A 70,544-nucleotide genomic window follows, 5' to 3' on the forward strand; every position below is an offset into this window, starting at 1 on the left:
GAGGCTGCCAGGAGTGTGGCCCTTGCAGCCTGTGTGAGGTCTTGGATTCTCAGAGAGGTATTCTTTTGGGTACACAAAGTCTCCTGCTCCAACACAAGTGAGCTCCCATTCCCCAGACTCACCAGTTCTGGGGAAAATTCTTCTGACATACTGTTCAGCTCTCTCCGTGCCAGGTCAGGTGCCAGAAGGAGTTTCCACCTGGCTCCGCCCTCCTAGTTTTGCCCAAAGTTCACTCTTCATCCTCCACTTAGCGTCCCCAGACTGAACCATTCCACCTCCAATGCCACCTACCTTTCCAAACAAAATGCTAACTTAGAAAAAGCATACATGATATGTTTATACCAGAGATCATAGCCACACTGGTGCCAAGAAGCTGCAGTAAGAGCAAGCAAGGTATTCATCTCCGGGACCGAGTCCACACAGTCAGCCTCCCGAAGCCACCGCGGGACACCTCCCTCTCCCCGCACACCCCCCAGGAGTGCATGAGTCAAGACAGGCACTGTGAGCCCTCAGTCTCCCTGACGTCCTCCTTTCTGATGCTGCTGAGCTGGATTCCTTCAGGGGAACTGAGGACCCACCCACAGCAAAATGGGGATGAATTCAGCTCTCTGTCCTCACGTACCTGTGCCCAAGCTTTCAAGCCACAACGTCCCCTCCCAGCGAGAGGAAATACCGTGGGTCCTGGTTTAAGGAGCTGTTAGACCCAGCAGCTCCCCCACAACCTTCAGCTCACTTGTCCTTTCTGCAAATGGATTGTTTTGTTGTTTTTAAAATTTTCACATATATATATTTCCATCAGAAATACCCAAGCAACTCTGAACAGAGTGTCTCTCTCAAGGGAAGGGGCGTAGAGGAAGGGTGGGGGAGGAGGGGCGTCAAGGCATGAGTAGTATCCCAGACCTCCTGGGAGGTGGTCCTGCTCCAAACGTCCCTAAGCACAGGTACAAAAATAAAGCAAACTATGACTTCATATAGATATATAGATATATAGATAAGCTAGCTGGCTAGACAGACTTGATCTAGGTTTTCTCTCTAAGTACATACGTGTGCGAGGGCACCAGCCCCCACTCCTCTGGCCTGGCCGTAGGCTCCTGCCCATCCGTCTCCCACTCCTCAGGTGGCTCCTGGGCCTGAGGCCTCCCACTCACGACTATTGTACCTGATCCTTGTGCCCACCCGCCCTCTCACCTAAGTTCCCGTCTCCTTAAAATAGAACAATTCTATATATTTATATAATTTTATATACAATCTCCATAAAAATACACTAAAAGGTGGTATATTATTAACTTCACCCTCCTACCAAAACAGAAGTTGCCTACCGGAGAAACAGTCAACCAAAAAGAGGCCTGACTCTCCTCGGGTGAATGAATCCTTACAAATCCCCTCACACACACAACACATACACTCAACACCACACAAATACCCACACACTACACACAAACACCCACACGCCACAGCACACACACACACCCCACACACCACCAACACAGACACAACACCACACAAATACCTGCACTACACATCAACACCCTCCACACACACCAAACCACACACACACACACCAAACCACACACACACACACCACACATGCACATTCTCACACACATACTGGTACTTCCTGAGCCAGGAAAGGAGCACAGAATAGACGGCTGGCTGTGGTTTAGAGACCAGATTGAGAACCCCATAACAGGGGGACAGGGGAGACGACCCTATTTCCCAGACCAGCCAAGACACCATCTACGCATGACAGACCTCTTATTGTTCGCAGCAGGCAACATCAATAGGCGTTGATAGAGTGACTGACAATTCTGACATTTCCTCTTCATAACAAGGTTTCATAGGTGCCCCAGTCTAAAGGATGCAAAAAGGCCCTAAGCCCTCGTGACCAATATGAGACTTGGCATTGGCCCCTTCCATCTACATACGTGAAGGCCTCACACATGGCCCCAAAGCATGCTTGCGGTATTAATAAGGCTGAAAATGCAAACCCCCCCTCCCTAGCCCAAGCTTTCTCCCCTCCCAGACTCCCTTCCCCACCCAACCATCTCCCCATCGTAAACCATGCACAAGTTCAAGATCCCTGGAGCCATAAATAAGTGGGGTAAAGGAGGAAAGGGAACCTAACTGGTGTGTTTATGGGGTGGAGGAAAAAAGCTTGCCCTAGTTCCTAAAATAAATCCAGAAAACCCAGTGCCCGGGAGAGGTGGAGCACATTTCTTCAAGGCCCAGAGAGCCATTCATGTCACCAGACAGCCAAGGGACCCGGCACAGGAACTGAGAGTTTGTACAACTCTAATTCCCCAGTTTAGCTCTCCTGGCCAGTGGCACAAAGCTGACAACTATGTTATCCATCAGCTCTCTTCAGAAACCCTAATGACCACTACAGACCCACCTCAGAAGAGCAAATCCGTGTGATTTCAACTTCTGGTTGCTGTTCTACCAAAGTTTTTGGAAATTAAGGTACTCTGACTTTTCCTTCTCTAAGGCATGGCCAGCCATTAATGATATTTGCAGTAAATCTTAATTTTTCCTTACCCTACACAGAAACCCTTGGGGTATGGGGGTGTCTTTGGATCCGACTTATCTACTAAGAATTATTCTATCAGCTTAAAATAAGGTCATGAAAACATTTCTACCCTCTCAACAACCCATCACACAAAACATCTGGTGGGGGGTTGTTTTTTGTTTCGTTTTGTTTTTTCTCATGAAAGACTTACTTGAAAATATAGACAGGGAAGCCCAGAAATAAAACACTGGGTTCACTACCAGTCAGGGGGAGGGGTGGTAATAGATACCCCTAAGCAGACGGCAAGTTGCTAGGAGTGATTAAGTCCAATCTGGGCTTTGATTCTTGGTTTACTGACTTCTTCTAAAGAAGAGATTTTGAATTCTGCCTCTTCATCAAAATGGAGGCAGAGTCAGGGAGATCAGAGAGGACAGAGGCATGGCTGGGCTGATTTCAGGGCTGATCTCTTGCCCCGCCCGTGTCAACCAGACTGGTGGCCTTAACCTATCAAAGAAAGAGAAACTGGGAAAAAACCTCTAGGTATAAAGCCGCTGTGTAGCTTCATGATCTGAAGGCAGTCTCTGTAATCAGGAAGAAAGGACAGTAAATGCAAAAACCCAGCCCCAACCCCTCTCTTCATCACCAGCAACAATGTCTCAGGAACAGTGTGACATCACGGGAGAGGAGGGAAAGGCCACCTGCCACTTCTGTTTGTGAGAACAAACACACAACATCCACAAGAATGATCTTTGTTCTCCACAGCCAGAGCTGCTGGTGACAGCCAGGGGCTCTCAAGACAAATGTCCTATTTGGGGGCCTGAGGAACCCCCAACAACAAAGAGATAAAGTTGAAAGACATCACAAAAAATATGTCCTTGTTTGCTTAGGGCACTTAGTGTTATAGGCTAATTCTAGAAGAAGCAAGATCTAGCTAAGAAGCAAGACCTTTCCAGGACCCAGTCTGGGCCTATGTGCTAAGACCCCAACCCCACAGCCTTTTTGCAAGAACGATACCTCCCTCCCACAACTGCCCCCAAACGATCTTCACTGCCACCCCTTCTCAGCTGCCCCCACCCCCGGGCAGTTGCTCCTCTTCCTTTCCTTGGGATGACCTCCAACATGTATGCTGCACCCTAGGGGTAGCTAAGTTACTACATACCCCAAAGAGAGGAGTCAGCCTTGACGTCCCCTGGCTTTGGTCTCACTGTCTTACCCCAGGACCCCCATTTTCTACTCCATGGCTCACCAAACCCTCTATTCCCCTTCCAGCCTTACAGGCACCTGGCAAAAGAACTTGACCTCCTCTCTCTGCTCCAGCTCTCTAACCCCCCTTCCTGAAATCCCCACCCCATCAATCACCTTATTCACTCTTGACCTGGACGTTAGCACATCTCCTGGGCCCTCTCCCCAAAGCAACACACGCAGCCCACGGTTCTCCGAGCCTCCAGCCTGCTGAGCCTGCCACCCTTCACTCTGGAAACGACAGGAAGGCAAAGCTGGGTGAGAAGGCCTGGTGAGAATGTGCACTCTTCCCAGGGGATGCTCATCTAGGCGTTCGACTCCTTCCGACTGCTCCCCAGCAAGCCCTGCAGTGCCCCAGAAGGTTCTGTACATGCAAGCAGAGCAAGCCCAAGATGAGCCATGAGCTCCTCTTTTCTTATGTTTCTCTGCCTAACAATAAAATGTATCTTATGCACACTTTTTCCCCACCTCACCCCAAGCCCCCAAAAGGCTTTTTCTAATGAAATTGGAAGAAACGGCCCCAGTGCCCAACACCTCAGCCCCAGATTCTAATCCCAGGGAGCAGCAAAGTCACCCTGATACTCTGTGAAGTCTGTTTCTTCTACTGTTTGGCAGCAGGGAACCCTAGTCAGAAAATTTTCCATGTTAACCCTACCCCGTTTCCTCTACATGGAAAGGGCACAGGAAAACAACTGAAATCGGTTAAACCTTAAATACATTAGATCCCAAATCAAAAATAAAGACAGTGAGCATTTGAAAATATTAACTATTTCTCACCCCAAGCCACCCCTGCTTGAGACTCTCCCTCCCCCACCCAGGCGCACGATCAGGGGACACAGGCCCCTCTTCAAAGGGGGACAGAGACCCTGCCAGCCCTGTGGGATGAAGCAGCATTCCTGCTGAGAAAGTATAATCTCAGAAAGCCTCTCACACACACACCCCCATCTTTCAAGGAAAGCTGCTAGGGAGATAGACTGGGGCTATGGTGACAGAGGTCCCCAGCATAGGCTGGGCAGGGTCACAAATATCCACCCACAGGCACGACCCCACGCCTGCCATGAAACCCACTCAGTGTTCTCAAGACTCGGGACTCCCCTTTTCCTTAGTGCTAATTTTCTTTCCCCAAGAAGTTGCAGTCTCAGATCCCCCTGAGTGCTCAAGCCCCTTCTAGAAGCATTTGACCCTCTTCCTGGTCTAAGAAATCACCTAAAGCTGAAAGAGCCAAAGTTTCCAGGTAAGATGCAGAATGGAGCGGCAGGCAAAAGATGGAGATGCGGGAATAGATTTTCTTCTGAGTTACTTCTACAGCAAGGCTACCAGACCATAAAAGGGGAATTTGGAAGACATCTGATCTCCCACACAGTGGAGCATGAAAGTCCTAGGAAGCTTAACAGCACTCATTGTGATTGTTCAGTGGCAGAGTACAAAGGACATTTGGTCCCTAGAAATGGCTACACCCCCATCATGCCCACATTCACAGCCACACCCTCACACGTGCACACACCCAGCACTTAAGCGTGTGCCAGTGACATCCTGACCCTCCGTCACATGGCCAGAGGGGGCTGTATTCTGCCAGTTTCCATCACAGTCCTTAAAGGAAGAAGTGAAATAGCTTCCAGGGGTGTAGGAAGGCTGTTGGCCTTCAAAGACACTGTCACAAGAAGGAAGCCCTCTTGGGAGGAGAAATGAGTCCGAGGCCATTCAGAGAGGTTGGCCAGTGTCCTTCCCCAGCCTTGGGCATGCCCAGCAAAACTGCCACCCAGTGGCCAGCAAAGTCACTGCTCCAACCATTTGGTCTGATGTGCTTGAGGTAAGGGGCGCGGCCAGAGGAAGAAAAGAAGGAAGGAGTCAGTGCCTTCGTTAGCCCTGGTGACAGCTCACTGCTGGGTCCCCCAGGAGAGCACACCTGTAGTCAGAGGCACCTCAGTCAGAGTTTGGCTCTAGACCCTGTATGACATCCTAAAAAAGCAAAGCCTTCCACCTCATCTTCTTTCATAGCCGGAAGGCCCTAGAATTCCAAGTACAGGATTCAGAAAGTTTGACCTCATTCATCCTGAAGACCCACATCCCTGACATCCCACATTCACATTCCGGCGAGGATGCGGCGCGGGGTGAGAAAGGGCACATCGTGAGAATACAGAGCCTCCCCACCCGGACTTAGGGGGCCCCACGTGCCCTAGGAGAGGTATTCAGTGAGCCATGGCTCGGGGCTCGCTGGCAGAGGCGGCGCTGCCTTGGGACACAAGACAGTGACCCAACCTCGGCTTTTTGTTTCGCCAGAGCCACTGCCCAGGTGTGAAGTGGACTCGGATGCCCAGAGAAGGCCTGGGCCCCACGGGAGGGGCGCGGGCCCAGCCCCAGAGAGACGAGGCGGTTGGCAAGATGAGGGCCCGAAACTGCCCCTTTCCACCTCTTTCACCACAACTCTGTCGTGTTCAGAAATCAACTGTGGCCGTCTGACTTGTGTGGCAGAACCCCATCGGTGGAATTGGTCCCCACGCGCTAGGCAAGAAGAAGGAAGCACCAGGGTCCATGTGGCAGAGAAGAACTCATCCCTAAGATGGGCACTCCCAGCAAGGAGCAGCTCCCATCTGCCCTGGGTCACTGGGCGGAGCCACTGGCCACTGCAATGAGACTCGCAGATGCCTCCAGTGCTGCCACTTGGCCAATGTCTCAGCAGGTGACTGAGGAGAGGTAGATGTCCCCAAACCCACCAAGACAGAAGCACCAAGAAGGAACTACTTCAAGGAACCTGACAGCCACCTTGATTCCCAGCAGCTAGGAGGGCAGGCTACTGCACAAGAAGGGAAGAGACCAGGCGCACCCCCCCGCCCCCCGTACCCTCGGGGCCTTCTGCCCTGCGCTTGGGCAGCACCATTATCTTATTGGAAGAGAGAGATACATCTTTAGTCATTGTAAGATGACCTCACAGAAGCTTCTGGGTGCTAATAGTTGGAACCAGGACAAGATTTTGGCAGAGAAAGGCTCAGAGCCCAGGCCGCTACCTACCAGCCACCCCTTCTACCTTCATTCCCATGCCTCAGCCGAAACCAGGGGAAGAGAGGGAATCCAGAGCACCCCCAGAACCCGGCCATCTGAGGCATCCTAGCTTCGCCTGACCCCATTCGGGGCCACAGGGTAAAGAAGAGTCTGCAGGCAGCATGTGGAGATCATGGAAAGCAGCCGCCGGCGGGCTCCCCACAAGTGGCAATTAATCAATCTGGGAAATTAGCTCCCACAAAAGGAAAGGAAGAACCCAGTCAGCAGCCCTGGATCAGCGCTCCGGAGTGTGCCGAGCCAGAGGCGGGATATAAATAGAGCAGCGGCCGCTTGGCGCTCAGTGCAGGTGTCTGCGGAACGGGGGCCCGGTGGCCCCATGGCTGCTGCGCCAGCCGGGCCAGAGGGGCTGACGGGTGAGCTGCGTTTGCGCCTCAGGGCCTGCTTCTCGGCCCTGCTTCTAAGCAGCCTCTACTTCTGAGCCAAACTGTGGAGGAAGATGCCAGTCTGGCCCTTCGCCCACCACCCTTTCTTTGCCCAGGAACCAAGACACAGAGGCTTGTGTTTAGTTCTGTGGTAATGCATTGCTGAACCCGCAAAGCAGGCAGCTGGAAAGCATGACAAGCCCCCACTTCTGCTCTGGATGGGAGAAGGTAGAGTCAAATAGTGAATTCAGCTGAGAAGGCATGAATCCTGTTTCAGGAAGAATCATCCCTGAGACAGACATCGGGGCACCCGGCCAGCTGTCTGCCAGCCCTACTACTCACGAAGCCCACGGGCCGGCTGCCCTCTTCCTCCTCAGTGACCACAGAAGTAAATAGCACTTGGCGTCAATGTACATATATATACACATAGAGACACCCACAAACTACATACCTATGCATCTGTACCTATATCTATATATATGTAGAGCTTGGAAGCTGGAAGGTAGGATGGAAGTCCAGGCCTCTCTCAGGACTTAAAAAACTGAAGCAGAAGCAGAGAGCAGTAAAAGCGAAGGCTTTCCTCTTCACTTCCAAAGATGTTTAACGAGGTGAGAAAAATCAACCTAGTGAAGAGGGGAGCAGTGGGGAGGAGGCAGACAGCTCCCTGTCCCCAGCTCACTGCCTGGTCTCCCCCCATAGCCAAAAGGTCTGCCCCAGCCCCGCGTCCTGAAGGTGAAGCCAGCCGGCCAGGTCTGGCGCAGACCCGGACTCCGCCCGCAGCGGGAACCGGCAGAGCACAGGTCTGCGCGGCTCTCGGAACGCCCGCCCCGGCGGGGTGGGGGACCGGCAGCCGAGGCCCCAGCACCCTCCCCCGCGTACCCCACCCCCACCCCGACCCCGACCCCGGCCCTCAGCGCAGCGTTCTCGCTCCGGGGCACTTCGAGCTGCGTCGTCACAGCAGAGTGGCATGGCCAGGGTCGTCATGGTCCACGCTGTTGAGGATCGCCTTCTGGTCTTCCGGAAGCTGGCGATGGCACAAGTCTGAGAGGCGGGCAAAGGGGTCCGGCCGAGAATGTCTCTTCTTCCTTCGGAGGCAGACAGCTTCTTCGGGCCATAGAACCTGAGAGTTTGGAAGCTGCTGAGCCTGGGAGGCAGGATCGTCTAGGGAGGCGGGACACGCGCACAAAACAGATGAAAAGACAGTGGGTGACAAGGAAGACCGCAGCCTCACGCACTCACCTGTCATCTGCCGGGGCACGCGTTCTGCATTCTGCTCTTACACAAAGGGATCACCTGCGTATACGGGAGACCAGAGCAAAGTGCAGCAGAAAAGCCACCTTCCTCCCCACGAAGGCCACCAACACCCTGGGTCTCCTCCCGCGGCTCTCGCGAGAGTCAGAAAAGCAGGGTGGATCTAGTTAACCAAGATGTATATTTTATCTTTCATTTAATATTAAATGTATTTATTTAACATTTTATATAATATTTACTTTTTCTATTAAAGAAATATTATTACGTCTTTTTTAGTGCCTCCTGACCAGTAGGTGTTGGGCTTGGGACTTAACACATTTTTTTCATCCTCCACCCTTCCCTTCAGGCAATGAAGGATTTTACACAAAATTTCAGTCACATGCAGCAGAGTCAGTCAGGCCTGGCCCTTCCCAGACGTCCAGGGCATTCCTCTACCTCAAGCCCTTCTGGGGCTACAAAACCCTTGCTTTCTAGAAGATTCTACTTCAACGCAGGGGTGAGGAGAATGAGACAAACTGTAAAGACTTAAAAACTACAGAAATAAAATGTTCAGGTACTGCAAGTGCTAGAAAAAAAGATAAAATAGGATCATGAGACAGCAAGTGACCGAGACACTGCTACCCTCTGAAAAAGTAACGTTGAGTCATGAATTATGAGTCTTCGAAGATCTGAGGGGAGAGTGCTCCCAACAGAGGGAATGTCAAGTGTGCATGCCGGGAGCTCAGAGCAAGAGGCACATGTTCCAGAGCCAGAAGGGAGGCCACTGCCGCAAAGTGGAGTCAGCAGAGAATCAATTAAGACAGACAGGGTATCATAGAAGTTCAAAATCTGTTCTGGTTTCAGTGGGAAGCTTTTGGAATGCTCTAATCAGAGGTATGCATAAATGTGCACATGCCCATGACCAAAGGAAAGAGTATGTTACTACACTCTCTAAAGATCATTTTGGTTGCTCTGGGTACAACCCACTATAGAAGGGGCCAGGATGGAGATAAGAGGACCAGTTAGGGGCTGTGGCAATAGTCAAGGCATGAGATGAGAGAAAGTCCGAATTTACTTCTGATGGGTGAAACATGAAAAAAAGTGGGGTCAGGTTCAGGATATGTTTTAAAAGCTGAGCCAACACATCTTACCAAATGGGTTGAGTGTAAAATGTCAGAGCAAGAGAAGAATCAAGGTTGAGTAGCCTGAGCAACTGGGTTGGTAGCAGTGCTATTTATGAAGCTGGAGAAGAAATGGAAAGCAAATTTGGAGAGGATAATCTATACCTCTATTTCAGGCTTTGTCAAGGCTTATAAAATATCCAAATGCATGTTTAGCAGGAAACTGAAAATGTGAGGCTGGAGCCCGTGGAAGAGGTCTGGGCTAAAGGTGTATCTGGGAGTTGTTAACATATAAGGGAACAGGACCACCATAAGAGAACAAGAGAGAATATGGGCATCTGATGTGCCTCTTTTTGCAAAAAGATAGACAGACAGAGAAGAAAGGTCTTAGGCTGAAATGAGCTTACGTAAGTTGCAAATTCAGCTTTGGGCTCCAATTTCTCACCCAAACTCCAAAGTTTTCACTTCATTTTTCTCTGCCTCAGTATGCCCGTCTATACACTAACTAATAAGATCCTAGCACCACTCAAAGGCTAAGTGAGAAATGAGTGTTCACCTTCTCCCCGAAATTCAAGGGGCTCCTGTATAATACTTCTCCATAACCAAGTCTCTAAAGAAAAATCACTGTACAGTAGTTACTAAAGACTGGAAACAAAAAACCTGTTCAACAGTCTCCTCTGACAGCCTGCTGCCTTCCTAAAACTGCTGGTAAAATGAGAATATGGGGGAAATATCAAGGAATTTTCTACATCTGAAAAAGGGCTGAATTGTTTCTACACTACCTTAGAAGCTACCTATCACTGATGGATAAACATTAGACATAATGCAATAGAGGTGTCCCTTTTGCAATAGAGGTGTTCCTTTTCCAAAATGAGATTTCACTGTCTCACTGAGGAAAATCTGGTCCACCTGCAGAAGCTAGGTCTATGCCACAAAGCCCCCTAAGCACCAAGTAAGACTCCACAATTCCCATGTCCAACTAGAAGGCCTGAAATGATAGGGAGGAAATATACAAGGAAATCAGAGTATTTCCAAGGCATATTGCAAAATGGAGAAAAAGAACTAAGATACTATATATTTCATTTAAAAATACACTAAAATGATACAATATCTTTTCCAAAAGTGTATAAACAGAAAGGTTCTTGAAACCACTGAGAGGAATGGTTCCCAGGAGGGAGGAAACAGAATAGGAACGACAATCAGAGATTTTAACCCTGTCTTTCTTACTCTTTACATGAAAGTTATATTTGTGTACTAATTTAAAATTAGCGTTAAAGAGAAACAAAGAATGAGATAACTGATGGATCAAATTCTAACAAAAACCCAAGGCTTGGACCCTGAACCAAACAATTCCATAATAATGGCTGGCAAGGTGGAAAGAGAGGAGCAAGGTGCTTCCCGCCATTTACCGGATCGTTTCTTTGATTTCGAAGAGCCCTTGGATGACTTTTTGGGCTTCTTTATCCGTTGGTATTTCAGAGCCTCCAGCCTCTCAGGTGCAGCAGCGTTCCCGTGTGCAGGTGGATGTGTTCTGGAAAGGGATAATTAGAGAGGCACAGGTCATCTCCCAGAACAGGGAGCTTTTGAAGCAGGGCTGGAAGAAAGCCAAAGAGCTGGCCCAGAGAAGGAGAGGGTACAGTTCAGTGGAGTCCCAGATGTCCCCAAGGATTTCTTGACACCTGTCTTCCTACTGCTCCTGGAAGGGAGAAAACCCAGCAGAAATCTCCGACAGCGGGAGGCCTACCTCAGATGGAAATGAATCTTTGAGCAATCAGAAGACCTAGGAAAAGGAGAGAGAGAGACTTTAACAGTAAGCCCCATCACATAGAACTCAAGCAGGGAGGAGGAAGGTCAGAGAAGGAAGCAGCTTCAACGTCTGAAGTTCTTAGAAATCACCACAACCAAGACCTTTAAATGAAAAGAAAAAGGGCAGGTTAAAGCAGGACGTGAGCAACCCCAACCCCAATCGACTGCCCTCCTCCGGCAAAGAGAAGGTCAGGGCCAAACAAGGAACTCAGCTTCACCGGGCTCCTTCCTCTCCATCTACAAGATTCAGGCAACGTCCAGCAGCTAATAGCAACAAGCACTTGTAATCTACCGACATTGCAGCAGGTCTGGCTGCCTGACCCTCTGCAGATGGGGCTCAGGTTTCCTCCACCATGTAAGAGAACAGAAGAGGGCAGAAGCAGATCACAACGGTTAGCGTTCAAATCTGGCAGCCCTGCAAAGCCCATGACATCTGTAGCATCTGAATCCCTCTGTTGTAAGATTCAACAGAGGAACCAAGGTTGTTGGGAGAGAACACCGTGTCTACAGGTCTCTTTCTCCCCTAGTTGCCTGGATAGTGCCATTTGCCTGACAGATCAAGTGCAAGGTTAGAACAAAGTCAACAATGTAAGTGAAGCCTGTGCAGGCCAGGTGACAAAGGGGACCAAACAGAGCTGAGAGGAAAGACTGCCTGTGACAATCTGAGCTTAGTGGAGAGAATTTTTCAAGAGTCATAAAAGAAGAAAATGTAGATCTGTGATCAATGGCATTTCTTCTCCAAGTAAGCCAAGCTTGGAGCCTGAGAAATAAAGGGGGAAGAGAGACACAGGTCACTCTTACTTTCCCACCAGTGGCATTTGCACAGGGGGGGGGGCCGAAACATGGGGAATCACGCTCTGCCCCAATCCCCACAGCTGCTGCTTCCGTCTCCATCACGATTGGTTTGGGGTAAATCCTGATTAAAAGGAGGAGGACAGATACCCTGGGAGGGGAAAAGAAGTCCCCAATGGTGAGCAAGCCTTTCAAGGAAACTTTTTTTAGTGATAAAAGGATGAGAAGATCGCAGCTGCATCACCCCAGCACTGGATATCTTTGTGAGAATGAGGAAGAAACTTACAGACTAATTGTAGATAAGCCTCTGGTCTCTGGGGTTTCCTGCATTAATTGGCCATAAAGCAACCTTCATCTTCTTTGATGGATATCATCATTCTATAGCCCTTCAGTAAATAAAGTATCAAGAAGGTCCTCCCCAGTTCGGATCAGAGACAACTTCTTAATTTTCCACAGCCCGCTGATAGCACAGAGCTAGGGAGCCCCAACCCACATGCGCACAAAGGCACACACCATCCGACTCACCATTAGAAGCCAGGTCTTCCACCCCAAACACCGAAGCTGTCCGCTCCCCCCGCCCCACTTCCTCCTTCACAAACTCCACGTCTACCCACAGAGAGCCTCTCCGGCAGCAGCAGCAGCTGGAAGGGAATTTGGACGGCAGGCAAAGGATGGAGATGGCTAGGGCAGCAGGGGCATGACTTCCCAGTGCTGGTGGAATGTTCTCACCCCCGTCTCATCCTTGACTAAGGCTTCTTCACGCTGCCTAAAAGGAAAACCACAGACATAAATCTGCCGCTCCACGTATCTGTCTCCAGGTCCCAGCCAGCCTCCTCAGAAGGACGGCACAAGGTAAGTGATGGAGGTATATGACAAGCAAGTGGACCCCAGAAACAGTGCTTAAAACACATAACCTACTAGGGCAGGAGAGAAACCGGTACATGGTGACACTAACAATTCTGTGGCTTCTCCAAGCCAAGGGAAACTTCCAGGGGCGTTTTTATTATTACAACCAACAAACTGTTACTGCTATCATCTTAACCACAGAGCATCTATTTTACCACTTACCATGCCAGGCCCTGATCTACGTTCTCTGCCATGATTTTCTTTAATCCTTACAACAATCCCAAGAGGTAAATAGTACACTGACCCCATTTGTCAGTTGGAGAAATGGAAGTGAGGAGCTTGTTCAATTATCCAGCTATTATGTGATAGAGCCGAGACTCTCAGCACGAGGCTAATCTATTATTTTTCCCATTTCTTCCTAATAAAGCAGGTATAGAGGTTTCATCGAAGAACAAACCTGCTTCCACATATCATTTGAGAACTAAATCTGCCGAATGAACTAGCTGCATAGTCCCTGACATTGTCGGCTGAGGTGGCAGAGCCAGGGTGAGCCGCACCCGGGAGGGGGAGCCGCTGGCTGCTTTAGGCACAAATGCCCCAACAATGAGGATCCATGGAGCAGAAAAAGCCAGTCTTCTCTCATGAAATAGCCAAGCTCCAGCCCTTCCAGGACACCTGCTGTCCCCCTGCTCTCATTTTTGGCTCAGCTCTCAAACACGGAAACGTGGCAGAGGAAGGCCCCTGAAGGCACCCAGACACTCTCCCAATGCAGAAAAGAACCACAAGCGAGTGTCTGGAAAGACAGGTGGAAGGGAGGGAGGACAGGAAAGAGAAAGGGTGTGAGGGAGGAGGGCAAAATCGTCTTTATTTTTAGCAAATTATACAGAAAAGACACATGAAATGGGATCCAACTGGCTTCACCTGCAGCATGGTAAGCGCTTTGGAATCGAACTGTCTCCCTTTCCTTGGAAGGGTAACTATGACCCCTGTCCACGTCAAGCTCACCAGGGAGACTGCCAGGTAGTAAGGCCTTTGGTGCCAGTATCTCTCAGGACGCTTGGGTTAAGCAGCTCCGTCTACCCCTGGAATAAAGGCAGCCAGTGCCCTACCAGAGCAGAATTCAGCCCTGGGCTCTCCAAGAAGTGGAGGTTCCAGTTCTCTTCCTAATTGCCTCAGTTCTTCTACAGGGACTCTGCAGGCTCTGGGGTGCTCCTTCTCCCAAGATTTAGAGCATTACTGAAACATGAATGCCTCCAAGTTCACGGACTTTGTTGGCTTCCATGTTGCCTTCCCCATAAACTGCAGTGCTCTGCTCCAGCAGTGTTTCCTTGTAGCTCAGAATTACCAAAAATCACCTGGAATTTGCTTGCGCTCCCGCGCTCTCTCTCTCTCTCTCTCTCTCTCTCTCTCTCTCTCTCTCTCTCTCTCTCTCTCTCTCTCTCTCTCTCAAGTCCACACAAAACCCAAATCATGACCCTTTAGCTGAGCTTCCCTTACCTGCATAGCTCTATGCTGACACAGAGCCGTGGAGAAAAGATACAACCTGGTTCAAAATGTAGGCAACCCACAGGACAGGAAAGTCAAAATCCAAAATCCATTAAGGGTATTTCCTGCCCTTAATGCCCAAAGACCTGACTGTGAAGACACATTGGCAGCTACACTCTAGACAACGGGCAGAAGCAATGATTTAAAGAGCACTTTCCTCCTAATTGCCTGGGAGCAGAGCCTGCTTGTCTCATTGTACACCAAGGCTGGCAGGCCTAGGAAATCACAGATGGACAAGGTATAGCCAGGAAAAGGGGAATCTATCCTCCAGATACAAAAGGGGGCCAGGAGTCTGGATGGCAGCTTCTACTCCGCTGTGACTACAGATGGTACCTTTCTGGTAGGGTCAGGGCACAAAGCAAGTGCCTGGCCTCAGAAGTCAGGAGCAGCTTGTTCCAAGTGGGAGCTCCTTCCTACGGCTCACCTAGTAAAGGGGGCCCCGTCTGCACTCCCAGATCCACCTGCAGAATCTCCAAAGTCAGTATCAACGGGAAAGGGGATTTGAGGGAGAGAGGGAAATGGGAGGCCTCTGGTCTCGGACAGGGAGCTGAGAAAAGCGCTCAGCTCCCAGCCACTCACAAAAGGACAGGCCCACACAGTACAACTCCCCATTGTGAGAAGGGAGTTGGGAAGAGGAGAAAGGGGTCGGAGAGAGGAGGAGGAGGGGCAGGAAAACAGCTGCAGGTGTGGGAGAAGGAACAGGAAGGAAACTGAAGGAAGTAAAAACAGCGAGAACGGACGTAGACAAGACGTGTCACATGTCCAAGCAAGACCGAGTGGAGACACATGCAAAGGCGCAGCGTGAAGACAGCGTCAGAAGAGGGGCCTGTGCCCCCCAATGGCCCAGCAGCGACCGCCCCCAGGAAGGCCTCAGCAAGCAGGAGGGCGAGCAGGGCGCCTGCTGCCCAGCACCGGCAGGTCTGACTCCCAGGCTGTGGGAGGGTCTTCCTCTTCTAGGCTGGGGACACTGCCTGACCCGCAGAAAACAATGCTCTCCCCTGGTGGCCCCTGGGTTCTGGGTTTGCTATAGCTCAGCCCCCTCAGATCTGACACAATGGGGACAACAGGGAGAGAAGGGCCAACAGCTGGGTGAAGGGGAGTGGCAGGAGCAAATGAGAATAGGGTTTGGGCCCTTCCCAGGAATGGAATGAGAGCTGTTCTGGAGCTGTCACACCTCTGAGGGTGGCAGAGGGGCCATAAGTGGGCAGCAGGGAGATGGAGGGTAGTCCAGCCTCTGTCGGTCGGGAGCGCCCACCAGCAGGCCACAGGAGGCCCCCAGCACAGGTGAGCTCACAGAGACTTCCTGAGCCCCACACGGTCTCCCACTGCTAACAGCCAGAGCGGGGCCCCAGCCACCCTCACACCATCCCAGGGCCTGGGGATGCCTTTCTCATCCTGAGTTGGAGTGACCAGCCTCCCTGGACGTCTCCAGGCAGCCCAGGAAGGCAGCTGCACGTCACCTCTGGAAGCCAGAGGTGCCAGAGGAGCCCCTTGCTCCCCCCTCTGAGGGTGCTGGCCCACGTGTGCCCAAAAGCACCACAATGACGTCCATGGCAAAAAGCAGCACCTTCTTCATTACCATGAGGGCAAGCGAGCGATTGAGCCTCATGTAACCCTGAGAGCCTTCAGACGAGAGCTGCTACACCTCTAAGTGCCTGGTTCCTGGGAGCCCCTCCTGGAGGACAGTGGGACAGGAGCCACTGCAGTGGCCGGAGGGGAAGCAGTGCGGTGCTGCTTCCCCAGGCGTGTCAGGCTCTTGCCAGCTCAGTGTCCTGGAAAACCTGTCCTCCCTCTTCGGAGCTCCTCCAGGGACTCTCCCTCCCTACAGCTGTGACTCCAGGGGGTCGGGAGGGGCTGCCACAGGAACCTGAGAGCACAGAACCTAAGGGGAGGTCCACACCTCAGTCTCAGAACCACCCAGGATGGGCCACAGAGCCAAGGAGCCTGGGAAGTGGTGGCACTCCCTGCCCTTGCCCTCCGAGGGCCACAGGTGCGCTGGGCCTGGGGAGGACCCAGTGGGCCACTTCTCAGCCCTGTGCTGCTTGAGAGGACCAACTATGAGTCAAATCCCAAGAAGACAGTGAGGGGCCAGCCACCCCAGCAAGGTCTGCGTCTTTGTGGCGTTGGGAGGAAGGGGGTGCTATGCCTGAGGCTGCTGGGAAAACAGGGCGGAGGGGCTGGGGTGCTCCTGGGTACCAGCGTGGCCCCAGACAGAGTTTCAGGGGCACAGAGATGCAAAGCAGATCTCAGGCATTCTGGGTCCCTCAGGGTGCATGCAGGGTCCCAAGGGACTTCCGTGGAAGCTATGGGTGTGTTGGCAGCAGAATGGAGGGGTGTTTGAGTACGGGGAACTGCGAGGAGGCTGTGGGGAGAGCTCAACATGTGGGGTGGGGTGAAGCTGCAGCTAGGCGGTGCCGAGCGTGGCCTGGGGGGGGCCGTTGGAGCAGCATGACGTGGGGCGCCCGAAAGCCTTGGGAATCAAGGCGCAGAGGCTGCCGCCCCCAGAGGGGGTGAAGGGACATGGTCTGGAGTCCCCTGTAGAGGAAGCAATGGCCCTGCCAAAGCCCCGTCCGCCTGTCCACCCCCCGCCCCGCCCCGCCGCGGAGCTCCCTTACCTATTGAGCTGAGGAGAGGCTTGTCTCGACAACACTGCCCAGATAGCTGAGATCAATCAGAAACAAAGCAGTTATCAACACAGGCCTGGGGGAACCGCCCGCGCACACCCAGAGGGGAGGAGGGGAGCACAGGGACCAGAGAACTGACACGGAGGCCAGAGAGTGGGGGGAGGGGACGGAGAGGAGAGAGACAGAGAACCAGACGCCACGATGGGAGACGAAGCAGATGAGCGCGCGGCCAAGCAGACGACGGGGCTGCGCCCGCGGCACCTCCTGCACAGGCGCGGGGCGGCCCGCTGCGCCCGGCCTGGCGCCCTGGCTGGAGCCGTCCTCTGCCTCCTGCGGCCCACGCCCTGCGCCCCCCACCAGGGGCAGGGTGGCGGTGGGAGGTGAGGCTTGCTCTTCCAGGTACCAGACAGGGAGGGAGTGAAGGGGGCCAGGGAAGGGCGCCGGGCTCCCTCCTCCTACCCGCAGCCCATCCTGCCTACCACCAGGCCAGCCTCCTCTGGAACTCGGCTCCCCTGCACAGGCGGCCACATCAAGAAGAGAGACCAAGGACGGACCAGAAAGAGAGAGACAGAGAGAGGAGGAGAGAGGGAGGGCAGGAGGGAGGGGGGGAGGGAAGGAGGGAAGGAGGGAGGGCGGGCCTGGGGGCACTACCAAGACACTGCAGGCTCTTCTGAGCAAGTTGGGCCAACCCAAAGATGAAGAAGGAAGGAAGGAAGACAGACAGAAAGACAGACCTGAGGAGCAAGGAAAGGCAGGAGGAGGAGAAAGCAGGAGGGCAGGAGAAGACCAGAGAAAAAGAGGCACAGACAGGCGTCCAGGCTCCCTGGTACCTGGAATACCAGCTGCTACTGCTTAGAGTGTGCTCTCTCGGGCAGGCTGATCGCAGGAGCTTGTCTGTCTGTCTGTCTGCACCTTCCTGCGAGGCACACCAGTTGGGGTGGGACATGTGGCTGCAGGCACATGATTCACAGCCTGGGATTTGGCTCCCAGCCTCCAGGATGCACCCCCCAGAGAGGCTGTGGGAGGACCCACGGCTCACTAGGCTGTTAAGGGCAGGGCTGGGGAATAGGAGCAAGCCCCTGGCCTGGTGGTCCCGAGAAGTCAGGCTTCAGGGTCCTGCTAAGCAATGGGGGGATTGGGGGGCTGGGGAAGAAAAGGAGACTGGATGCGAGGTCTCTGGGCAAATCCTGGAACCACCCCCAAAGCCAGATCAGAGGGACCTGGTGAGCTCTCCACCCCAGAAGGAACTGGGGTGACCACTTATTGGGACACGACACGCCCCTCCCCTTGCCCAGTCACCCTGGGGGCCTCCTGGGAGCTCTGGGCCAGAGGGAGATTCCTCATGCTCCTGGCAGGTACCTGGGCAGGTGAGCCCCACTCCACCCCAATGACCACTCCCCACTGATGCCAAGATCAGAACACCTCTCCCGAAGGAACGCTGCGGCAGTCCTGACAAGCCCTGTCATTCTGGCTGATGGAAGGGTGGAGGGCGGGGCAGGAAGATGGCCAGGTGAAGGCGGGCAGGAGAAACTAGCTCACACTCACCCTGAAGAAGAAATCTGTGGTGGGGGGGGCTCTGGTCTGAGCAGCTCCTCCCCCATCCTTCGAGGGGAAGGCGTCTGTCCAAACACATCCAGGTTGTCCGCAGGCCCCGCAGGGCCCGGTGGAGGGGAGGGGTAGCCAGTGGCCACAGTGGTAAAGCCCACAGAGGGCCGGTAGCTGGGGCTCCCGCTGTGGCTGCTCTGGGACGGGGAGCCCGTGGACGGCGTGGACTTGCAAGAGAAGCTGACAGCGGCTGGCGGCTGCAGGGTGATCTCCGACATCGTAGCCTGCTGCAGGAGGCCGGGGCGCGGCCGGGCCCGGGCGGCGAGCTCAGGGGAGCCAGTGCGGGAGCTGAGGGGGCTTTGGGTCAGAGGCGAGAGCCGGGAGGGCTGTAGCACCACTTGATGTAAACTGGGCTCGGTGCGCCTGGCCTGCCGGGGGCTGGGCCGGGGCCGGGGCTGAGGCTCGTACCACCGGGTGTCCAGGCCAAATGTGCTGGGGCCACCGTGTCCCCCCGGTTCGGCTGGCTCCGGGTAAGGCAACACAGGTATGCCCATACCTTGGCTGGTATGTCTTAGCTGCCCTTGGCTCACCAGAGGCTGCAGAGGTCTGTCCTGCCACTTGGTGGCAGTGGGCGCTGGCACGGGGCCCCTGCCCGGCGACTTGCCTGCCCAGCCCTGGGGCGCCTCCAGAGACAGCATGCCCGGGTAGGCCGAGGGCACCTGCAGGGAGGCGGGGGGCAGTCCTCGGGGGAGGCAGGCCTTGGGCTGCAGACTCTCGGCTACCTCACAGGGGTGCAGCTGGTGCGGGAACATCATGGCTGGGGTTTCCAGACCCCCGAAGGGGAACTCTGGCCGGCCCCAGGGCTCGGGGGAGCGCCCGCCCGTGGGTGTCTGCGTCAAGGGCAGCGTGCTGTTGGAAGCATTCTCTCCATTTTCCTCAGGGATCGTAGGGTGGCCGAAAGGCCCCTCCGTGTGCAGGGGTGGGGAGGACATGACAGAGCTCAGGGGGCTGCCCACTTCTGGCATGTAGAAAGGCGGTGGCTCCACTTCCCCGGGGCTGCTGCTGCTGAGGTACCCATAATACTGGCTGTGGGGGAAGGGCCGAGGGGCGGGGGGCCTGGCCTGGCCCGTGGCCTGCAGCCGACCTTCCAGGCCGCCGGGGCCCTCCAGCGCACGCGGCTGGAACCGAGGGCTATATGCTGGTGGTGGCAGGTAGGACTCCTGGCTGGATGACAGAGGGGTCAGCTGAGACTTCAGAGCAGCCGCCGATGTGGGCACAAGCGGGTCGTCATTCTCCTCGTCAGACTGGCGGAACTCGGGGTACATGTCTGTCTCCTCCGCGAAGGGAAAGCCCTCAATGCGCCTGCCCTTCGCCGGGGGCTCCACCTCGGAGGGACCCATCACGAAGCGGCCGTCCGGGCCTCTGCTGATGAGCTCGATGGGCGTTGTGGCCTCGGCCTCAGCCTCCGCTTTGGCCACGCTGTACTTCTTGCTGCTGATGGCCCTCTTGGTCTTCTTGTACAAGGACAGCTCCTTCTCCCGAGTGGGACTCAGCATCCTTTTGGCTGCTGGCTGGCCCTGGTCGTCAGAGGATTCTGAGGGGGCCCGGAGCGTCCGGACGCTCTCTGGGCTCACCTTGCCAGAGGACAAGCTGTGGGAACAGGCAAGAGGGCAGGAGGGCTGAGGCAGGGGTACACTGGTCCATTACTTTTCTTTGTTCTCTTAACAAACACCCACCACCAACACCTGGGAAGACAGGACTAAGGAAAAGGACCGCAGATGGACGGCATAGTTCGGCTGGAACCCTTGGGCCAGCTCTCAGTTGTCTGGATGTGTTTTCTGAGTGAACACCCACATTTCTAGTTTTATTCTGCGCTGCCCCTATCGCTTGCCATGGCTCTGTCTAGTCACACCTGCAACTTCACTCCCAGGTGGCTCACAGAAAGCAAGCTCATTTTAATAGTAACGCAAAACATATTAAGAAGGCAGTCTGTTAGGATGACCAGAAAGTCACAGAAATGCATTTTGAAGCTAAAGAAAAACGGGTCACCCGCAAATCTGGATCGTCTATACAACACCTCCTTCTGTGGAGAACGGTGTGGACGACTTAAAATTGCCATGCAGACCAAAGAACAGCGCCCAGCTTCGAGGGGCTGTGATGGGGCTGAGCGGGGCACACCACCCCCTGTCTGCACCCACACCCACCAGCGCGGGCCGCTCTCAGGCCCGGGGCACTTACGGAGACTCCAGGCTCTTCCTGCAGTGAGTGATGGAAAGTGGAGGGTCTAGAAAAGAAAAGACGAGAGAGCCTGCTGAGGCCCGACACAACAGAACGCATTCCAGCTGTCAACGGGGCCCAAAGCAGAGCCACAGCGGGAGGCAGCCCCTTCCAATGTCTGGCACCTTTGGGTCCAGTTCAGCATCCCGTCCCTACCCCCAGGCCCTGCCTTCACCCCAGCCCTGGTCCATGAGACTTTCCCCACCATCCCTGCCTCCTTCCTCCCCCTTTCAAACCAGTCCACCGGCTGATCTAGCCACAAGATGCCACCTTCCCTCTTTTCAAGGGGCACCATGCTAAAAATGGACCGTCTCTCCTGACGAGGAGCTTTTGAAACTGGGCCAGCTAGAGTTGGGTGGGGAGGGGGACGACACCCACCTTTTTTGCGCTTGAGCTTACGCTTGCGCTGCTTATTGACAAAGCAGGCGGCCAGGGTGCTGAACAGGATGGCGGCTGCCAAGAAGCAGATGGTAGCTACGATTCCAGCCAGCACAGGGCGTGCCAACCCCTCGTCAGTCAGGTCCGGCTGCGGGAAGATGTCTGCAGGGAGGGGCAGGGTGAGTCCCTGAGTCCTTTCCTCTCCCCAAGGCCCCATCCGATCGGACACCCCACCCCCAGGTGTTTTTCCTGCCTCTGTAGTGGGGACAATTTAAGGAGGACGCCCCATGCTCAGCTCTAGCCCTGAACACATTTGTATGGCAGAGGAAGAGGAAGAAGAGGGGGTAGATTATATTAGTCAAGTAGTCACTACACAGAAAGTCTTACCCCTATGGGGATAACAATTTCAATATAATATCCTAATTTCAATAATGATCTAGTGCTTTTTGTCCAGTGCTTTCTGCAAAGCGTTTTCATGCATATTATCAGATATTCTCACATGAACCCCATGAGGCAGACAGAGCACACGTCATTGTCCTCATTCTCCAAATGAAAAATCTGTGCTTGGCTGAGTTTGAGCAACTTGCTCGTAGAGATTCTGCTTATCATGGCCGGAACTACACACGGTGATTCTGACTTGCAGTTTGGGGTTTTCTGCGTTCTACCATGCTCTCTCAACACACGAGAGCTCAGATGGGAAGGCTCTTTGAGGGCAGAATACTACAGCCAGGAGAGGGGTTGTCACTACACAGTTCCGTTCCATCCACCTCTAACTCTTTATGCTACGGGTATTCAACGTCTACAGGGAAAATCATCAGGCGCAGGACACTGGAGCCGGCAGGGAATGGTCGAGGGGTCCAGCTTCCTCACTCTGCAGGTAAAGAACTGAGGCTCGCTTTGTGCCCCAGTTTGCAGTGCTTGTTAGTGACAGAGCGAAGACTATCCTCAGTCTACGGTGTTATACTGCATGGGATAGTTACATCAATAAGTGCCATTCTTCAGGACCATCAAGGGAAAATCTATATATTCTGATATATTTGGCCAGAATCAATTGCTATGTCGATAATAACAATGGATAAAAAACATCCAAATCATGCTGACTAGTTGAGTAGAAAAACAAATGCTACAGTCTTTGGAAATGGGGGCCTTAAATTCATGGAAGGCTGAGGTTGTTGCATCCGTATTCACCCGTGAGGGACCTCCCAACCGTGTACGCTTCCTTTTGAGAGCCAAACACAAAGCTCCTGAATAAAAATGGTTCACTGAGCGGAGCCCCACAAACCCCCCTGGCCTTGGATGCAAGCTCTATTCCCCGTTCCTCCACCTCCCTGAGTCCCTTCCTTGGAGGGAAGACAAGACAGACGTACACTGGGCTCTGCTGCCCAAGGACGTACTTTGTGCATAAAAAAGCCCCCGGTACACAGAAGTCACACTCCACTCCCCCCGATGCGCTCATGCCACTTCTGTCCTCATACGCTTGCCCCAGCCTACCCACCCCACGCTTGTCCAAGCTCATGCCAACCAGTCCCCAAGGAGCAGCACCCATGGGAATGGTGCCTTCATTGTACCGCTAGGCAAGCGCCTCCTCCCACACCAAGGGGACCACTTCGTGGGGAGAAAGGGGGACCCGGCTGTGTTTCAGAAACCCTAGCTGGAGAACGATGTGTAGAGATGGGACCACGGGCAAGAAAAAGAAAGAGAAAGAGAAAATGCCAGGGAGTTGGCTTTATCGAGCTGGAAAATGATCTAGGGAGAGGAAGGAGTGACGGGAAGCAGCACCAAATGGCAATTTCCCAAACAAAACCATCATAATTACAAAGCAGCCTCACAACAAGCACTCAGCAGACACTTGCTGACGGTTGTCTCTGCTCTGACTGGTTCGTCACCCCGCCCCCATTACAGAGGCTCACACTAGAGGAAATAGATTTTACAGAAAAATAATGTCAACCTCGTTCTTGTTGACTACAATAATGAGAAGATGAGCGGGCCTCCTCTCTGTGGCTATCTTGTAGAAACGGTCATTAATGCAGCTCTTGAGCTGGAGAAATCCCACCCATCGTGGGAGCAGAGGCGAGGATCTGACTGGGCTGAGGAATGCTACAACTCATGCAGTTGCAACCAGAGCTCCCCATCGTTTCTAATTCAGGCTCTCTCCCCGTATTAGCTGTTTCCCGAAGGGACTCCCATGTGGCTCCAGGGTTTATTTCCCTACCGTTGCAAAGGAAGCCCCACCCCCGAAGTACCTGTGCTGGAGACGCCGGCGATGTTGCTGGGCTCGCTGATAAGATCCTGCATGACGGCCAAAACCCGGAACTCGTACCAGGTGTCCTACAGCCCCAGGGACAATACCTGTCAGCCAAGGCACCTGAGAACGACCACTGACCCTCTACTGACCCCACTGCCACAGGCCCTGCAATGGTGTGTCACGGAACTTGGCACGCAAAGCACTGGGTACTGGAACATCTAACAACCAGCTCTCAAGTTTAAAAAGGCCCTGACTTGCAGCATTTGCCAACTGCCATGCTGTAGATACTCTGACCATGGCTGATTTCAAGTGACGTCACGAAAAGCAGAGCTGGGGCTCTCAGGAGCCACCACGAGTCAGTTCCGGCACTAAAGAAGCAGTCAGGGAAGGAAGACAGAAATAAGTAATGAAATAAGCTGCTTCCTTTCTCCAGCTAGACAGACATCAAGGTCTGGAGGAGATCAGCTGGAAAAAAGATAAGGTATTCTCCAGGGCTCTAAATGGTTACAGGGTGAAGCGAGAAGACAGCCCTCCTGGGAAATCCCGCCCCTTCATGCTAGGCTCCCAGCAGGGCTGCACGTCCCAGGCCCCTGCCCTGCCCGCCTCGCCCTAGCTTGTATCAGCCCTTCTCCAAGCGACAGGGCCTCCCACTGCCCCAGAGCCGGTTCTCAGTCTGTGGGACCTTGGCCGCAGATCTGGGAAAACACGTGGGCAGGGGTGTGGTTCACTAGCACATGGCCAGACCTCACACATGCGTGCTGAGGCATTCAAAGCTTCCAGTGACTCTAGGAAGAGTCCTGTCATCTCCAGAATTGGGGAAGAAGAAGCAGAGACAGATAGATCCTCACCTGTGACAGATCCTTGGCAAAGAAGTCTACATCGGTGCCTGGGATGGCATCATCTAACACCTCCCAGCGCTCTCCGACACGGAACTCCATGACGTAGCGGTCAATGGGGAAGCTGTGGTTGGCAGGTGGGAGCCAGGACAGGAGCACGCCCTGCTGGGTCCGATTGGCTGTGAGGCACCGTGGTGGGGTAACCAGCACCAGGGGTTCTGGAGTTGTGATGGGGAATGCTGCAGCGGGCAGACAGAGGAGGGAGAGGCACAGGAGCGCTGAAGCCGTCGCACCCTCACCCATCCATTGGATCTCTGGCTAAGCATGGTCCCTGGGGCACCGTGGCCCCAGTGCAAGCATCATTTCAGGGGCAAGAGTGCCCCAGAAAAGGGCCCCCTGACCCAGAGGAAGGGGGCATGGCAAGTGGGCCCAGAGCTCTGTGTTCCTGTTCTCGGAGCACTTCTAAAAATCTCCTAGGAGGGAATCAAGTGCCTCAAAAAAATAAAAATAAAAATGGGAACTAGAGGGAAGAGAGAAGAATGAAATGTAATTATCTTTTTAATAAAACACTATCATTACAAAAATACTGCAAAACATATCTTTTGTTCTCTTCCCAAGGACATAGGCATGGCTTCCCACGCGCTCTGTTTACTCTTCCGATTCCCTCTTGGCCCAGTGGAAAGCCCAGGCCCAGTGAGGGGAGGTCCTACTGTCCCCTTGGGGGCAATGAAGTGGGCTGGAGTGGTGCCACCTGTGGCCAGCTTTCCTCTGTGGTCCAGGTGGGACAGAGCGAGCCACTGGGTCCAGGAAGGAAGAGTCAGCTACACGCTTGTCACCAACTGAGGCTGGGAGCCACAGGAACGTACCGGCAGAGTACAGGGGGAGGAAGAAGGATCCCAACCTCCCCTGTGAGGCCACAGGACTTGCAGACATGTGGCTGGACCAGGATAAAATTCACAGCCTCTTCCGTCCATATAAGGACCCAGCAGGCATCTGGCCAAACATGCTCTGAGGTGGGACCAGACAAGCCCCACAGAACGGAAGGACAGACCCTTCTTGGGAGACCAAACAGCGGGACTGCATAAGCCCTTAGCCAGGTGCCTCGCGCACAGCAGGCAGGTACGCGTTAGCTTGCAGAACCGTCCCTGCCATGGCCGTCCCGACCTCCCCCCGCTGCTCCAGGAAACAGCCTCACCTAAAGTGTTCACAGTGACCACCTCGCTGAAGGCGCTGGTTCCCAGCTTGTTCTGGGCCAGGACGCTGAACTGGTAGGCAGTCTCGGGCTCCAGGGCGTCCACCAGCAGCCAGCTGGGCCCTGGGGGCACCGACAGAGACAGCCAGTCATGCGGCCCGAACTGCGCCCGCTTCATCCTGGCCGGGGAAGGAGAGGAGATGGGAGACAAGGGGCAGGGTGGGTTACACTGGAGACACAGGGGCACAAGCCAGGGCCCCCACGAGGCGGCGGTTGGGGGGCCCAGCCTTCCCAGGTTCAAGGAACAGGCAGTGGCCAAGGAGGGATGCCCCCCCAACTCTGGGTGGGTCAGGTCACCAGCCACAGCTGCTGCCTCCTCTTCCAAAAGGGACACGAGTGTAAGTAATGCTCAAAACACTGGTCAGATTGTACCTTGGGGTCATCGTACCCTGGTTACAACCCTAAGAGTGGCTCTGCTTTGGGACACTGGAACAAGACAGGTACCATCGTACGAAAGTGAAGATGGGCCACTGGCAACAGCAGGACCAAAGAAGGAACCCAGGCAACCTGGCTGCCCCTGCCCCCCCAGGGAGAGCCAAAAGTGGAACGGGAGCCACCGAGGGCTCCATCAGTCCAACCAGGTGTGCATCCAATGAGGAGTCCCAGGGTGCACGACAAAGATGACCTGGGGTTCCCCCACTGGGGACCAGGATCCTTAAGGCCTTAAGGGTTAGAAAGCACAATGAAGATAAGGTCACAGCGTCCCACCTAGCTCTATTCGCCTGAAGCCAGCATTTACAGGTGCAGTGCCCCGCATCGCCACTCGGGGGAGCCATCGTCCCGTAGACTGAGAGACTAGCAGCCCTCTCAGTCCTGATGCCCACGTGCTCCCCTTTAGGTTAAAAGCTCAAAACCATGGAAGCCCAGGAGCTGAAGATGAGGCAGCAGAAAGCACAGCAAACAAAAAAGCTAGCTCCAAATGTTCAGTCAGTGCAGTTAGAGGCAATCAGAACAAGGGAAGGAGACCTCCCCACCTTTCACCCATCCTTCCCTGCCCAGGCACCAAAGCACCTGAGCAAAGTGTGAAAAGCAGCACGGGTGAGCAGCAGGAGGGAGCCAGCCACAAGCAGCAGGGGGAGCCCTGTCTACGCCCAGATCTCCTGCCGGGCGTCCCCAAAGGGGGCTCGGCCATACCAAACGCAGCCCTGGCCGGGGCGGGGCGTTGCCCAGCGGTTCCACAGCTTTGCAGCGGTTCCCCAGTAGGGCAAGGAGCACCCACCCTTGCCCCGACCCCCCGCTGCCTGAGCAGGACGAGAGTGGGAGGATGCTCTGGGTGCAGCTCAGAGTTCCCATGCTCACCATCAGGTCCAGTTTGCCCCTCCAGAAGCCAAAATGCCTAAGATAGTCAGTCTGGGAACTACGCACCAATCGCCATGGTGGGAAGGAGAGCGGGTTCCCCTCAACCTCCCTTGCTGCTGAGGCTACAGCCAGGGCTCTCCCTGAGCCTGCAGGCAATTTCCTCTGGAGTAGGAGGCTTCCTCCCCCAGGCCCTGGTTGAGCCTGGCAGGGAATACCCACCCGCATGAGACGGGCCTCTTCCTTCTCAAGAAAGAAGTGAGGGGGCTCCTCCTCCCCGCTCAGAGATGACCCATGATGCAGGTGGCCAGCTCTTGGCTCGGGATAGAAATGTGGGGAATCCGAAGGCGATGAAAAGGGGGTCAGCTGTGGCCTCTCTCTCCTGCTTTTCTATACCTCAGCTCCTCAGCCGGATTCAAGCAACTTTGAGATCCCTATCTACCCCAACGTTTGGGCAAAGATGCCAAATCACTGCATCCTGCTAACTTAATAACAGAGATAGAAACACGAGAGAGATGCACAGTCCTAGAGAGAAAGTATGGGTGCTGCAGCCCCAGCCAGGAAGGGGAGCACCCCTTCACCCTGGCCGCTGGAACCACTAGGGAAAGGGAGGAATGAAAAGCTTCCACACTTCTGGCTGGGCTGCGTCACATGCCCTTGAAGATAAGGAGTCTCTTCCCGACTCCAGAGGACGGGGAGAATGAACCAAGGGCATTGGGAGGTAAGCAGGGAAGCTGGGAGGAAGCAGCAGAAGGCAATGGGCCGCTCAGGCAACAGCCCAAATCGGCTCCCCAAACCTCCTGGACTGGACACAGGAGCGCCCAGAGTCCCATCGACACGCCCATCCCGCACGGAATGTCGTCTCTGTGTCAACACGCCTCATCATCTTGCGGTCTGGTAAAGGACCACAGCCTTCTCACGACCTCCACCCACCCCAGGGACGGACTGGAGAGGGGGTGGGGAGGGAGAAGCAGAGAGCAAAGCATGCGGGGCTGACTCACAGAGGTCCGTACCAAACTGAGAATGTCTGCTCAAATCCTCCATCATAGCCTGGCTCCCAGGACACATTGGCAGTTGTCATGGAGACCTGGACCCGGACACTTCCTGGGGCATGGGGGCTGGTGCCTGGGGACCAAGTGGAGACCTCTCAACTGCAAGGAACTGAGCCCACTGAGCTGGGCACCCATAACCTTGCTGCATCAGTAGCAAAAGGCAGGATCCCGTCTGGAGAGACGGGGTGGCGGGCGTTCTGAGGCGCTGACACCCTGGCCTACTGGGCAGGACAGGAGAAGGACACCCAGCCCACCATGTCATTTAGTCCATCAGGAGAGGGCACAAGCCCTAGGGATGTGGGCCAAAGGGAAATTGGACCCCTCAGCCACCCTAGGACAAAGTCCTGTGCTTGTCCACCAAGCACAGACAGTCTCCCTTAAGGTCACAGGAAGTCCCTCTCCTACAAAGTTCTGCGGCCTCCAGAGACAGCCATGACCACTCAGCCACAAGCATGAGGGGCAGAACAGCCCTGCAGCTAACAACGCAACTTGAGCTCGAGGCCGGGGCCCACCACGCATCAGTGATGCAGCACTGGGCAAGGCGCTCTGTCCCTATTGCCTCCCTTTCAATGAATGTGCGCTGGGGCGAAGAGGCTACCGCCGCCCGAGTTGTAAATGACAAGGCACCACTTGGTACAGAGCCTAAAACAGGCAGTAAATGCTCCAAAGTGTGGGCTGTTACTACAACTGTAGCTGCTCCCAGAGGTGTAGGCAAAATGGTGCACTCTGAGGTCTTGGGACACACACCTGAGGCAGGTAAGTGGCAGTAGAATGCCTGACGGTGCCCCAGGAAATGTGAGCAGCAGCCACCTCCTCCGGGCCAGGCTTGGCCAGTGGGCCTCAGTGACACCTCCCTCCCGGCCCCCCATTCCAGGCCTCCCGGCGCCCCCACTAGGTCCTGGACTCAGAGCTCCGAGCAGTTGTCCCTGGCCATGCAGGCACCTCACTTCTGCATCAGGGAGTTGCTGCTCCATTTTGTCTGTCCCCATCAGGAAAAGGCTTCCCCAGAACAGGCCCCCTGTCACCTCCCTCACACAGAGTCCACAGAAGGCTAGGACCACCCCTGGGAGGCTCCTGGTCCCGGGTGGGCTGCCTTGGGAAAGCCGCCCACAGTCCTCAGCACCCAGACCACCCCCCAGCCGCCGGGGCCCCCTACCGATGACGGTCAGGTGGGTACTGGCAGTGATGCTGGTGACCACGTTGGTGGCAACGCACTCCCACTCCCCGTGGTCCTCTTTACTCAGGGCTCGGAACTGGAGACTCCCACTGGGCAGGGTGTTGTGCTTGCTTCTGCTGGGCTTCCCTACCTTGGCCAGACAAGGGGGCAAGGAGGAGGCAGGAGCGGGGTACAGAGGAGGAGCCAGGCCGGGCAGGGGAGAAGAGAAGCCACCAACACCTCAGGGGCCGGAGAAGGAGAGGGGGAGGACAGTGCCTGAGCACTCAGCCTGCACCCTCCATGCCCCTCCTCCAGGGCTCCCATCGAGAGGTCACCTTGGGTCCCTGGCACCTAGACCATCAGGACAGGGCTCTCCCCGGGACCCTCCCCTCCACCATGTCTCCCGGGAGCTCCAGAACGCACAGGTACCTTTCTCCACGTGATGACAGGGAAGGGGTCCCCTGCGGCAGCACAGGGGATGAGCAGCTCCCGGCCAGCCTCCTGCCTGTACTCCCAGCCTGGTAGCACCGTAAAATACGGGGGGTCCTAGAGAGAGCAGCGCAAGGCCGTGAGCGGGGGCATTGTGGACACCACCCGCTCAGAGGCCACTGGCGGTCCCGGGCCTCACCTTCAGGACTAGCCTCGCGGGAGCAGACTGGCCCATGGTCCCCAGGGTATTGTAAGGCACGCAGGTGTAAGTGCCGAGAGCCTCCTCCGTGGCCTCCTCAATTCTGATGGAGCCGTCCTCCATCAGGGTCCAGCCTAGATTCTGCCGGAGCAACAGCACAGCGGGACGCTGTGGTCAGGGGTGCACCCTGCTCCCACCCCACCAGGGCCAGAGCTGGGCTGGGCGGTGTCCACCAGTGTTGGGGGTGGGGGTTGTTCCGGTGCCCTGCCGGACTGCAGAGCCCCATGGGAAGCAATGCTTTGCTTTCCCAGAGTTTTTGGTGGGGAGGGGGAAGCAGACCCCCGAGGTGGCATCTCCGTGCTGGGAAGGTGCATCTCACTGGGCCCCACAGGTGTCTCTCGAGCACCTTCTCGACCTGCAGGGGGCGGCCATCCTTGTTCCACTTGACCACGGTGGCCGGCGGCTCTGCATCCACGGGGCAGCGGATGTAGCCGTGAATTCCCACGGGCACGTAGATTACGGGGGGCATGTTGAGGACACGGGCTGGGTCTGCAGAGGGGTAGGGTGGGGTAGGAGAGAAGAAAGACTCAAGGGAAGTCAAGACGGGAGAAACCCAGGCAGGGCCGGGCCACCCAGGCGCGCCCAGAGCACAGCCTTTCCCCCGCTCCACCCATTCAGTACACACGCGGGTGCAGCACCTGGGCTAAGCGCGGGGCCCGCCGGGGGAAGGATGAACAAAGGCTGGCCCTCCTGGGCTCCCAGCTCGGAGCCACACTGAGCCGCCCCGCGCAGGCCGCAGACTTCTGTGTGCCGGCCTGCAGTACTCCGAAGCACTTCTGCCATGAATGCTCAGAAGCACTCAAGGGCAACGCTGGCCTGCCGGGGCTGCAGCACCCCTCAGACACCTCAGCTCTGAGCACCGCCGCGGGCAGGAGCTCTCCTGTCCCTTTCCCCGCACCTCCCCCCCAGACTCCCCACATCTGACCACACCCTCCCCAACCAGCTCCTCTCTCTCCACATCCTAAGCCACAGGGGAGTGGCAGCCCTGTGCATGAGGTGGGCAGAGGCATGCATAAGCGCAGGTGCATCTTCTCCTGTCTGTTCTGCTGGGTGCCCCGCCCCACACCAGCCCTCCGTTTCCCTCTGTGCAGCCGGGATACAGAATCGGCCTCAGCCACAGAGCAGAGGACAGGTCCTGGGGCAGCGGCGACCTCACACAAGGGAGCCATCGCCTTTCGATTCTCCCCAATTCCCCCTAAGAGCAACCAGGAAGAAAGATCCAGAACTTCCAGGGAGGCAGTGAGGATGAATGAGCTGGGATCTTTTAAGCATTTGGAGCTCTTCAGAGAACAGCATTACATAAATACCAGGCCGAGTTATATATTTAGACACAGCTTCCTACTTTTGTGTGGTACAGGTTTTTTTTTTCCTCCAAGGTTTTCAAAGGGTTTGTGAATGGGAAATACTCTGAACACTGCTTCTTAGCAGAAATAAAGGTCCTTGTCTCACCCACCTGAAAATCGCACCCCCGGGTTCTCACCCTTCTGAAGACTACCCACTGTTGGCCCTCTCCCTCCGCCACTGCCACCTCCTTGCACAGGTGATAGACACCAGCCGGGCTGCTGCTCCAAGAGGAGGCCTCCCTCCCCTTCGCTCTCCCGCACCCAGCACAGCTTGGGGCACATGGTAAGTCACTTGCAAAGAGGTTCTTGACTTGCTTTTTCTCACTGCAGGTCTGGGTGGCACAGACCTCATGGCCTGGGCCACACGGCTTTTCTTGGACCTCATAGCTCTTGAAAACTTGGGACTCTTAATAGAGCATGCTGAAAGTCCTTGGAATTTGCTGACAGCAGAAGTGGGGAAATGATGCCTTTGCCCCAAGCAGCAAAATCATCCCACAGAGAAGAAAGCACTAAGAGCGGGAGATTAGGAGTTCTGAGGGGCCCCCAGGTGCAGCCTGGCTCCGCCTCCCCACCCATTCAATGGCAGACAGTGCCGACACCCAGCTCACGAAGCAGCGTCAGAGAGGCACCCGCCTCCTGGGGTCCCCAATGGCTGGCTCTCCTACTTGTCCCCAGTTCAAATGCTGCTCCCTTCCCCCTGCCATCCCCAGACTATTACACTCTGCACCCGTGGCTCCACGCCTTCAAGTGATGGAGAGCCTGCCACCTACAGCAACAACCTGGGGCCTTTTGTTGCCTGAGTGACAGGGCCATCAGCAAATCAAAAGGAAGAAATCAATCCTCATTACTCATCCTTCTCTGTCTCACAAGAATCAGCTCGCCAGAGGGTGGGGAAGCCCCCCCACCCCCACGACAACGGGAAGTTGTTGAGAGGAGCAAACGGAATCCTTGTGCTCACACCAAGCTGTCTGCTGTGCGGGCAGGAGAGGCAGTTTGTGCTGTGCCCTTGGGACTCTGGCCGCCCTGGAGGGGGCCGCGAGGAGCCGAGAGGGAGCCAGGTGCTGGGGGAACTTGGTCAAGTCGCCCCTGAAGAGGGTCCTGTACCCCTCCGCCCTCACACCGTTGGGATGGGGGAAGGCAGAGAGCTGCCTGGAAATCTGACACTACACAGGTTCAAGCGACACTCCCTCAGTCACCCGACAAAGAAGCACCAGACGGCGCATCTGCTCCAAGGACCGACCAGGCAGGTGCACAGGTCAGGGTTTCTGCCGGCGCCTGGATCCCACCTCAGCCTGGCTGGTGGCAGGAGTTAGCGCGTACCTGGCCCACAGGAGACACCGCAAGGGACAGTTTCACCTCAGCAGGCCGGCCCAGGTGTGGGCCTCTCCTGGGCCACCCCGGCCCCCTGTCAGTCCCGCCTCCGCCACACCTCCACGCACTCTCCCTGAAACGGGGCTGCCCTCCAGCCCCCAGTCGGGCTAATGTGGTCTGAACCTGCTGGAACCCCCACTTACCAAGGCTCTCCCTCGCCCCTACTCACACTGCACAGTCAGGTAGGCTGAGGCCGAGGGGGAGCGCCCCAGACTGTTGCTGGGGACGCAGGTGTACTTCCCTGCGTCCTCGGGCTTCACCCGGAAGATGATCAGGGTCCCGTCGATCAGGATCCGCACTCTCAGCTTCAGGTCGCTGTTGAGGAGGCAAGGAGACATTGGGGGAGGGGGGGCGGGGGTGAGAGAAGAGCATCTTCCATGAAGCACCAGAGCAAGTAACCCCTTGAGGGGCTACCCGCAGGCCTGAGCAGAGAGACCCCACACGCCCTCCCATTCCCAGGGCCCCTCAAGGCCCCTCTGTGCAGACACTGGCCCTCACAAGCGGGACGTGGACTGACCACCCCCTCCCCGAGTTCCCAGGGCCCAAGGGCAGCCTGCAGCAGGCCCCACTCAGAGGCCTTGCCCCTGCGCACCTGGCTGTGCCCCCCGCCCCCCAGGACAGGGCAGGGCAGGGTGCTCACTTCTGAAAGTAGACATTCTCATCCTGCCAGTACCAGGTGTAAGTGAGGTTGCCGGGATAGGCCTCCGCCCGGCAGGTAAGCAGAGCATCCTGGGATATGTTGACAGTGATGTTCTCAGGAGGGGACACTATGAAGGGAGGCCCTGGGGACACAGAAAACAAGCGTGGCCTCACCTGTGGGGCAGGGAGAACAAGAGCACTGGGGCCCTGCAGGAAGCTCTAAGGTGCCTCAGGAAGGTGCTCCCAGCCCTGGGGCAGCAGAGGCCCCAGAGGCAGCAGCACAACCCCAGGCAGTTGTCACTGAGACACTTCCCCCTGCTGTCAGTGCTCCGGTCCTAACTCTCCCTGCAGGTCCCAGAGATGCACACGGTGCTAAATGTGGCCAGTGTGCCCACCCCCTTGAGCCAGCTGTCGACACCTTGGCACATGCCTGTCCCCTGCCCCCATGTATAACCCTCTATAAGTTATGGTTCCCGAACCAGCCATCTAATAGCCCCCAACAGACACAGGTGCACATACGCACACACACAGCCCTTCCTGCCCGTCCTGCTCTCCAGCAGGGCCCTGAGCGGGAGGCTCCCAGGAGGGTGAAACTGGGTGAAAGGCCACTCTTTCAGAGAGAGGACCAGGACTGCCTCAAGAGGAGTAGGAGGCTTATGCTTCTTACCGGGCCAAGGTACAGGGGGCAGCTCGGGGAGAGGGGCAGGGAGAGCAGAGCGAAGAGGGGGTGGAACTGCAGCCGTCCCCGGCACTGGCCTTCCAGACAGGCCACAGCCACCACCTGGCTGCCTCCCACCTGGCAGAGGCCCGCTCCCCACCAAACTGCTGCCACTCCGCGCTCCAAGTCAGAAGACAGGAAGAGCACTGCCTTAGTGGTCCCGGCAGCCTCGGCAGCCGCCATAGCCCTCACCCGCTCCCCCAGCAGGCAGTGGTGGGGAGGTAGAGCAGGTGGATGGGCTCAGCAGAGAAGAGACCCTGCCACCGGATGCCACCCCTTCTGGGCGCTTTGGGGCCCCAGGCAGGGCAGACTGGTACCGCCAGGTGCTGACCGTGTGGACCCCAGCTCTGCCAAATGCCCAAATGGCCTTAGTGTTATTTAAAAACTATCAGGACAGATAGAGAAACCAGAACCCCCAGCACGGTGCGATAGCCACAGCAGGCCACCAGGGGAGCTCCAGCCATGAAGACCGTGACATTTGGGAGGAGCCCTGCCCAGCTCCCGCAGGGGCTGCCCACTTACTCCCACCCGCCCCTAGCTGTGCCAGTCACAGTCCGGGAAAACCCTCCACCACTCTGCCAGGCCAAGTCCCTAACCAAGGCCCAGGACGCAGAGAAGTCAGGGACACCACCATTACCTTGGACAAGCAGGTGAGTGGTGTGGACGGCCTCCCCTTGGATGCTGTATGCGCGACAGGTGTAAGCGCCTCGGTCCTCCCGGCTGACCGATGTCACCGTCAGGCTCCCATCACTCACCTGGGGCCCAGGAGAGGTGGAGCTGAGCACCAACTCCCAGGCCCAGCCAGCACCATCCTCAGGAGGAGGTGGCCTCGGGTCCACGCACCCAGGGGACACGGAGGCAGCTGCCTCCTTTTTCCTCTCCCTCCAACACCGACGCAGCCAGCTGGCCTGCTGTCCCCTCCTCCTCTGCGCCTTCACCCAGCGTCCTGGTCACGTGAAATGGGAGATGGCCTTGGAGGGGGAGGAAGAGGCACAGGCGGGAGAAAGGGGTGCAGTGGCCACAACGAAGAACCACACTTACCTTGTATTTCCCACCAGCTCCTAGAAGTGTTCCCTCCTTGAGCCAGGTGACAATAGGCTTGGGGTTCCCAAAGGCTGTGCAGGTCATGGTAATGCTGCCACCCTCCTTGGCCTCAATATACTGGGGAGGTGTTTCTGTAAAGGTGGGAGGAGCTGCAAAGAGACACAAGGCTCAGGGCGGGATTTGCGGGCTGCTGCCCCTGCGTGCCGTGCCCGCCGGCACCAGGCAGCAGGCACGAGGCAGCCACACCCATGTGATCATGACAGTCCTCCTAGACCCAGGCGAGACCCTCTTCAAAGTGTAAGGATGAAGGGAGGAAGGTGGAGCCAGGTAGAAGACTCTGCCCACGAATCTTACACAGGGGGAAGAGACCTGGAATTCAAAGGCCGTCTGGCTGTGTCCAAACTCTAAACTTGACCCACTGTACTGGGCAAATTCCCAATAGATGCGTGTTTGTTGAGGACGATAGGGAAGCGCTGAGCTCAGCACTAAGACAAGGGGACAGACAAGACAGCTCTCCCCTGCCTTTCACAGAGCCTGCATTTGCCACCAGCTCCACAGGCTGTCCCATCATCCACAACACCCTGCTCCCTAACCCAGCCCAGCCAGGCCCACCTCTGGGCCATCTGCCGCCACCTAGGCTCTCTGCCTTCATTCCTAAAAGCCAGGCTGCCCCCTGCCTACTTCTCCTCCAATTATGCAAGGTTGTCCCCCTGCACCACCACCTGTGTTAGAGATTTAACCAAAATTCCATCCTCAGGTTTTAAGAGACATGGTCTCATGTCCTCTGAGATGCCTGTAGAGGAAATACAGTCTGTCTTGGCACCCTGGACCATCAGTTCTTCAGTCTTCTGAAATGACAAGGAGGCCCCACCTCTGAACCCCACCCTGGGGGTCCACAGTGCATCCTGAGCTCACCTCAAGGCTCAAGACCAAATCCACTGTGTCAGCCTGGCACTGGCTGTGCAGCTCTAGGCAAGTTACTTGGTCTCTCTGGGCTTTACCTGAACGCCCCCACCCTCCAGCACTGAGGTGAGAAATGAATGAGTTGACGTGTGTGGAAAAGATATTGTAAAATGGAAATGGGCAACGGCTTGCTTATTTCATCAGTGCTGCCATCACTGTCTCACACACACACACACACCCCCGCCCAGGAGCCTGGGAAGTAGTCCCGAGAAGCTTCGCGAAGGTCTCTCCTCTCCAGACAGCCCTGCCCCGAGAGCCAGTCAGAGCACCTTAGCATTCAGGGACCCCGCCCCTCTGCCAGCCTCATCTATCAGGTACCCCAGTCACCCTGCCTCCTTTGTCTTTCTCAAATGTGCCAAGATCATCCAACCTCAGGGCCTTTGCATTTGCTGTCCCCTCTGCTTGATATTCTATGCAGAGCTCTCCCTCCTTTGGTTCACGCAAGTCTTTGGCTAAGATGCATTCTCTGCCTTACCTGGTCTGCCAATCTGAACCTGAGATGGCTCTTCTATAATTATGTATCCACTTAGACTGTTGATTGTCTTTAAAACACTTATCACTGACTCTCCTTAAGAGCAGAGATCCACCCTGGCTGGTGTGGCTCGGTGGATTGAGCACTAGCCTGTGAACCAGAAGGTTGCAGGTTCTATCCCCAGTCAGGGCACATGCCTGGGTTGTGGGCCCACTTGGGAGCGTGTGAGAGGCAATCAATCAATGCTTCTCTCCCTCTTTCTTTCCCTCCTTTCCCCTCTAAATAAGTAAATAAATAAATAAATATAATCTTTTTTCAAAAAAAGAACAGATCTTTTCCACAAATCCCACTGTCTGCCCAGCTTTTAGCATAGTTCCTGGCATGTAATAAAGCACTCAACAAACCCTTGTTGAATGGATCGATGGATGAATGATGAATGAATGAATGAATGAATGAATGAATGAAGGTGCACACACCTACAGACCAACACAAATCAAACACATAAAACTCCTCAAGAGCATGAACGTGGCAAGACCATTTTCTTCCATTATCTTCCCAGCCCTTCGCTTGGTGTCAGCACACGGGGACACTGAGAGAATGGCCTGAATGAACTGAGAGGCACACTCCACCACACACAACAGACACCCTCAAGGCAGCCAATTCTCACCCAATGTCTAATGCACCAGAAATAATGGTAAAAATCATCCACGTCCTTACAAAGGGATCCTGTGACCCTCACTTCCAGGCCTCTGGTCCTGCCCAGAAACGAGCACTTGGCTCCAAGAGCACCCCTCCTCGCCACGCCTGCCCCTTGAAATCCAGTCAGCAAAGCCACAGCCTCTACTACCTCTGGTAGCAAGCTTAAAAGAAAAGATAATAAATTAAATTATGTCCTGAAGTGACAAATTAATTGCTAATTACATAATTACTTTATTATTTAGGTGCTAATCAGGAAAGTGCTTTGAACATGTTCAAGTTTTTAGGAAAATAATGGTTTGACTCTGGATTATTTACTGAATTAGGGGTTAGCTTGCCAATTGCATTTCCAGGCTTAATTCTTTTTTACAAGTGCCCTATAATTAGTCGTGCAGGTTAGAGATAGGCTGGCCTCTCTGCCGCGGAATTCAGCAACCTAAAGTGAGGCCCACCTGGGCTTTTCAGGTATCTTCTACATGATAAAGAAATAATTTGGTCTGTTTCCACACAACTGATCTTCAAGAAAACACACAAGGAGAATGAGACAATTTGTAATTCTAACTTTTCACTGGTCTTTCATTTTCCAAAGATGATCCCAGTCAGAAAATGCCTGACATTAAACATGCGTGTTTGGAAGCAGTGGATCTTAGGGCTCCAGACTCTTTCCTTCAGTAACAAGAATATTATTTACGCTGGAAGGAACCTCAGAAGTTGGGAGGAAGGGAAGGGAGACCCAAGGGAGAACCAAGGGAGAGAGACCTCACTCTCACCTTGCAAGGTGGCCCTGCCGCCCTACCTGTGCCGGAGGCAGGCTCCTTGCTCAGGGCAAAGTATTCCGTGAGGAGCCCTGGTTCTAAAATCTGAGACACGTGCTGCACAGTCTTAGCTTTTCTGCCCAGCACATCCATATACACAACCTGCCTGCGTTCCCTGCATGTACCGACCCTCCTTCCTCTGGGCTGCCAGGCGTGCTGTTCCCTCTGCCTGGAATGCTCTTCCTCACCCCCCACCCAGCACCTGGTTGACTCCTCCTCCCTCCTCCCTGGTCAGAAAGCTCTCCCTCACCTCTGCGCCCAGATCCCACAGTGCCATTGCCTCCAGACTTGATTGCCCATGGCCGTACCCCCAGAGCCTGCCACAGGGTGGACAGTCAAGAATGTGCTCTGAATGCATAATTACTGATGGCTTTGCAAGGACTTTCAGACCATGACAGCCCTCTTCATCTCCCTGCCTGAAGTGCCTTCCTGTGTCACCATGTTCCTGAAAATACTTTTTTATCTGACTATGATTTTTCTCTTGATGAGGAGGACGGCCAGCATCTTACACATAACGACCCACGTGTAATTAACATTTCCAACTCCGGGCGAGACGCTTTCTCACACTGAATCCTCACCACGGCTTTGCAGACAGGCATGGGTTTTGGTAACTGAGAAAACGGAAGCTCAGAGAGGTGGATCCCGGGGTCACAGAGCAGACATGCCATGGATTCATGACATAAACTAAATCTTTTCAGGGTCCTATTCCATGCCAATTCCACTCCGAGCAATTAGGAATCCCCAGAGAATCAACTCCCACTCATGCAAACTGAGACAGAGACATACTAGAACACGCGCTTCACACTACAGTCTACTTCCGGTTACGCGGCGTCTGCTGAAAGCCTAGTGTCTCGAGTTGCTGAAATGAACACGCACAGGAGGGTGGCAAAGGACAGGAGGAGACGCTTCCAGGTTCCAGCCCAGCCTAGGCAAGGGCACGAGAGAGAAAGCAAGCAACATGAGGGCCTCTGGCTCAGTGCTCAGTCAGTGAAGCCTTAGGCAGGTTTACCTTCCTAATTATGTTTTGCTTGGGCTAATATTAAGATGAGTTTTCATTCCCGGCACACACAACAGCTGGCATCAAAAAGAGGTGACTCAAAGCTCGCCGGCCACTGGGGACAGCCCACCCAAGATGTAAATGAGCCTCTCATTAGTCTCTCAGGACTGGCTGACGAGAGCCAAGTGCCTCCCACGGGTCAGGCAGTCTGGACCAACACTGACCAAGGGCCGCATCTCTGAGTTTGCTTTTCCCAGAGGTCAGCAATCTGACCAAAACACTCTGTACCTCCAGGACCCTCAAGAGGTTCTCCAGCCAGAAGCGGGATGGCCTGACCCAAGGCCTGGAGGAATGACCCAGCCTGGCAAGCAAGGGCTGAAAGAGCTGCCATTCAGGGCAGATCAACACAGAGCGCAGTGTCCAAGCCAGGAGCAACACCAATTTCTCTCTCCCAAGCACAGCTTCTGTAGTCGCAGACATGGAAACCACGCAGACCCAAGCTGGGTGTGCACTTCCAAAGCATGTACGCTGCCGAAGCCTCAGTAACTAGCCTGGTGTCTGCAACACAGTGGTGGCCGAATGCTTGTCACAAACTGAATAAAGAAGAATAAGCCTGTAGCCAGAAAAACAAAACAAAAACAACCTGCTCTCCCTGTACGATGAGGATCACTCTCCTTCAAATTTTCCCCACAGGTCCAGCTTCTCCTGGCTTCTCCAGAGGCTCTCCTCCCAAGCCAGGACTCCCAGGGACCGGAGCGGGCCCCTCCATCCAGGAAGACCCAGGCTCCGGCCTGGGCCAACACCGGAACCAGCATGCACCCTGGGGCTTCCCGTGGGCTTCTCCGTGGGCCTTCCTTGCCCGAACGCTTGAAAAGCTTCACACAGAGCACAATTCGTTTAACCTGAGCTATAAATAACTGATAGCCATTAAAACTGTTACTTTCCCAGGATTCTTCCAATGTATCAGTGCATATACCCAGCACAGGCATGGACTCAGTCTGGGTTTGCTCAGCTCTGTCCTCCCGTCCTCTGGTGCAGAGCTTGGTGCACTGTAGAGCCTCAGTACATGCTTTGCAAATGAATACATTTAAGAAGGAGCCAAAATGTCACCTTAAAAAAAAGAAGCTATAATGGTGGGACTCTGGGAATTCCACTGGAGAGAGGGGAGGCACTTCTCGGCAGAGCGGGGCTCTCCAAGGCTGGGAATTAGTGCCAGAGGTTGCAGCTTTGGCCTCCATGAAGCCTGAAGCCTCCTGCTTTCAAGAACCAGGCTCCTACCTTCCATCAGGAGCGCTGACACCACCACGCAGAAAGAGCCCTGCCCCGTGCTTAGGGAGCTGCTCTTTCCAGGCACCGCCCAGACCTCAGAGGCCCTGGGGGACAGCTTCAGGGGCGCAGGAGGAGAGCCCAGCATCCTGAGGCTCCTCTCTGCAGCAGGGATGTGGAGTGGGGATGGGGTGCCATCCAAAAAGGGGCTTCCCCTAGCGCAGGCTCTCAGAGAATGGGCTTCCTGGGTTGCTCCCCCGCCCCGGGAAGGAAGCCTGCACTCACCGTTGATGGTGAGGTGCACCCAGCTGCCGTTGTGGAAGGTGTCATACTGCTGATCCAGCATGAGCACTTTACACTCGTACCAGCCCTGGTCCTCCGAGCGGACCTGCTCCAGCCGCAGCGATGCCTTATCATGAAGACTTGCTCGGCCTGCGGACAGAATGGACGAGAGCCCCGGTGCTGAGGCCAACACCCCAATACCCCCACCCTGGCTAAAGGCAGATGGCCTGTCGTTGCCTGCAGACCATTTCTCACAGCGGGGCCCCAAAATAACAGCCGGCACCAACCTCTGGTCACAGGTGGCAAAGCAAAAGGCACAGAGCCTTGGCCACGGAGCCACAACCTTCCCCAGCCCTCCCGCCTCAGCTGGCCCCATCCCAGCTGCACGGGCAGCTCTGTGGCTGACACCGAGAAGTGCCTCGTTCCTTAGAGCACTCCCCTTGTTTTGGAGATCTCTCAGGACAAAGGAAAGGGATACGGAGCTGAGGTGAAACAGGGAGGGTGAGGGGGGGAAAGAAGAAGGGAGGGAGGGAAGTTGGGGGATCTAGGGCAACCCCCAGAGCACCTCCATTCCAGTGGAGTAACACCCCTATCCCAACTGGGCCCCACACCCCACACCCCTTCCATCAGGCAGAGGGAAGGCAGCTTGGGGACCAGGGTGCTAGGATCAACTCCCAGTCCTGACACCAACCAGAGATGCTGCTTGTCTAACAGGGCCCCGTGCACCCAGGAGGGGGGGCCACAAGGCCTGTGAGCCTGAGGATGAGGAAAGGGCAGGCCAGCAGAGCACAGACCCCTGGCCTGCCTCCTTGCCTCAATCCTCTGCCCCCTTGGGAGATTAACTTTGGCTCACAAAAATGTCTGTCTCACAGCACTGAGAAGGTAAGGTGCACAGCAGGAGCCAAGCAGAATGGGGAGGGCCGCCCCTCCTCCATGACAAGGGAGGGTGCCCAGGCTCACTTGGGGTCCTCCCTCCCCTCAGCCACTGCCTCAGCCCCCTCACTCCAATATCACAACCTCCCCTGCTTTTCTTGTCTCCACACCGGCAATCTGCCTATAAACCAGACTATCAAAGCCAACCAGGCCAAAAAGAGCAGAGGAGACAAAGGTGCAGGAGGCAGAGAGAGAAAGACATGAAGTTTTCTGAGAAATACAATGCAGGAAGATAAAAGCAGCATCCTGCCAGCTGCCTCTCTTCCTTTAAACCCCAGCACATAGGCATACACACACTCACACATGCACATGCTCACATGTACACATATGCACACGCACCTCCTCACACACACATGCTCATACATGCACACACACAACTCACATGTGGACACATTCACATGCGGATATATCACGTGTGCACACATGCTCATACACATGCACGCACATATGCACTCACATCTGCTTGTATGTGCATGCATACACTCTTGCATGCTCACAATGCACTCACATGTACATGCACTCACACATGTGCAGTCCCACCTGTATGCACTTGCGTGCTCACGTGTACATGCACACACGTGCGCAAGCTCACACATGTACATGCTCGTGCGGACATGTGCGCACGCATGCTCACACGTGTATGCTTTCTCGCGTGCACATATACACACTCATGTGTTTGCAATGCTCGCATGTTGGCACATGCACACACTCGTATGCACATCGATGGGTGTGCACTAACATGCACGTGTATATGCACACTTATATGCATGCATGCACGCACATGCCCTCGCATGCGCATGCCCCACACCCCCCTCCTGACAGGTACTGGCAGTGATCACAATGGAGCCATAGCTGCAGGGGTCACTGCGGCAGAAGAGGCAGAGAGCAGGCACTGCCACAAGAAGACACACACTCACGCTCAGAGAGGGAATGGGGTTCAACTTCAGAGCCAGAGGGAAGGGTAGATACAGCAGGCAGAGCAAAGGCTACAGCTGCTGCGGCCATTCGACCGGGCCCAGCGGCCCTGACTCAGCGTCCCCCTGCAGAGAGCCGCCCTCAGCCCCACCGGGCTCTCCCCTGAGGCAGGCTTCCTAGAATGCCCTGTCTCCTTCTCCTGTCTCTGCCCCTGCAAACCACGGGCTTCATGGTTTGGGAGGGCTTCCTGTCTGCATCATCCCCTCACCCTTCTCCTCCCACCACTTAATTAAAACCTTCCAAAGTCCAAAGGATGGGAAGGAGGAGGCAGAGACGGTGGCAAATAGAGATAACAGACCAGTCAGGAAAAAAGAGGAGGCGAGAGAGATGAAGGCAGGAGGAAGCCTGACCCCTGAGAATGGGGACCCTGCAGGGCAGGGGCAGCGCTGCGAAGTCCAAGAACAGGAGGCGAAGTGGCCCAGACCTTACCTGCATACTCAGGGTCCACGTGCGGTGGGTAGTAGCCAAACTTGATGAAGATCGGGATGGGCACCCCGAACTTGAACCACTCCACAACATAGGGCGGGGGCTGTCCTGTCACCGGGTGGATCACGTCGCATCGCAGAACCACAGCCTCGCCAGCTCTCGCTGTCACAAACTCAGGTTCCTCTCGCAGGCCGTGGGCAACTAATAGGACAGCAAAGTTGGGATGCAGCAAAGGAGGGGACAAAGAGATCCTGCCCTGGCAGCCCCCTGCCCATGTTCAAGGACGTCTGCACCCCTCCCAAGGCCGCTACCTCCCAACCCTCCTCCTAAAGAGAAGCTCGCTGATCCCCCCAGAGGGTCCCCAGTGCCCCCTCCCGCCCTCCCCAAGTCCCCAGCCTTGGCCCTACAGGGCAGGAGCAGAGAGGGAAGACAAGCAGAGGGAAGCGTTTCTTTTCAGTCCTGCAGGCCAGCCCTTCCCTCGCCAATCCTAAGGAGCAGAGCCATTACCACGGCCTTCCAGGTGGCCCCCGCCAAGAATTCTAAGGGGTCTGGACACTGAGAAGCTGCAGGGGCTCCGCAGACCTGCAGCCAGGGCTGCTGTGGCCGAGGGGAAGCTCAGACTGTCTTGCTGCACCAGGACGCTTCCCATCAGAGCCTGGTAGGAGCTCCCCGCCTCCTCCTGCCCTCTCCCTACACCCCACCCCCACTCAGTCTGATGTTGGCAGCACAAAACAAGAGTGCTCCATGCAGGAGCAGGGAATCCCTACCAAGCTGAGCAGAGGCTGCTAGGGGCAACACTGGAGAGAAAAACCCCGTGGGGCCCCTCCTCCCACTCCCTGCTGGGCCTGCAGCTGAGGGGGAAGGAGGGGCCTCCAGACCTCCAGTTTCCAAGCCCCAAGTCTGTCAGGCTGCAAAGCCCCTGGTTTCACCATTAGGACAGTGGAGAGGGCCCTGGGGCCCAACTTCAGCCACCTAAGGGGAAACCACCATAAAACAAACCTTACAGCTGGACCGGGTACGCCCATCCTCCTGATAGGAGAGGGGGGCCGGGTGAGAATGCCCCCCTACCCCCAAGCTGGAGGTTAACCCAGACACTGCTTCACACTACTCCACAGCGTGCTCCTGGACCCTGAACACCAGGGCCCCTAAACAGGGTGTGCAGTCCTGCCCCCTGCAGCCTGCCACTCCTGACTCCCACACCAGGCCTCTGTGCCCACTGGGTCACCTTGTCCCGCTTACTTCCCAATCTAAAGGACAGCTGAGGAATCCTCTCCCTCCTGCCTTCCCTCAGACACCCAGCACGGCCTGGGTTAGACCAGGGTTTCCCCGCCCACTTCCCCTCCAGCCCCTGCCGGCAGCACCATGGACAGCAGCTCCTCGCTGAGGCTGGAATGAAAGCCAGGGTGCCACGGCCCGCCCACCGGCCTAGGGGATGCCCCGAGCAGTCTGTCTGTCCACTGCTGCGGGGTCTGATTCTCCCCGCACCTCTGAGCCCTGTGTCCTCTCATGTTTTTCTCTTCTTCATGTCTCTGTCTGTCCCCGTGCCTTTATGTCGTTGTCTCTGTCTCTGTTGTCTGCCTGCTCCCTTTCTGGCTCCTTCTCCCCATCTCTGTATCTCTGTCTCTGTCTCTCTAGCTCCCACTCTATGTGGGAGATTCTGTCTACTTTCCCCTCTTCCTGTTCTATGTCTCCTATCAGAGAGAGAGAGAGAGAGAGAGAGAGAGAGAGAGTTGAGGTGGGGTATGTAGATTTCTGTTCAGCTGTGCAAGGGGAAGGAGTTTGCCTGCTTGGTTTCTGTGTGAATCTCCATCTCTTGCTTATGTGTTTCTGTGTTGCATCTCTCTCTGTGCCTGTCTGTATGCTGTCTGTATGTCTCCATGTATCTCCATGTGCCTCTTATTCTCTTCCTCCCCCTCCCCCTCTCCCGCTTCTCCCCTGCAAGTTGCAGAAGGAGGAGGCAAGACCTTCCAGGAGCTGATTGGCTACTGGTGACATCACTGTTTTCTAGAGAAAGAGCTAAGATCACAGAGTATTTTTGGAGCAGAGTGTTGCACTCACCTGCCTCAGGCCCCAGCAGGTTTCCCAATTCCCCCCACCCCCAACCCTCCTTCAGACTAAGTTTGAATTCCAGCCCCTCAGGGAAAGCACAGAGAGGGCCCTGCTTCAGCAGGTGCCTCCCCCACAGCCCCAGGGGCACCCAGATGGTGACAGAGCCTGCCTCCCAGCATCTAGGAGCACAAAGGCTGGTCCTGAACCCGGGAGGAATGGGCAAACAGTGGATACCCTGAGTGAGCAGGGAGAGTAAAGTGCATGTGTGTGTGTGTGTGTGCACATGTGTGCAGCTCTAGGCAAAAGACATGTGGATGTGCAGATGGGTGTGTGCAGCACAGACTTCCGAGGAGATGAAAAGAGGAACTACTGGTGCCTGGGGAAAGGGGAGGAAGTCATTCCCCTCCGGGTTACCTGGTGGGGGGCTCCTTCTCAGGGCTTTAACTCTAGAGCCTCAGGCAGCAGAGGAGAGGCCAAGAGCTGCTGGGCAGATGGCTGCCCACCCTGCCAGTGCAGCTGGGCTCTGGGGCTCCCTGGCTGCTGGGGCGGAGGACCCTGGGGGCAAGCCCAGGAGGTGGGTGCGCTCTGGGCTCTGACATGGGCTCCCACAGTGCCTGCTGGTCCTCTGCACGTCCTGCTGCCTCCCTCTCACTGCATGGCAATGAGGCAGCCTGGCTCACACCTCCCCCAGCACAGGAGCAGGCTGCAGGCTCCACCCGACGCCAGCCAGCCCCTGGGGCTCACCCCCCAGCCAGGCAACTGCATCCCGAACCTCTGCTCAAGGACCCTGTCCCCTAGGGACAGGCAGCTGAAAACAGACACAGTGAGCTAAGCATCCCAAGATGAGAAAAAGGCAAAGGAGACGGAATTCCCCAAGAAGACAGCCCACGAACTCAGCCCCACTCTCCTGGTTTTCCAGATCCTAAACCACTCATCAGCTTTTTCGTCTCCTCACCACACACAGTCTCTCCCACACACGGTCTCACCATCACCCACAGCCCTCTTCCCTAAGCCTGATCCTTTCCGAGCCAAAACATGTTTAATAAAACACTTTCCACAGAAAATCTCACCACACATGAAAAATAATGTAAACAGGCTACCAGTGAAGAGGGGAGAGCGGTCTGATGGAGGGGAGAGAGGGGAACACAAACCCAGGAGGACACCAAGCCCAAACCGAAGAGAGACAGAGATTCAAGAAGCAAGAAAGGAGACACAGAGGTGGGTGCCATGCAGACAAGACACAGGCAGAGGGAGGGAGAGGCTCACAGGCACAGAGGCCTCAGCAGCTGGGACACGGGCCTTCCCAGGACCCAGGACCAGGAGGGGGACAGAGCTGAGGCTGCTCCTTCAGGGAACAGGTGGGCTTCCCTCCAGCAGGGCAGCCGGGAGCAACTGCCCACTGGTCCTGAGGCAGCAGGAGGAAGTGGGGAGGCAGGGGGGAGGGAGGGGGCGAAGAGAAGGATGGGTGTGACCTGAGGTGGGGAGAATCTGCAAGAAGAGGCGAGACCCCCAGTTCCCTTCCCCGTCACAGAAGCCCGAGCTGCAGCCTCAGAGGGAAGCTGGCATCTGCAGGGGTAGGGACAAGAGGAGGCTGTGAGGTGTCCTGGAGTTCACAGCCCCGGTCTAGAGAAGGCAGGTCACCGCAGTACTCTGAGCCCAGCCAACGTGCACCTGGGGCTCTGCCAGCCGCCTTTGGAGTTGTCTTGGCCCCGTAGGAAAAAGAGAGCAGGAGGGTATAGGAGGAGGTGGCCCCTGGGGTCTGGCTGACCTTTGGAAAGCCCACAGGGTACAAATCTTCTGCTCTCTGGGCCAGGTGGTGCACAGCGGGGAAGCGAGGCCAGGGCTGCCACTGGATCCCCCGTGAGCACGGAACCATGGGCATCCAGGGCCTGGCACAGCCCCGTGCCTGACATTCACAGCCTGGAGCTCTTCCACCAGGGCAGAGCCGCCCAAAATGAGACACTCTTAATAGCAGAGAAGGTGCAGGTGCCGGCGCAGGGAGAGCTGCAGCTTCCGCTACGCACCTGCCATATGCCAGGCTCTGTGCTGGGCACACACACGCAGCTCACTGAGTGCCCACGCTGCCCACCTGACAGAAGGCCTGCCACCTCCATCTCACACCGGAGCCAACCGGGGGGCTCCTGGGCTCAGCCAGGTTGCTCAGGGAGCCGGTGAGGCAGCCCTCACCTCCCCTTTGCCTGCACTCATTCACACCCTCCTACAGCCCACAGGCCAGGCACCAAGGCCTCTCTCTGCTGCACCCCAGAAATCAGGCCCCCACCCCACTGCCTCATTCCGCCATCGGGCTCTGCACAGGGTCTAACAGCCAGGCTCCTGCAGCCCAGGACCAGACAAGGATGACAGGGTGGGTACCTCAGGAGGCAGCTGGCCGACTCTGGCTGGCTCTGAGCTAGTGTCACTGTGCCGGAGACCCAGAAGCTTCTGGCTGGGTCTGGAGGCCACGGAGGTAAGAGACGACCGTGAGTGAGCACCAGCCTCCATGACCCATGAGTGCAGGACCCTCCCGGGGCCCCCTCTTCTTCCTCCTTCTTCCTCCCCTTTGGACACCAGATTCCCAACCCACAGGCCTGTTCTCTAATAATACAAGCGACAGCCACTGCCACCTCCATCTGCCAGCCTAAAAATAATCTCCGCTGAGTCCAAAAAAGGCACAGCCCCTGAGAGTCCCCCAATCATTTCTCCCTGACAAGCCAGGAGGCTCCAGGAGTTTCCAGGGAGCCGGGAACTCGGGCTCCCTGGGAGGCACACCCAGAGGGACGGCCGGAGGGAGGCAGGAGATAGGCTCCCTGCTGCCTGAAGCAAAGCCAAGAACACGCTACACATGTGAGCTGGAGAGGCGCCTGTGTGCAAAACATCAGACAACGCCCTTGTTCTTTCCAGGGGCAGGTGGGCTACGGGCCATCTGGACATCATTCTGCCCCCAGCAAGGACCGTACACCCTTGCTAGACAGTTCCAAAGAGAAGTCCCCACGTCAAGCCTCAGGGTCGGAAGTCAGAGGTCAGGTAGGCTGAGACTGGCCTGGGCAGGAAAGTTTCCCATCTTCCGAACAGCAAGGTCCCGGGGTGCAGGGCAGGAACGGCGGGCTACTGCCCCCTGCAGGCACACCTCCCCGCAACCCCTCTCTCAGGGGCGCTCCCCCAGCAGCCCACGGGGCAGCGATGCGATTAGCAACCTTAATTTGCTCTTGGCTGCTAGACACGCTTTCCAAGAGCCCTTTCTCCCCAAGAGCCCCTGACAGGAAGCAGCCAGTAATTCAACCTCCGCTCTGCTCCTGCGATAATGGCTCCTCAGCAGAAAGGCCAAGCCGCACCCCACCCCCGGGCAGAGGCCTGCACCCACACACGCAGCGAGCGCGCCAGGCGTGGCCCGTGCGCACAGATGCTCCAGGTGCTCCAGGGCCGGAGGGCGGGCCTGACCAGGTGAGGACGCAGTGGGCTCTGCCGGCCACAGGGTCCTCAGACAAGGTGCCCGGTAGACACGGTAAGTGGGAAATCAAGGCCCGTGTGTGCGCTCACAGTGAAGTGTCCCCTGCTCTGAAGCTGGGAAGCGAGCACAGCGGCTCCCCCGCGCAGTGTGTGAGGAGGAGCTAGCCGTCTGGTGCCTGTGACCAAGCGGGAGGCAAAGGGGCAGGGGGCAGGGCGCAGGCCAGGAGGAAACTATCGCAGTCCCCTCTTCTCAGAAGGACAGTTAGGCTGGCGGGGACCTCCCCCAAAGCCCTGGCCATACGGAATTTTCTCCCTGCTCACCAGTCTGCTGCTTAGTCACTCAAGAGAAAACAGAAAGCAGAGATTCCTAAGAAAATAGGTCAGCTGCTTGGGGCAGAGTGAACGGACACCCGTGGGCAGTGCCCTGAGGGGCCAGGCGACAGGCTGCCTCTCCAGTCCAGCACCCTTTCCCATCTTCCCCGGGACCCAGCCCTTCTCCGCTCTGGGCTGCTCTGAACAACGGGCAGACCTGCTGTCAGTGCTCCCGGGAGCTCGGCCTGCGCTTGTCCCCATACTTAGGCCTCCTCTCAGGGACCTCAGGCATCCTTACATCTAGAGCCTGGGCTGAGCCCCGACTTTGGAAATTTCTGGGCTGCCTAAACGCAGGTGCAGAGCCGGCGGATAAGGAAAGCAAGGCATCTGCTCTGAGTCTAGTCTCACTGCCACCCACAGCACTTGGAGAGGAGTGACTCCCCACTGCGTGCCCGCAGACAGACTGCCCCCCGTCCTGCTGCATCCCACACAGGTGCATACAAACACGCGCACACACACAGGCATGCATATGCATGCACGCACTTACAGACACTCCTGTGCACACATACATGCAGACACGCACACACCCCCAGACAGCTTGCACCAATTACAGCTCTTCTCACAATTCGGAGCCACTGTGCCCACAAGCTGCTTAACCGGTCTCAGGGAGCGGACCGATGGGAATGGCTCCGTGAGACCCTGGGCCCCAGCCTGGGGAGGCCACCGGATGGGAGGAGGTCGAGGAGACATTAGTGGAGAAGTGTGCAAAATCTCAGGCCTAGCTCCCTTTGAGGTTTGTCTCCCCACCTCACTCCCTGGGCACGGCACACAGGAAGGTGCCCAGCATGCCAGAGAAAGAGCCCAGGGAGAAGAGAAAGCAGCAGGCCAGGACCCGGGAGCCACACGCTGGCTGGGTGAGCAGAGGGGAGAGAGAAAACGTAGGCACCCAGGAGAAAGCAGAGCCTGGAGCAAAGAGGCAGGGGCAGGGAGACGCTGGGTTTCTGCAGCATCTCCCTGCCCCTGCCTCTGCTCCTTGGGTAACCAGATCCCAGCTTTCTATCTCAGGGCTGTAAACATGAAACCACCCAGCTCTGGGACCTGACAACTCCAAGTCCAGCACATGTTGGGCCTCAGGCCAGCAGCTGAAAGCTGATTCTTCCCTCTGCCCCTCCACCATGCCCCTTCTGACACATCCCCTCCTCAGCTTCTCCCAGAACACAACTCCGCCTCTAGCGTGCGTGCTAGGGACAGGCCCTCGCACACCACTTGGCCACTTCCTGAGCCGAGTCCTCCCTGGCTGACATACTGCCCATGAGAACTTGCTAGCAACCCCCAAGTCTCAACCTCTTCCCTCTCATCTTCATTACCAAAGGGAGAACCAAGGGTCAAGGCCAGGTCCAGCTACCAGCAGGATCTGCGTCAGAACTCCACTTTATTTGGGGACACTGGAGTCAGGTATAATCCAGCCACAGAATTGAAGTGGACAGGAGGAAGGAGCCTCGGGAATCAAGGCCCAGCGTCAGCTAAGCAGGGCCCAGGGTCCTCCCCCAAGCTTGCTCAGCAGAAGTCTGAGATGCTGAGACTAATCACCGTCTCCAGACTCGGGGTACTTCTCTGGTCTCTCTTCTCCATACCCTCTCCATTCTCCCTAATGGCTTCAATCCCCTCCAGACACACAACTCAAGTCCAAAGCGGGGAGCTCATCCCTGCCTCGGTCCCAGCCCGACAACGCCTAAGGGGCTGCCCCCTTTCACCCCTGCAGCCAGGGCAGCCCCAGCTTCCGGCAGACCCTAAGCCTGGCATCTCAAAGCCCCGCCCCCTCAGGGATCTCCCCGGAAGTCGCCTCCGCCAGTCAGAGAACAGCTGAGCCCTCGCACACAGCCAGCATTTGAACACTGCTGGTCGCTTCTCCTGCAAGCAAGCGCCTGCATACCCGGCCCCCTTCTCCCTCCCGGCAGAGGCTCTGAGGCTCTGACCTGCTGCGTCCTCCCCACGAGCCTCTGGCCACTGACAAAATTCCAGCTTTACAGACCTTTCAAAGGCTTTCCAAGTAGCCCAGAAGCCTGTATGCCCTCCACACATCTCCCTGGGCTGCAGAGGGCTAAGAGGTTCTCCCCAGACAAGGTCAGCCCACGAAAGGGCACTTGGCTCCTAATAGAGGCAGCCTTCTGACCTCTCCGCCCACACCCAGGACACTCTTAGTTCCCAACGCCTGAATGGCTCAAGGGAAAGAAATTGAAAAGAAGCCTGGAACCCGAGAGATAATGAAATAATAATAAATGTTAACATTTATTGAGCACATACTATGTAATAAGGAGTCATTCATTAAATGTAATATTAACATTTATTGAATACTTACTATATAACAGGTAATCACTCATTTCTTAGCACTAAGGTTCACAGAAAATCCTACAAGCTCATCCCATTAACCCCACTTTCCATTGAGGCAAATGACACTTGGAGAGCTTAAACAACTTGTCCAAGGTCACAAGGCCAGCAATTTGAATCCAGGTCATTTGACTCTAGTCCTAGGTCCTTAATCTCTACACATAGACCCTCTTTAGGCTAAAAAGACCCCCCCAAGACCAATAAGGGCGGGCAGACAGGGGTGCATGTCCAGCCATCCCAAACAGAAGGCCCTCTCCACACCCAGAAAGAAGGCATAACCTTCATACCCAACAACGTGCAATATTAGGAAGTCCTTCTTTCTGTCTGGCCCTTTTGTGTGTTGCTTCAATATAAACCCATTTTCCTTTATCCTGTGCTTAAACTTGCAAAAACTCCATTCCCCTCATTGTGACTTCTCAGCTTTGGAGGCTACTTCAGGGCCTCCCTTCAATGTCTCTTTTTCATTCAGGGACCTCCACACACCCTTTTGTGCTTTCAGAGACAGTCCCATAGCAGGAACACACCAAAAACTGGAGAGGGGGGTGAGGGCATTGGCTGACTCACACCCATCCCCATTCTGTAGGCTCCTGCAGTCTCCCTGGCCTCAGTTCTCCTACCTGACAAACGCAGTTTTAAAACCATCCAGGCCAACATACCACTGAACAAAATCACCCTTCCATTAGCCCTCCCCTGGCTGTTTTCAGATGCTCCCCCCCCCCAAAAAAAAAACAGTATGGGAGGCATTTCATTCCAGAAACTTTCTCGAATCACTTCCCCTTCCCCCTCCATAGCCTCAGACAAGGTGAGGAGAGGATGCCCTAAAAGCTGCCTCCTGCCCACACCTTCTGCCCTAGCGCTGCTGAGAGTGGGCTCTCTCCTTGGCAGGTCCTGCCTGCTGACTTCCATCCAAAGACTGGTTCTCTCCTGCATCCATCTCCTCCATGCTTTGTGAACTTGTCCGCTGCTGGGTCGTGTTGGAGCGCTGAGAACCGTGAGCTCAGAGTCCTGACACCCTCCAGGCTTCGCTCCTACTTCCATACAAGGGCCGAGAGCTGGGGGTGCCACCCAGCGGCTTGTAGGTCGCTTTGCCCGTCTCCAGAGCAAAAGCCCGCGCGTTCACGCGCGCATCACCCAACTCGCAGGCTTCCCTCTATTCTCTTCCCCAGCTCAGACGAGGGAAAAAAGGAAAGGCAAAAACCTCCCTGCGCACCGAGAAGCAACAGTGGCGACCCCCTCCTCCTCTACCCTTGCCCCCAGCCAGCTCTGCCTCGCAGTCTGGGAGGGCGACCTGGAGCACGGCTGCGGCGCGCTCCCAGGGAACTTTTACCTGGCCGAGCCCAGGTGCGTCTCAGCCAGGCGCTGGCGCCCGAGAGGGTAGCCAAAAGCCGACATTCCTAGGAGCCCGCCTAGGGAATCCGCTCTTCTTCTCTCTCGGGTCTCCGTGCGCCCCCAGCCGAGAGGAGGATTCGACCTCTAGCTGCCAAGATTTGTGGTCAGGAGCGGCGCGAGCTGAAGAAATGGGCGCCCCCAGGGCCGATAACCCTGTCCCTCAGCCATGTGTGCAGAGTCCCAAGGCTCTGGGTCGCGCCTCCCAGCAAGGGCCCGTCTGCGGAGCGGTGGCGCGAGAGTGCTGCAGCCTGCCCGAACACCAGCAAACTCCCCGGCATCCAGAGTTAGGAAAGCCGCCGACTCCCCAGCGCTCGGGGAGACCGATGCTCCGGCTAAGGGCACCTGGCTCGGCACGCCGGTGTGAAGACCTGGGGCTGAATGCGGGTGAAAGCGACCCCGATCCCACGGTGGCTCTTCCTGTGTGCCCGGCAGTCCGTGAACTGGGACCTTTTCCCGTCTGCCCCTCCGGCCCGCGGCCCCCGGCCCTCCCCGGCAGTGTGTCGGGGCGCGCCTGGCCGGAGCCCGAGCCTCGCCCGTGGAAAAGGCGCGGCGCTCGGAGGGGCCAGGGAGCCTGAGGCGGAGAGGAAAGGGCTAAGAACAACGGGAGGGGGCAGAGCAGGGACGCTGCACTTCAACTCACCTTGAGCCGCAAGACCTCGAGTGCTGATCACACTTGCTATCAAAGTGGCCACATACCAAATCATAGTACTACCGCGCACCAGCCAAGAACCTCATCCTATCGCAAAGTGCTCCTGCGCCGCACACTTCTCGCCCGAGCGCCTGCTCACGCCCGCTCGACCCGCCTACGCCCAGCGCTGATGTTCCTGCAGCCCGGGCGGCCCGCTCCCCATCCCTCCGCGGCTCCGCTTGGCTCGGCGCGCAGGCTCCCCGGGCCCGGCGCAGCGGCACCTGCACTACCAGCCCAGGCAGAGCGCAGCCAGAGCCACGGTGAAGCCTAGCGGGCCGAGCCTCCGGCTCCGCCCCCACCTCCCGTCCATTGGTCACCGCCCACAAGCCTCGGGGACGATTGGCTCTGGGCTCTGCCTGTCACAGCTCGGAGGCGAGCCCATTTCAAGGTGCGTTGAAGTGTAGCCAGCACAGAGCCGCAGAATCATGCGCATTGCCAGAGACAAGGCGTTGTAGCGACTGTGCTCTGTTCTCGTCTCTGCTCACACTGCATGGCAAGTTTCTGGTAAAAGAAATGGTAGCTTTTCTGGCTTGATAATGGGACCCTGGGAGTCTCAATTTACCCATGACAGTTCTGAGGGGACGTCGCCCCCGCCCACCTAGGGAACCCAACATCCGGTTTCCATCCAGCTCAAAGCAATTCCCGGGAGGATGATGCTGATTCAGTGATGGGGAAACCCAGGAACTGGCAGTCTGGGAAAGCTCGGGAACGTCCTTCGCTGGGATCTTTTCAAAGAGGTCATGCGCAACCTTCCCCACCCCCAATCCCTTCCACACACGGGCACGCTTCCCTCAGCAACGCACCCCTCCTACCCGAACGTGATGTTAAGCTCCATCCGGCCTGAAGGCAGGGGAATGACTAAAGTGACCTCTGAGAGTCGCTGAGATTTAGAATGAGTCATTGGTTCAGCTGCAGGAGTGTCACAGACCCGCCTCTGGAACACAGACTGCCACCCCCAGTGCAGGTCAGCGTTGCTCATCATCACTAAATCTCAACTTCGAGCAATAAAAGTTGTTTTTTCTTTTCCCTTCTTCTAAAAAAGGCTGCCTCCTCGTGCACAAGTTTCCTCCCCTCCCCTTCTAACTGGGGCCTAGCCCCATCTTAGCAGCATGATGCAAAGATGCATTTGGGGAACAGTTTAGAGGCCTGGAACAGAGAGACACAGAGAAAGGGGGAGGTGGGCTTCCTATTCCCACAGAAGAAGGACAGGGAAGATCTTCATACTTCCCCTTCTCTCTACTGTAACCATTCCTCATCCCCTCCCCCCATACGTTGTATTTGCAGAAGAAGTAAATGAGTGTCATGGAAACTACAAACAATCGCCAGCATTTTGAGGCTGCAGTGAAGATGATCGTTCTTCCGCAAGCAGTGCTGAGAGTGGTATATGTAGCTCCCTAGGGTGGGCTGTTGGCCAAAGAAGGAAGACAGTGGGGCAGTGAAGGAGAGCTTGGAAACCTCAGTTTCTCAAACCACTTTTTAGCCACAAAGCATTGGCTCTAGGACATGAAGCTCTCAGTGGAACAAGAAGATTTGCTTCTGTGAACACACATACATGCATACACACACGTGCAACATATATTGAAAGTGGCCTTGAATACTGGACACACAGCTTTCCCTGAAACCTGAAACTTCTTAGTTCACTGCCAGCCAGGAGATGGGAAGCTGAGCAGCAAATACATTGGTAAAGTTTTAGCATCTGGATGTAATCTAAAGAACCCTTGAATAACCTCCTACTTGACCCCCCATTCCAATCATGCAAACACACTGAAGATGCCTAACTTTGCGGCCATCTCTCACTGAGCCATTGCTTTGGGTTCTCTTTCTCTGCAAAGATGCCTTTGTTGGGGATATGAAGTAAATGAATTGAGAGCTCCAGGCACCCATTGATTGGCTTATTCCCAGCTAGCATGCCCAAGAACAACAAGTCCACCCTCAATATAGACACATTCACATGCTTTCCCAGGGCCTGAACACTGTAAAGACTACTGAGATCCACTTGCAGAGGTGGTAATAGCAGGATTCTTCGCCTTCCAAAACTCTAAGCAGCTAACTGGCCTAGAGAGAAAATTTCTGGATTCCTAAGGGCTAGCCCTTTTTAGATATAAACAATGCCAAGGAGTGAGGAGCATCTGTGCTCAGAGAAACATTCTCCTAGAGATCTGCAGAGTAAGGAAAAGGATAGAACCACTCTGCCCATCATCTTGATTGTGTTGGCTGGCCATCTTCTTTGTCCTCCTCAGTGTGCTGGTTTCTGCTAGGGAATTAAAACTGTTAGATTGGAGGGAGAAAAAAAAAAAAACACATAAAGAGCTTAAGAGCATGAGTTGGATTGGGAAAGGGTTCAAAGGAACTATCTACAAAGGAGACCAAATTTCTTCTGGATAAACCTATTGAAAATGAAGTGAAACAAAGGAATAAAGACAGAGAGGAAAAAGAAAGTTAAGATATCAGGGGAAACGTTAGCATTATCACCAGACATGTCTCCATTTGGTTTCCTTTCAGCTCAAAAGAGACCTGCAGTATCAGGTCACAGGGAAGACAGACCAATTAAGTCTTTCTCTCTTGGCACATAGCTAATCTCTTGGCCCAAGAAGGATGGCAGTCCCTCCCTGGCATGGCTACATCCAGCAGAGGATTGAAGGTGAGCATAGATCCCAGCTGCCCAAGAGGGACATGAAGGAAGAATGTGAACCATTCCCGTGATCAGCTCATAGGTGTACCTGATTAGTCATCGACATCACTAATAAAGGCAGTCAGTGTATGTACATCAGGTATGGGAGGATATGTCATCCTTTCTACTTTTTTTAGAAATACAAAATGCTAGTCTTACTAGTTACTCTATGAAAAAACACATCTAGCCACCTACCCACACATTCTCATAGGCCCTTGGAGAGTGAGTGAGAAAGACGGCTGACAGAGCCACAAGTCCAAGAGAAGAGGAGATTATCATTACTCCTTCCTCATATCCACGGAGCAAGTAGGATTCAGAAACAATGGTTCTCTCATGTGTCACCCCTTGGCCTCCTCGGCAGTTCCAGAGCTCTTTGTAGAGTCTCAGTCAAGACAGTTATTGGCACTGTAGCTTGTGGGGGAGAGAGGCAGCTCTAAGCGAAAACAATTTACCCAAACTGAGCACCAAAGAGCATACTGAGTGTTTATATAATTAGGACACTGTATCAGTTATCTTGCCATATAAAAAAATAACAAAATGTAATGACTTAAAACAACCAGTCATTCATTTGATCACAGGTCTGCAATTTGGGCAGGGCCTGGAGGGGACAGCTCTTCTTGACTGCATATAACATCTGACCAACGGGCAAGGTAGGAGTCATACTTTCAATACGGCTCACTCACGTGGCTGGCCAGGGGATGCTGGCAGTTAGCCAGGGCCATAGGTAAAGAACTGCAGTCCCTCTCCATGTGGGCTTCTCCACAGGCTGCTTGGGCTTCCTCATAGTGCAGTGGCTGGGTTCCAAAAGCTGGAATCCCTTTATGTCCTAGCCTTGGGAAATGCAATTCATCACTTCTGCTAAAGGAAAAGCCCTGCCCAATTCCAAAGCAGAGAGTATAGATCCCTACCTCTCAACAGGAGCAGTCTCCGCATCCCATGGTACGAAGAGCTGATGGGATAGGAGGTTGGATTGTAGCCATTTGGGAATGATATGGTCATCAAAATTTAAATAAAAATTAACTATAGAAGAAGTGTCTAGTGAGAAAGGGTTTGCAAACAGTATCTAGAGCTTAGAATTTTTCACTTTAATTCAAGCTGCTGCCACCAGTCCCAGGCATGCTGGGATGTGAGCTTGACCCTTATAAGATTCTAGCCCATTCGTGAAGTAAATCTTTTCACCTTGTTTTCTCCTGATATGCCAGAGACCAGTCAGCATGTTTTAAAAGAAGTTGGAAGGAGAGAAGAAAATAAACAAAGGAAATTGGATTTCGGAAATATAAATATCTAATCTTAAGATCTGACACAGGAGAAGTGGAGAAAAGCTTTGCAGGATTCTCAAACCTCCTTAGCATAAAAATGTATCATTTAGGCTCAAAATGTTCACAGAACTTTGCAGGTGTCTTGCTTTGCTTCCTTCTCTCCCAGAGCCCTGCTGTTCTTTTGGGCAGGTGGACTCTGGTCATAAGTTGTCTTTCTGGACTTGAGTAGCTATTTTAGCAGTCCAATTTTCTCTCTCCAAAAAATAAATTCCTGAAGACTTATTAAAACTCACACTTTATCATGATTCAAATTTCCCAGAATCCAGTATTCCCTACTTGGTTGCAGTCCCCTAAAGGCCGCGTCTTTGGTGGCGACTGGCGCAGGGACAGATCCAGCCTCACTGGCTTTACCCTTCCCTCTTGGCTTCCCAGGCCAGCTCTGAACAATCTCGAAGGAGACATGTTTCATGATCTTGTGGCTTTATCTAAAAATGCAGAAGAGAGGATCTGTGCTTTGCATCAAATTTTTCCTACAGAATTTTCGAGCCCTCTTTGTGAAGTGCCCCACAGGAACACACTGCCATTAGTCATGAGCCAGCCATCACTCTGCCCGGGCTGTCTCATAAAAAATGTGATTTGCTGGACTCCTGGGCAACTCGGGCCCACTTGAGTCTGCCCTCACTTGCCCAGCATTAAAGGCTCCAGCAGCGAGTTGCTGGGACAGATGGGCAGCAGTAGCCCTCACTTACACACACTGGCACTCAGAAGTCTACATGACAACTAGGGGTCAGGGCTCTGCTGCCTCATCTGAGCTCTGACCCTACAGAGTAGGGGGCCTGGGTTGTTCTTTTGTCTGCATTAAACTTTCTCCATCTATAGAAGGTACAGTACATGGTAGTAAGAATGAAGGTCTGCAGGGCAAAGGGAGCTGAAAGTTCTTAAGTGCTCTTTCTCTGCATCAAGTAATAGTTTGATTCTGTGTTCCTGTTACCTTACATAGAAGGATAATTGAACCTGGCCTTATTCTGGAGTTCAAAGACTCTTGGATTGTCAGGGATTCTAGTATACTACAGGAGCTTCTGCGGAGGTGCATGAGGGCATGGATTGGAGTCACTGGCATCATTGAAACTGGCAAAAGGTTAAGGTGAGCAGAGGAGCAGGAAGATATAGAGAATCAACCAAAGAACAAGTCATGCTAGAACTCAAGAAGCAGAAAGATCAGGGACCTGGGCTCAAGAAGCAACAGAAGGAAGAATTCTCTAATTAACAAGAAGCCACTGAACACCAATTTGCAGTCAGCACTTTGTTAGGCCTTGAAGAGAACACAAAATTGACAAGCCGCAGCCTCTGTCACTCAGAAGCTTAGCCTCTAGCTGGAATGGTAAGGCTGACCCTTTGAACAACATAATAAGCTCTGTCAACATGGAACCTGGACAAAGACTGTAGCCTGGGTTTGCATTGCCATGGAACCTGAAGAAGATGGAGATAATAGTGATATGTGAGAGGTGAGTGAAGGAAGTGAGACATGAGCTAGATCTTAACTAAAGGAGGGAAAGGCTGAATGGATAAAACAAGGCACTGCAGTCAAGAGAAACTGCTGGTCTGCAGCCGGCTGAGGGCAAAGAGCTGGTCTGTCTAGTTTGCTGCTCGGTAGTACCCCTGGTACCTACCAGGTAGTGGGTGTTCAACAGAGATTCCTGGGGAAGGGGCATGCAGAAGTGGAGGTCGGCAACATGGCTGGTAGGTCCGTGCACAAAGAAAAGGTGTCCACGTTTAGAGCAGAGATGATGGTAGGGCAAAAGGAGGAAATAGGTCGTCAACTAGGAAAGGTGAGAAGGAAGAGTAAGCAAATAGGAGTAACACAGTGAGTGCTGGGTTAATTGGAGAAGTGAGCCAGGAGGAGGTGAGAAACAGGGCTGGGCCTCAGAAAAAGCTAAGGAGCAAGCATCTCCCTGGGCTCAAGTAAAACCAAGGCATTAAGAGGTGGGGGATGGGGGGGGGGGGACAAGCAGCCCAGGCAATGGTATAAGAGGAGGCTGTGCTTCTGCTTTGGACCCCACAGATGGACAGGCTGTGGGTGGGGGACCCACAGCTGGAGGGCATTAGGATGTCTATTTCTGGCACCCATTCGACCCCCAGACCTCTCATTCTTGGACCCTCCACACTTCGTTCTCACCCCCCACACAAAAGGGCCTTGTGTCTGAGTACCAGGAGATGCCAAAGACAGCTTTATGCAGTCGCCCCCCAACCCCCTCCCCTGAAGCCTTGGCATGGGTGTCGTTGTCCCAGGTGCAGGAAACAGGCAAAGAGGGGCTGAGGCCAGACAGCAGCCAGCGGTCAGATAGAAATGTTGGCTCTGCCCGTCTCCAGCATCCATTACTCCCTGCTGCCTGCTCCCTGACTCTTGCCCGTAGCCACCCCCAGCCTCACCTCCTGCCCCTCGGTCCCTGTCCCTCTGCTCCTTTCACAGCCCCCTCTATTGCAAGAAGACCTCACTTCTCAATCTGTTCTCCTTCTCTTCCTCCTGTTCTGCTCCTTGTTGGGTCTCACAATGGTACGGAGTGCCTAGAGACAAAACTGGATTTATTCTTGCAGAGAACATTCACGACAGGGGTACCACAGCGACAAGTCTCTGTGGCTCTTGCACACAAGGGAAATAGGGCACAGAGGAGAGATTACTGGATTCAAAGTCAGAAAACCTGAGTCCCATACCTGCCTCCCCTCACCAGTACTATCTACTTAAGCAAGCTGTAACTTCCCTAAGCCTCACCAGAAATTCCATAAATATCTGACCATTTAGGCAGCAGCTGGCATTCACAAATATGTAATGAGTTACCTATTGTGAGCTGTGCACTTTGCCGGGCCCAGTATGAGCAATGGAGACGTGGTACTTCACTTCCTAGAACTTGTAGTTCATAGCCAATAGGGTTGTTGAGAAGAATAGAGGGAGCCCAGTGGCTAGCACAGTGGCCAGTCCAAGGCAGGGGTCCAAGAGGTACTGTGCACAGCGGGTATACCAGAAGCCCGGTGAGGAGGGCTGTCTGGCCTCTCTATCCCCCATGAGACGTAGCTGCCACAGTGCTGGTTCACATTAGAAGAGGGTACTGAGCCTCTAGCCTTGCTTGCAGCCCAATGTGAGTCTCTAGGTGGTTAGAAACTAGGGAACAACACGAGATAGTATATCCCAACCTGGGAAGGCCCAGCTGTATGGGAGATTCTGGTGTGTATGCTTGAGAAGTATGTGTCTCTGGGGTAGAATGGGAGAAATATAAAAATATTGATGAGAGCTATTTGGGGAGGGAAGAGAATCCATCAGAGCCCTGACTTCTGGGGGCTTGGAAGCTACGCTCCCTCCCCCTCCCTTTCTAGGAAACCAACTTGGGGAAGCCTGTGGACTGGGGGTGGTCACAGCTGCCGGGGAAGCCCAGAGAGAGAGGGTTTTGTGGGTGGAGGCCAATTGAGGGACTGAAAAGAGAGTCTCACAGGGAACCCGGGACAATGAGCTAATAGAAGAGGAACGTGGGGAGAAGGAGGCGGGGGGGCAGGCTGCTCTCCTGGCAACTTCCCAAGGTTAATTGAGGGGCACTGAGAAGCCTCCGTGACATTCCAACATGAGGGAGGCTGGTTTGAAAAGCGCATTTGCTGTGGGGAGAAGGGGCCTTTCTCTGCCCAGGCTGCTGTCCCTTTGTGGAGGGTCTTTTGGGCTTGAGCTCCATGCAACAGCGTGGGGTTGGGGCCAGCATGTATGGTTCGCCATTCATCATCCAAGCAAATGGCCTATGCTTGGCAGACAAGCCGGGGGGCCAGTAACTGGTTCAGCTGCCTTTGGACCTGGAGAGGGTGGTAACGGGGGGATCTCTGTTCATGGAACTCCAGAGTCTGACTGTGTCCCAGGAATTATGGGTACTTAGAGAAGACCACAAAGGGAGATAAGGGGAGAAAGCTGACTGTTAACTGAAACCTAGGCAGGACCTTTAGCGAGAAGGGACAGGAGCTGACAGAGCAGAGGAAACCTTGATACACGCCAAGCTCTGAGCCCTGTGTCGAGGCCGGAGGGTTTGACACAATAAAAATGCCGAGGCTCTCGTCCTACAGCACATACGTACAACCGAGAGCCACAGCTCTCTGCAAACACACACACAGCAGCACATCGCATGCACACCCGTCATGAGAACCACACACATCTGTGCAAAACCACATGCACAACCGCAGACTCCCGTGCTCATGTACTCACGGGCAGAATCTCTTCAGATAACCACGCAAATGTCGCATCTACATCTGTATAGCTACAGAGTTCACATCCTCTTAAGCGGCTTATGTGGGCACGTGTACACCATGCCTTCACATATCACAAGGTTAACACACACCAGTTCACGCATACATGGGACCTCCTGCTTTCCCATGCTAGGACTGACAGCTCGTATGTCCCTAGAACATTCTTCTCTTCTCGTCTATGTCCACTCCCAAGGAGACTTGTTTACACGAAACTCACCTTCTCAAGCTCTCCTTGAGCCCAGCCTCCAGGTTGCCCTAGTCTTCACCATAATTCTAGAGGAGCCACCTACCACCCTCCACCTGCTACAGACACTCGGCGGCATCCACCAGCAGGTGGCGCCAGCAGGAACCGCGTGTAACCAAGGTAGGTAAGGAGAACAAATCCACATTTCCAGGAGGAACACCTAAGCCCTCCTTACTGTGTCCAGGGCCATGTCCAGGGAGCGCATCCACCAAGAGCACCAGGCCACAAGAAACCACTCCCAAGGAAGACGAGGGAGAGGACAAAGGACTGGGAGCTCCAGAGAAGATGGGAAACTGAAGGTTAGGAATAGAAAAGAGGAAGGAGTCGAGAGCCAGCTCTTGTGTGGGCTGTCAGAGGTTTGGACATGTGGGTGCTCGTGTGTTTGTGTTTGCATACACATTTGGGCGCTGTGCTATAACGCGGGTGGGCTACTTGTGTGTTGGTGGATATGGAAGAAGTAGGTGTGAATAAGCTTGAGACAGTAGGGGTGTGTGTGTGTGTGTGTGTGTGTGTGTGTGTGTGTGTGTGTTGCATGCACTGTGACTTAGGGAGCAATAAATATGAAACCAGGCAAATGAATCCTCATGACTACAATACCACCATCATCACACACTCGCCACACCGTGCTCACTCCAGGGACACACACCACACTCTCGCACCACCCACGCAGACAGGTGCCACACTGCCACTTACAGACCTGCCCACCCACACGCTTTCGCACATCTATACGAGCCCTGTGAAGAGCCAGGGGGATACATATAGATGCAGGCAAGACACACAGCGACACCCAGGCACACATCCACTCTGCACACGTGTGCACGTGTATCCACATGCACATCCTGTACTGTATCTGTAAATTCTCAGTGCCCCCCATGCCCCTGAAAGGGGGCGGAGGGGTAGTGGAGAGGAGACAACTCTCCTGTCCTGTACAACATCCTAATTTCTGAGCCTCTAGAGGCCCAAAAGAGAAATATGACACCAAGAGCCCCCTTCTTTGGGGGCTGTGGGAAGGAAGAGGACACCCACTCTACACACCCCTTTGCTGGAGTGTGAGGCGGGGAGGTAACTGTGTCCTGCTGAGGTCCCCAGCACTGTGGACAGTGCCTCCTCAAGCAGGGACCTGAAGCCCCGGAGCAGTTCTCAGAGGGTTGGGATGCCAGAGCGCCCTTCTCTGCATGCAGAAGAGCAACTGGAGTCAGACATGTTCAAGTCTCAGCTCCTTCAGCTTTGGAGTCTTATAAATAGGAGATAAAACATGTGCTTCTCGGGGCTGTTGTGACTTGAAGACCATAACACTCCAAGCACTGTGCCTGGCACATACTAGAGGAAACTCTACAGAGGGAACAGCTGCTCTGGTTTCTGTCCCCATGGACTTCTGGACAAGGAGGTGAATAGCCTGTGCAGAGTCCAGTTTGCTTGGTAATACGGCCTTTCCATGCGGTGGGGCTCTGAGCTAGGTGATCTGAGTTCAAGCCCCAGCCTTGCCAAATTGCGCCTCTAAGACCCGAGTAGATCACGTACCCCATGAGAGTCGTAGTTTCCCCTTTTATTGGTTTAGAATAAGAAAACAGCTAACACGAACTGAGCCGGCTTCCCACATGCCATACTCTGTCATAAGCACTTTTGAAAGATTAAATAACTGAATTCTCATGACAGTAAGTGGAATGATCTGTTATTGTCCCCATTTTATAGAAGAAATGAAAGCACTTGCCGAGGGTTGTGCCAATGGTAGGGGCAGAGACAGGGCTGACACCCACGCAGCTTGCCCCCAGAATTCGTGTTCTCAAGCATGACACTACACTGCCTCCTTCACAGTGTGTCATGTGCATCAGATGACATCATGGGTATAAAAGGAGTTTGAAGATTGCAAAGCATTATACAAATACGAGCGCACGTTGTTCTGCATCGCAGCCTGGCTCACACTATGAGTAATTGCACAAGAAGTGAGAACCGAGATGAATACAGGAAACAGGGTGGGGATGAGTGCCATGTGGGACCGATACATCACACCAAGAAGAGAGAACTGGGAAGAGGAGGGGTCCAAAGGCAGAAGCAGCCACAAGCATCCTTGCATGGCTTTCAACTATCTCCTAGTCAATCCATTACTAGCTTGGAGGTCAAACTACTTTACAGAACATGAAGATTATCATTTTCAAGTCCCCTTGAATAGTTCCTTTAATTCTAACCACTGTCTTCCCCTCTCTCATTCACCCTCCATCACCACTCCTCAACCACAGTCTCTAGTGTCCCCTCTCCTATGTCTTGCTTCATGACATATGTGAGACTCCCTGCTATGGGAAAACCACTGTTGGGGTCCAGACCATCTTAGGGCAGTTCTCAGAAGTAAGGTCAAGTCAAGAGGCCCCCCTGGATCAGAGCAGGTCCCTACACTGTCTCAAAAAAAGCAGGATGTGGGGATCAAGAACTCCATTTTCAGGAAAAGGAGACCCCTGGACACTCTCATTGGTCCCCAACCTGCTAATATGACCTCCTGCTTCCTGGAGAAGATTCTGCAATTCTCAGAAAGAAATCATTTAACATGCATATGAAAAGCCCCATTTTGGGGATGCCCCATGCCCCTCGTCCTTGGTTGGCTTCCATATAAGAAAGAATAGCCATTGGCCAGGCAGGATGTTCCTTCAAATCCCTCAACTCCCCCCACCTCCTGCATTTTCCCAATTTTCCTATTCTTTTCATAATGTCCCCCAGCCTAGTCCTTCCTCCTTTCCCCTCCTGGCTGATAAATCCATCAGGACAGCATCCACTTTTTGTGTCCCTCAAGCTGGCAAAATGAACCCAGGCATTTAAGAGGAACAGCTGGGAGCCTAACACCATTAGCAGCGCTACGAAGGCACCGAAGCCCTCCCAGCTCTCTGTTTTGTTCTTGCTCCTTTCCCACCCTATCACGTTCCCTTACAACTTAATCTGGACGCCCTACTGCCTAAAAATGTTGCAACAGCTTCTCTACATTTCAAGGAATGATATTCTTAAGGAGTCCCTACTAAATTTGAAGAGGCCGAAAACACATTAAGAGAGTCCCAGTGAACCCCAGAATAGCATCGGTTTCCGAAAAATTATCATTCTTCCCTCCCCCTTTTAACCATGGCTTGGGGATTCCCCCACGCTCTCCAGCAGCTTTGCTGCAGACAGGATGCCCACCGCTCGTGTTTCCTCTTAACTGTCTCTCGCCCTAAGCTGGAGCTCGCTGCCTAAAATCCTCTCTTCTTCTTTCACTCCCTGAAGCTGCATTTCTCTAAACGTGGATCCTGACACGTTTGAATCACCTGGACCATTTGATGGATCTCAGATTCTGGGCCTCACCTCAGACCCACCCAAGATGAATCAGAACCTCCAGGGGTACAGCCTGAGAATCTGCACTCTACGAAGCGTCTTGTGGCTCAAACGTACCGCAGCCTGAGAAACTCCTGATCCAGTGTAGCAGCAACGAGCCTCCAAAGGCTTCTGGGACGCTTCCTTCCGCATTAACCATGACCCAAGGGGAGTGAAGGTCTCCATACACATGCGTGCTCTGCCTCCTTGGAGAATCACTGGTATCGGAGAAGCCCTGTTATAGCCCAGAGCTGGGGGTCTAGACTGTGAACGCAGCCCTACCCCGCACTCGCTATGGGACCTGTGGCAAGTCACCGGGCACATTGTCTCCATTTCCCGGCTGATCATGTGGGATATGATACTTGTTCTTTCATTTCATAATTATGCTGTAAGGTTCAAAGGAGAAAAGGGAAGCCTTGTTGAAAAGCTAGAAGTCTTGAACAAATGACATGTTTTCGGTATTATGTAAGAGGCATGTGGGAGGAAAAGACTATCTGTCAAGAGAGCCTAGGCGCGCGCTGCACAGCGGCAAGGGAGATGCCACGAAGCGGCCTCCGGCTCCACCAGCCGACAGGCCCTCTTCTCACAGCCCCGCCTGAGCCGGTGGGAAAGAGGCGGAACTGGCTCCACGTGTCCAAGGGAGAAGTCCCCGGGCCCCTGTGAACAAGTCTCTTCTCCGTGCGTCTCCCGTGCACCTCGCCCCAGTCTGCCCCAGGCCGCCAGCCCACCACGTGCCATGGGCCCGGCACTCCACCTCCCTCCTCTCCCTCTAATTACTCCTCACACACTCTGGCGCCAGGCCCTCCAACCAAATTACAATTGATTCTTCACTCCTCCTGGATCAATGCCATCGACCCAAAACAGGGAGCACGATTCCAAATTGACCCTCTAGGAAACTAATGGCCCCAAGCAAAGCCCAGCAGAGAGACCTGCCCACCCAAACTTTGTATGTGCTGGCACTCCCATGCACACACACACACGTGCTTAAGAAGGCATGTGCATGAGTATGCCCAACAGGCACTGGGCCACACATAGATATCTGCATGTAGACACATAAATACTTTGATATACACATCTGGACAGTCTCCAGTGTGTCTTACACATGGTACACACACACACTCATACATGGGCCATGTACATATGCTACTGACTAGAAGAAGAGGGCATTTGGAAGCACAGAAAGCATGCTCTGGCCAAGTGATGAGCAGAATTCCAGCTCCTTACCAGCCCCCCTCCCACCACCCGGCAAGCAGCACACTCAGGATCACGCACTGCCTGTGAGTCACGGTGTGATGAGCCCAACATGCCCATGACACCCACCTCGAACAGAAGCTCTTCTGCCAGTTGTGTAGGACTCTGGATCCCACTCCTCTGGGGTGTGCCATGCCTGCTAATCCCTTCAGGGGTGCTGGGGAAGTGCCCAGCCACTTCTATACCAGACAGAGTCCAGCATAACTCAGCTGGGCTCTCTCCACACATCCATCTTCAGAAGAGCCTGGGCACATCTGCACCTGAGGCCCCAAACAATGGAAAACAAGGTGCCAAGACTCAAAGAAGCCAATGCAGCATGACAACCACCAGCCCACTTTCATCCAACACTGATATGGGGACACAAAGAGAGTGTCAAGCGTAGAGACAGAGGGCAGAAGGGGACCACCCACTCAATAAAGCCCCAGGTCTCAGACTGCACTGCCCTGCGTTCACGTTCTACTCTCCATCACACAGCCCAGACTACTGGCCTCATGTCAAGTCCATCTCCAGGTCAAGTCACAGAAACACACAGCAGTGGAAATAATAGAGCCCTTAGCAATTATTATTAGGTCATCCCCTCCCCATTCTCTCAAGGACCAAATTTCCTTAATGACCTTCCCAACAAGGGACTGTCCATCATACTAAACAGGCTCCCAGGGCTCTCATCAAGCAGCCAGCTCTCTGGCTAAACAGTTCTAAAATTCTGCCAGTCTTTCCCCCCTCACTGTCCACCCATGGGTGTGAAGAAGGAAAGCTGTTTAATTACAAATGGTTGGCTGTTGTGCTGAAGCTCCTTATAGGAAGGAGCCCTGGTTTACAGTTATCCTCACAGTTCTCAGTACAGGACTCTGTTCAGAGGCAGATGCCTGAGACCCTGGGGGCAATCTGACTCTCAGAAGGATGCGCAGGTGATTTTGACCTTTCACATGCGGGACAAGATCTTGAAAATGTTGAACATGCCTTTCAACCTGTGGAAGAAGCCCAATTTGAGTTCAGGGAAGTTCTTTCTTGGGTTTCTCTGGGTTCGGCTTCCCTCAAGATAAAGTGAGTTCATAGGATTGCCACAGATGATGGCGTGTGTGTCTGGGGTGTGAGGAGAGCATGCTCAGTGCTGGGCGCGCCTGGGCCCCAACGTCACAACCTGAACCACAGCATGCGGAGTGGGAGGCTCTGAACTCATCTCCTCCCCCGACCCCGTGCTTGGTTTGAAGCTCCTCTGCGTCATCTGTTGCCACACCTCCCCCTCACAGAGCACCCCCACACCTCTCTTGAGGGCCTGAGGACCTCCAGCTCCGCCCCCCACACCACACTAGCTATCACTGCTCAGATGAGGGATATTTCTTGCCCTTTATCACTCACTCGCAGGCAGGATAATAGAGGACCCATCTGGCGGAGAAAAGAAGCCTGTGGGAGGTTCCTGTGGCTGGCTCTGTCACCCACCATGTCCTTTCCCACCCCCTCCCCATTCCCATGAAAAGGTTAGAAGCCATTTACCAGACTGCCTTACAGCTGTGAGTATGAGTTAGAGTCCACTTGTGCCAGCCCTTTGTACGGTGTTTGGGAGACTAACAGGAGATGGAGGTGCTCTCCCTGCAGACTTAGCTGTTAATGGTTTTCAAGATCATCATAGTCTTGCACGAGTTTCCAGTGTTCATTATTCATTTTCCGAGTTTCAAAAACAGTAACAGCAGCCTCTTCATTCAGCTGTCCAATCCCTGGATTCCACTGTCTGGTCCCCCATCCCCAGGTCTCCGACGGCTTGTCTGGGCCCGTGGCTGCCCCAGCTGCGGTGGGCTGAGCCCCGGTGGCGGCCTCAGTGCTCCAGCATCCCCAGTACTGCGTCATCGAAGGAGTCATTCTAGAAGCTCCACACGGAACCGACTTCCTCTGCCCTTCCTACAATTTCTGTATGAAACTCCAGCCTGCTTAAAACCTCTATAGAGTGGAGACATCTTCTTTTACTGAACCTTGACAAACAAGGTGAACCTGGGTTAAGGCTAGTTTGACAGATATTTAATAAGTAAAAACCATTGACCCTGGCACTGTGCCCATGGAGACAGGTAAGCAAAGTCTTCAGGTGGCAGGGATAGGCAGGGCAAAGGGGAGCAGAGGTTTCGTGATCCACTCACCAGCCAAGCTAAAGAGAAACAGGCTTGTGGAAGGAAGGCCTTTGGAGTCAGAGAGGTGGCCTTGGGTCCAGGCTTTGGTGCTTTCCGCAAAATGAACTTGGACAAGTTGCCTACCCTCTAGCTGAGGCGCAGTTCCTCTGCTTTATCCTGCTGCTTTTCCTCTCCTTTGTGCTCTTTGTCATTCCCCCTTCAAGACGCAGAGCGAACATCCTCTCCCCAGGTCTTCCTGGGCCTCCTCCCTCCGGGCCTCCATCCCACGCTAACCTCTCATAACCCTTTGCAGGTGCTTCATAGAAAATGTTCAGCAAATTGAATTAACCTGATTCCCATTCCGACGTTTCTTCTTTCACACACATGCACATAAGCACACACGAGCACAGATACGCACAGATTCACACACATGCACACACTTCTGGAATAAGCCGTTTGTCTTCGGTCAGATTCCCTAGCTGCTGAACCCGAGGTGGGGATTCCGGCACAGGAACGGCTTCAAGAACAGCTCTCAGGAGGAACCCAAGAGAAGCTGAGGGAAGCGGAATGGGCAGGGGATGAAGCCAAAGAGGCATGGGCTCCATTGGAAGTCTAGTTTCATTGCACTCTCCCCTAGAATTGAAGAGTGAACTCCAAGGGCACTACAGAGCTGTTCCACCTTGAGAAAAGGGGGCTGGCCTTTTGTAAGCTGCGTTGCTCAGTCATTGCTGCAGGTTGCCACCAGGGGGGCGCATAACCTCCCAAGCATTTCCCTGCAGGGACGGTGCAGGTGTGACCAAGAGTGGCCAACACAGCTTGGGCGGGGAGGAGGGTGGTAGCAGCCCAACACAGGGGTCTGGGAGAAGCCGTAACTGTCAAAGGTATAAAATGGAAAATGTACTCCAGGTTTCCTACAGAATAAGAATTGGGCAGATGGGGTCAAAGGAAAGACAGGGGGTTCCTCATCAATTTGCCTCCCTCCTGCATCAGATGAGCCAGAGCTGGGTGAAGCAGATTCCCACCAACAGAGCAAATGGTCACAACAAAGAATTGGTTATGCTTGCAGGTAACTGGAAATTAATAATGAGCTCTTTAATTAAGAACATAAAGCTGCAGGGTGTGTTTTTTATTATATGCTACAAACAGAGCTGGTGTTTAGGTTGCAGTGAGTTCTGAACTGTGTGGTGGGACTTGTGAGGCACCAAAGGGCACCCATGGTGGAAGACACCCAGGGCTGTGTCTCTGCCACTCTGCCTGAAATGCCTTCCAAGGCCGCGTCATCTCAGCATCTCCCCAGGAGGTAGCAGCGGTTCTGGCCTGCCCTCTCCTGACAGCCTGCAGGGAGGTCTCCTTCCTCTGTAGCTGGAAGGCAGAGTAGTTTCATCCAGAAGCCTGGGGTGGAAAAGAAAAGCTTTGTGCCAGGAATCCAGGGACAGTCCTATAAAAACACAGGAATGGGTGGCCTGAGCCAGCCCTTTGTCCAACAAAGAGCAGAGCTGGCCGAGGCTGGCCACCCCCAGAGAGAAAAGGCACAGCCCAGGAGCCAGGAGGGTGACCTGCACCCTTGAACTTTGGCCAAGAGGGACAATGTCACAGGACCTGGTGCATGAGATGCAGTGACCGGGCCCGTGAGATTCTGTGCACAGGGGGCTGACATCAACGCCATGTGTGTCCTGCCTGGTGGCGGATCTTAGTCACCTCTAAGCCAGGAATCTTGAGTCCTACCCCCCACAACAGACTTGGGGGAGGCCGGAGCCACCCAGAGAGGAAAAGCAGCACTCTGGGAAGGAGTGCTGCCGAGTGTTTTCTAACCTGGTCTCTGTCCTCTGCCCTCAGCTGCCCCGCCTTCCCTGCCCCCTCCTGCCTCCGCCTTCCCTGCCCTGCCGAACAGACCAGGTGGTGATTATTCTCAGAACAGAACTGGCCCCAGAGAATACCTCCTGTGGTGAACAAAGGAAGTGACAGCAACAGGTTCCAGAGAATCTGCCTGGAGACACTGGCTGCCTGAGCTGTAGCCGTACCTGGCCCTGTCAGCCCCAGGTGCCTGGCAGGGGGCCCCACTCCTGTTCCTAAGGAGACGAGGTGAGCAGTGGCCCCAGCTCATCAGCCTGGCATCGTCGGGGCACTGCAGGCTGGCTCTTGTTCACAGGACCAGCGCTGAGCCTGAGCATGGAGGGAGGGGTCGTGTTGTGCGATAGGACATTCCCTTTATGGTGAGAAACTGCTGGAAACGGAGGGTTAGCCATGGAGATCTGGCTCACTAGGGCTCCAGAGAATTTAGGGAGATGTAAATGGCACAAAGCCGGTAGCTAGGGAGTGCAGAGCTGGCCCAGGCACGTAATC

General features: G+C 54.7%; 1 protein-coding gene across 1 annotated transcript; it reads right to left on the reverse strand.

Annotated features, from left to right (window-relative positions):
- Positions 1-8,122: 8,122 nt before the first annotated feature.
- Positions 8,123-53,088, reverse strand: IGSF9B (immunoglobulin superfamily member 9B). The gene is made up of 20 exons (XM_090291157.1): positions 53,025-53,088; positions 42,803-43,000; positions 40,469-40,615; positions 34,972-35,123; positions 34,568-34,685; positions 33,214-33,355; positions 32,743-32,888; positions 30,206-30,348; positions 29,800-29,940; positions 29,601-29,717; positions 29,172-29,322; positions 27,965-28,088; positions 25,611-25,786; positions 24,428-24,654; positions 23,578-23,662; positions 21,335-21,496; positions 20,918-20,963; positions 18,680-20,329; positions 10,931-11,052; positions 8,123-8,331 (listed from the first exon to the last, which is right to left on the reverse strand). Exons 1-20 carry the CDS (start codon positions 53,086-53,088, stop codon positions 8,123-8,125), a joined length of 4,320 nt encoding a protein of 1,439 aa, XP_090147283.1.
- Positions 53,089-70,544: the final 17,456 nt, after the last annotated feature.

The sequence above is a fragment of the Furipterus horrens genome, unplaced genomic scaffold (assembly GCF_987537825.1).
Source record: "Furipterus horrens unplaced genomic scaffold, mFurHor1.1.pri manual_scaffold_11, whole genome shotgun sequence".
NCBI lineage: Eukaryota > Metazoa > Chordata > Mammalia > Chiroptera > Furipteridae > Furipterus > Furipterus horrens.

Bases quoted from the DNA above. Each gene is read 5' to 3' on its own strand.
- IGSF9B (XM_090291157.1), bottom strand. From the start codon at position 53,088: ATGATTTGGTATGTGGCCACTTTGATAGCAAGTGTGATCAGCACTCGA. The intron at 29,323-29,600 runs GTACCTGTGCGT...TGTCTGGCCAAG, and splicing joins CTGTCATCACGTGGAGAAAG to GTAGGGAAGCCCAGCAGAAG. The intron at 11,053-18,679 runs GTGAGTGTGAGC...ATCCCTTTCCAG, and splicing joins CCACAGATTTCTTCTTCAGG to AACACATCCACCTGCACACG.